We start from the raw sequence: 72089 nt of genomic DNA on the forward strand, positions 1-72089 counted from the left end.
GGAAATGTTAGTGTGCAACAGGGTTGAACCTGAAGTTGAGTCGACCCGAGGCCAGAGTGTATGGCTGGTTAAGGAAGGCCAATTTCCAGTGTTGTTTTGTGTTACCCGGCTGGTTTTCTCTCCTGCATGGGCAGTACACACAGTAATATCGCTAAGCGTTGTGAAATTATTAGACATTGGTCTGTTTTTTTGTGGGTTTTTTTTGTTCTCACATGAAGCCATTTCATGCACTTCAGCACAACACTAACACTTCGATTTGGTCACTGCAAAAAGAGCATCTGTGATTGGTGTTGTAATAGTGCCATCAAGGCTACAGTCGGGCTTGGCCTGTGTTGTTTGAAATTAGCCAAGTGTTACTTCCAGACTCGCATTCTGATAACCCCAGCCAGCCACAAGATTTCAAATAACACTGGATGTAGCTTAGTCTGCGCAGTGACACGGTTGCTGGATTGGGATTATTTCAATTTTATTAATCCTTTTATTTTGTCAGCGCCATGCAGAGTCATCATCAAGTCTCTTTTTCTAGAGACTTGATGATGTGACTATTTGAGGTGTATTCTGTCTTTAACAGCATTGACAAATGCATGTTATGGTAACTACCTGGAAGCACACAATGCAGTTTACTAGTTACATTCCACCTACATTTAAAAGACAATGATTCAGTTTTTACTGCTCTTACACAAAAATAGCTTGAACAGCTTGTTATTTCAATCTCATAGACTGGGAATACATTTATTTATATTTTACATAACTTTTCATTGGACTTGATTTTTGTTATTTTCCCCTAGAGCTTCAGTTCAAGTGAGCCCAGACAACTTCAATGATGTTGAGGTTGGGTTTCAGAGGTTGCTAATACTTTGATTGTTCTATCTGCAGACATCTGCTACAAGTAGGTATCAATCATCTTTGCGAAGTGTTTGGGATTATTATTAAGACTAAATATATCGTGTTTGATGATAAATTCAATGTCTTGTAAAACATTTCACTGTTGAAACATGTACTTTGACACCAGAGGACTCTGCCAGATACTGAGCATGGATTTCTATCTGTCCCTCAAGGAAGTGATAAGAACTGTTAATCAGATGTCGTTTACTTGCTGTCTTAAACTCTATTGCATTTCCCATTTAGAAAATGACATTAAAGCTCCCTGCTTCACAAATAAAAACATTAGTTCCCCTAAAATAGAATGCTGATTCCAAACCAAGTATCTGTCACTAAATTGTAAAGAGAGCAGAATATTATGACATTTTAGTTGACTCGCATAAGTAATTGCGATTAACAATTGAATTGTCTATATTATCAATGTAAATGTTATGCCACTATTATTGTGTAAGTCTAATAATATTGTAAAGATACACTTGGGAAAGGATTTTCAGATTGTTTGCGCTTTTTAGCGCTATCTTAGGAGCAAATCTGACAATTTACCTCTTCCAAATTATTGGGCCCACCTCTTTCAATTTGGCTTAAAACCAAAATGCACCCAGAGTGGTGCAGTTGTGTTCCGCTTTGGAAATACCATTAAATCAATGTTGTCAACGATTGCTGTTCACAAAACGCAACCGCAAAGCAATGACAATAATTGTGACGTTTCACCTCTAGCTCTGCAGCAAAAAAGTCTATATATTTGAAACAGCCTTCTTACTATCAAAACGTATTTCAATTTTTAATATGCAATGGGTAGAAATATATTTCTATCCATACATTTTATTGCGCACAATTAGAAACATGAATGGAAATGACAAAATTTGACTTAGTAAACATATTTTACACACGGTTCAGTGTTTTTGTTTTGTTTTGAGGATCAGATTTGATGCAACGTAGAGCAACTGAAACTCGTTTTTTATTTTTAAAATAATAATGTTTCGAAACAATTCTACACTTGTTTCGTAAGGATTTTCGGCTGTAACGTTCCAAGGAGCTGTCAAACGTTCTTCTGCTCCCATGCACTAGACACCCTAACTGATCCTGAAAACAAACATAATTTGCATGGATTTTGTTGAGCGTTTTCTAACATTGACATAGAAAACCCTTATTCAGACTGGGTTTTTGTTCAAAAAGATCGTTAAAAGATCGTTGTCTATAAAATAATTGTGATCTAGCTCAAATAAAACAATTATGTAATAATTGCGACAGACCTACTAATAACTATTGGATAGCTAGTTATGAATTTTTGGAAATGGCCTCATACATTTTGTTGTCAGCCAGTAGGCTATAGCTACAGTTTGAAAAAAGCTAGTTGAAAATGTGCTGTGGTGCTAACATGCACAGAATAGTGAGAGAACAATGAATCAGGTGAATGGTGCATTTGATTTACATGTCCACCATCTATTGTGGTCAGCTTGGTGCTATGAAAGCGTGCATCAGACCACTGCGACACCTGAATGGCCTAGAAATGTGGTATTTGAGTCCATTAGGACCTCAATACACTCTTACGACAACCATTTAAACGACTTGACCTATTACGTTACCTCTGCATCGCTACCATGTCTTCTAATAGTCATATTTTTGAACATAATCATTATCCCCAGCACCATCATCATCATCTATTTACCACATGATTCAACCGGTGTCATCGGATAAAGGTCATGCGACAGTTGGGTAATCATTCCTCTGAGTATATTTCTTTTCAACAAGGATTTGTTCCCACTTCTCTTTACATCTCAGGAGAGGGGAAATGACCTTGTTTTTCATTTCATAGCAAGGGCAGCCGTACATGTGCACTTTTGAACTATCCTAGTATCCATGGCAACTGATATGTTTTGCACGTTTGTGGCTGTAACGACTTCAAGACCTATGATAATTCACTCAGCAAGAATGATTTAACATAATACGGAGTACTGTATGGTGGGCTATACTATTGCTCGTGATGTTCCTGTAATCGACCAAACAAATAACACTGAAATTTCTCTCTTATATACTGATTTAAAAAATGTCCCCTGCATCTGCAAATGTTAAATTATGTTCTCTGCTAAACAGTGGCATGATTTTGGTAAAAACAGAGGTGCAGTGTTTAATTTAGCTGAACAGCAAAGATCTGACATAATGACTTATTTTTGTTTGAAGTATATGAAGTACATGCCTATTGTCATGGTTTTCATGTCAAGAAAGATGCTATCTGTTCATTATATGATTACCTGTGAAATGGAAACATCTGTTTTAATACAGACTAGCTCAATGAATCACTCATTACTAAAAATGACAAATTACTCTTGGGAAAAAGTGGGGCAGCAAAAACACCCCCATTTTGAAAGTGGGAAACATATGCTTTGTTTGCTTCAATGCTCAGGCGCCTGCGTCCGTGTGTCTCAGTATTCTGCCCAAATGACATATTGCACAGTCCCGTCCAAGGGCTCCGCATGGAGAACATGCAGTATCATCATACAGTATCATCATACATTATCATCATACAGTATCATCATACAGTATCATCATACAGTATCATCATACATTATCATCATACAGTATCATCATACAGTATCATCATACAGTATCATCATACAGTATCATCAACACCCTCAGGCATAATGCATGTAGTCGGCTATGATCCCCTAAAAATATGGCCTCTCAGCATATGTTAATTTTGACCACTCCTAATCATGGACTTCATACAAGCACTATGAAATGAGTGTGTACATACTGTACTGCACAACTCCAAATACTAAGAACTCATATTTTCTGCGTGGGGGAGGGGGATTTAGGATGTGTCTTGGAGTGAAACAGTTTAAGCTTGTTGTGAAACTAAAATTTGATTTGAATGCTTTATACAAAGCTTCAAAAAACAAACTCTTGGGGTTATTTATCCCATGTTATAATGAGATATGTATGTGTGCGTGTGTGTGTGTGTGTGTGTGTGAGAAAAAGTTACTTAGCTAAAGGGTTTCTCTCTGAATTCCATACTTATTTGATTGTGAGTGGCTAGAGGGAGGAAGACATTGGGTATAATTCACTCACACTGGAGCACTGGGGCTAATTTCATGCAAACACACAAGAGATGCCACTTCAATATCAGTACAGCAACAGTCCACCGGGCCACTCATAAAGCCAACCAATTAGTGAAGGCTTCTGTGTCTGTCAGGCCCTGAAAAGTGATCAAGAAGTTTGTTTAAGCTGTTGATGGATGAAGGAGGTCTTGGCTGCATGAAGTGTGGAGGGGGCACAGCTAGCATTAATAAGCTGCATCTCTTTACTAACGTAAAAAGATGTCACACGCAACATCAAACATATAATGCTTAAGCTGGCCTGGCCAATTAATGAAAAGCTATTTAGTGACAAATCTGCCCCCCAAAATTAGCTCTGAATTTCACAAATGAACTGTTCAGTATAGTCCAGTTTTAATTAGCCTCGAGTAGACGTTACATTATAAGGCCAAAGCTGCAAAAAAAAGTAAAAAAAAAAAAAAAAAAAGGCAGACATGATTGGGAGAGTTTTGGGTCTAAGCTGAAATACATTTAGATGTCAGGCTGACTGGGTTGGCTGAGTGGAACCTCGACACTGTGCAGAATTACAATGTTTCCACAAAGGGAATAGTTAATTGGATGGTAATTAATGGCATGGCAAACGATAAATACCTTAGTTGTGAGGGAGGCAGGCTTTTCAAGGACGAGGAAATTTGAAGAGAGAGAGGGAAAGAGAGAATAGACAGGACAACTCACGGACACCTTTTCTTCATTCTGTCAGTTAATCCTACTATACTCCATTCATCCCCCATCCCCTCCCAAACCCCCCCACCTTTCCCTGTTCACGCTCATCTCCCATGTCCCATCTTGACTAGTTTCCATGGAAACCTGAGGATAAAAAGAGTTACTGCTAGATTAAATGTAAGATTTGAAGTACCCCCCAAAAATTTACGAGCCCTTTGAATTGTGTTCCTGGAATTCATGTTGATACCCATTATTCTCCTAGAGATGGCAGCAGGAGTTGTAAAACCTTGGATGAATTGAACACGAGCACAGTATTCTGTTTCATTGTACTCCCTGCCCTATTAGGGAACCTATTCACTCGTTAACATACTTTAGGCAAAGGATTCATTCGTGATATCATTTGTAGGTGAGGCTTTTAACCAATCACTGAGACGTTAATGCGCATTTTTGTGTCTGTATGGAAGTGCATTGTATGTGTGTTTGTGGAAATGTACTGTGTGTGTGTGTGTGTGTGTGTGTGTGTGTGCACATGAGAGCATGTGTGCGTGTAAACTTTAACCAGTCACTGAGCAACTCTCCTTTACACATGGCCGAGCCTTGAAGGGGATGAGACTGTCCGTGTTACCTCGCTAAACACACACACACACACACGCACACACACAGATCTTAATCCCAGGAGAACTGGAGACTACAGATAGCCAACAGAAACTGGCCAAAGTTACGCTATTCTGATCTGACCACACCACTAACTCCGGCTTGAAAGCCAGTCTGTAGCATTTCATGTACTTTCAACTACTGCAATATACCCCATGTTTATATAACATAGTTCCAGCCTAGTCTAGGAACAGGGGGATTTGACAGGAATGATTTACCTCGTCATAATTGGAATTCATGGCCTGTGTTCTCACACAGGGACCTACAGATTAACCCGGCCAGCCACTGCATAGGGGTCTCATATTGCCATTCCTTCCAGTCAGTCTCCCCAGAGAATTAACAATAATTACTGGAATGGATAAAGCCCCTTAGACCAGAGTGTTCCAGTCGCCTAGCCACCACAACACAGTTCTAGTCATTGTATTTCTATGCCCTAGCAAACCTCTGGATTATGGACAGGCCACTATGAATGATTGGGGAATAATTCAAGTTTAGTGCCCTTTGACATCACCACCAACGACTGAACTACAGAATCAGCCAGCTAGGGTTGAGGTCAGCCTTCCGTTGATCTCTTGACACTTGTTAACGTGTCGGGGCCTTAATGTGCCATGTAACAGCACATGGGGGAGCGATTGGGAAAATAAAAAATGGGTGGCTCCAACTGTCCAACAATACTCTTGACTCTCGTTACTTTTTACAAGTCTTTACAACTCAATTTAGCCATCAGGAAATAAAACAATCTTGTGTCAAGCCGTAAACCCCCCCCCCCCCCCCCCCAAAAAAAGTGGCTAAGGTCCAAATGAGTTAGTGTTAATAGAGGTCCCCTGTCGATGATATCTGAATGGGGGTAAAGGAGAGGAAAAGTGCGATGGGAGTAAGGGTCTCATCAACAGGCTTATTTAGATCAGACTCTTTAGCCCGGATTCCAGTCCTGCATGTTGAAAATCAAAGTCCACCGGGAAACTGCAGGGGAGACGAGGGACTCATCTCTGTTTGGCAGGCAGAGAGAATGAGAGAGAGAGAAGGAAAGAGAGGGAGTGTTTGGGCACCAAACACCAACTCCTCTTCCTCCTGTGCCCTAATTATCTTACAAGTCGGTCTCAATGAAAAAAAAAACATATTTAAAATGCAAATTAATGGACACTTAAAAAAGAAAATGTGTTTCCCTGTTTAATTTCCCTCCCTGTCTTAATATTCCAGACGGGATTTACCATTGCTTGCCATGTATTCATAATTTATTTTGGTTTAAAATGGGGTTGGTTAAAATCGAGCTTTCCTGCCCGTGCTAATTGTACGGGTTACATAAATGATATAACAGGTTATATCATTTCTGATAGCAATGACATGCCTCTCCATGCAGAAATCCTTCCTCAGCTGTTATTTCAGATCAATTGGATTGTATTCTAAAGGATGAGAGGAGACGATGTGTAATTAAAATTCCTTCCAGCATGACAATACTGTTTCATGCCACACTCAAAACACGTGATTTGTGCTTTAACAGCATAGCAACTAGAAATGAATATAAAAAAAGCAATAAGGACAAAACGGACCTGACCAATACTATTTACAATGTTAAAGCCAATCAGAGTAAAACAAATTATAAATAAAAAACATTGCTGAATGGACGGGTAAATGCAAAGGGTTTGTGTATATCCATGATCATCTATAGATGTTGGTTAGCACCAGCCTGTTAAGATGTTTATTTTTAGGCTACAAGCATCGACAGAATTGTTCTAAAAGCTAGACATCTTATATGGAACAGTCTAAACGCTCGACATTAAAGGAACTGTGGCGTGATGTGCAGGAGCGTTGACGTGCGCGTCTGTCTGTGTGCACACGCGCACGTCAGCTGACCCTGTGATGTGCTCACATGGTTGCAGGCGGCAGGGAGGGAGACAAGCCGGGGACGATGTCCACTGGGCTTGTCAACTAGTGCCACTCACTCATCAATTAATGCCCCTCTGCTTCTGAGCTGGTCTCCGCTGAACGAAGACAGCATCCAAGGGACCGTTCCTCCTCACTATTTAACCTCCACTGTCTCCTACTACTTGTGTTCCTCATCAAAGCTTTCTGGCTATTTTGTTTCCAGGATCTGCAGAGTTATTGCTCACGACAATGATTGCAGACATTTTTTTTTTCTGTCTCCCTCTTGACTCGGTGCATGCTGGGATTTTATTACCCTGTGATATTCTACCGCTACCTATTAAACATGCATGAACCTTGGAGATTAAATTAATTTTGGGAATGCTGTTCCTATTTCTCCCTCTCTTTGAATGTTCACATACTGTACGCCTTCATATCAGACCTTGAATTCATTATTTCATATGGGATGACAAGAGTGTAAAAGAAAGCTGGGTACTACGTTGGTATTGATTTCTTAAACAAAATGAATAAGGAAAATAAAGGCACAAACAACTTGCAAGAAAACTGGAGGTTTGGTACACCTACTACAAACAACCTTGCCCCAAGCTATTACCAATGAATATTTAGAAAAATGTAATTAGAAACAACAAATTATAATATAAATAATTGATTGTCGATATGTACTGTATATGCATATGGATGCATTTAGGTGTGGATGCATTTACAGTGCCTTCGGAAAGTATTCAGACCCCTTTACTTCCTCCTCATTTTGTGTTACAGGCACAATTTAGTCAATACAATTTGTTTGCCATTAATCTTCACTCAGTAGTCCATAATGACAAAGCAATAATCTGTGCCAATTTATTGAAAATAAAAACCGTAAATGTCTCATGTACATATGTTTTTGCAGAAGGGCCTTTGGCAGCAATCACAACTTTTTGGGTATGTTTGTACCAACTTTGAATCCACTTCTCCGTTGTCTTGGCAGTGCTCTTTGTGTTGTTGACAGGCTGAAAGATTGTCTTTGCCCCAGTCTAAGGTCAGGACCTCTCTGCATTTTACACCATTCATCCTTCCCTCAATCTTGACCAGTCTCCCAGTCCCTGCTGCTGAGAAGCATCCCGACAACATGATGCTTCCACCACCATGCTTCATCATAGGTATGTTATTTGCCAGGTTATTATGAGTATTACTATGTATTCACCTATTGTGGGCTTGGCATTCAGACCTAATAGTTTGATTTTAGTCTCATCAGACCAGAGAGTCTTTTTTTCATACTCTCAGTCCTTCAGGCGACATGTCATCTGTCTTTTACTCAGGACTGGCTTCTGTCTATCCACTACCATCAAAGGCTTATTGATGGAAGGCTGCATAGATGGTTTTCTTCCTAGCAGGTTGTCCCATCTATGCGGAGGTTACCAGTTTGGCTGGACGGCCAGCACTAGGGAAAGTCTTGGTGTTCCCAAACTTCATCCGTTTCATAATGATTGAGCCCTCTGTGCTCATGGGAACTTTCATTTACACACATGATGCATCGGATTCACATATAAAAAACCTTTTTCATTTGTTTTATGGGGTATAAAAAGGCAGTGTACGTACAGTATGTATGCATACATTGGGACCTCCATATTGAGGTTTGTGTTCGGTATGGGATTTCTCTCATAATGTTTCTCATATAAAATCCATCCAACAAAACCGAACCACACGCTGATCATAATCTGACTGAATTAAATATCCATGTCGTGGTTCCTTTATTCGGAGGAGTTTATACAATATGTGACAGCTTCCTAAATAAGCCGAGAAGCGTGAGAAGAAAAACACCTCTATGGAAATGTTCCATTCAGCAGGTACAGACTATTTCAGTCTGGTTCCATGAAACCCCCCCTTAGTATAACACCAGTTTCAGAAGCCACATTTCAGTTGTTTGTATAACAACAAATATCCCATTTCTCTAATGCCACTACTGCCGTGGCTAAAAAAACACTCTGAAGTCTTCAGTAGGACAAAACAGCACAGAAACACCAGTCTCCCTCCTGAATCATCAGTTCCCTATAGGTAAGTGGCATTCATTCACTCCAAGCAACATCTGCATAACTGCATCTCGCATCAACAGCTCAGTCCATTTAGTATGGCAAGTGAGCCCAACAGCCAAATTTGTAACTGAGAAACAAATCACCGTGATCCACACCATTGGCAGACCTGCAGTGGAGAGGAACTTCCATTCTTATTCGCCGACAACCAGGAGCCCTTCCATCTCTGCCTACCACTGCCAGGTTGTTTGTGGCTGGCCAATCTCAGCTAAAGAGGGATGTGGCTGTATGTTGTCAGCCACCTCAGGGTTCTTATCAACTAAAGTGTTTTCTTATTAGTGTTAATGGGAGAGGCCTTCAACACCCTTTGGCTTTAACACCCGTCGCTCATGACTCAAGTCTGTTTTAAAGGTTGCTGGGATGTTGCGGTTGCGTTATGCGTGTGTGCACATGTGTTTTTAAGCCTTTTCGCAAGTCAGGGGCATGTCAGCAACGTGTCAACCCGTCCGGGGGCCCTGGATCCTCAGAAGTATGATAATTCTGCCCTAGTTTTCTTCTACGAGTTGCCTAAATACCAACCGCTAACAGCAACGACATTACGTTAGCTATTCCGAGAATGCTGTTGGTCGGGAGAGTATCCCGTGTTGCAATGCATCGGCTGGATCCAACACCAGAGGCTCAGTGTCATCTTCGCACAATTAGGACTACTTATAGGCCTGGGACAGCGAGTGGAATGAGGGGTTTCTTGTTGTACATAGCTTCAGGCTGGATCATAAGCCCAGACAGAAACAGGGCCAGGGCACCGGGTTCCCAAAATGCCTGGCATCTGGTTGGGTTGACAGCCGCTCTGCATACTAATGCACAGTTAATATTATTCTTATGAACTGAGAGTGACTTCACATGTTAGCGAGCACTCTGTCAAATGAATGTCAATTACATTAATGCCGCCGCCTAGCCTGCGTAGCATGTCGCGCCGGGTCTCGCTCTCTTGATACACACTTGCAAAGCTGTGCGCGCGCGCACGCACGCACACGCTCATTCAAACGCACTTAAGCGGATGCGCGCGAGCACGCAGGCAGGCACGCACGCACGCACGCACGCAGTTTTGATTATTCCACAGAGGAGACGAGAGATGAGAAGGAGAGGAAAATGAATGTCCCGAGTCATTTATCACACAGGTCGAAAAGTATAGATGAATTCTGTGATGAAAATCTGTCCTGAGAAATGTCAGGAAGATATTAACTCCAATACATCAAAGCAGAGCTGCAGTCTCAGAGCTGACTAAACCTTCTCTCCTTTCCTTAAATACAGCAACACGCTGCTACCAATGTAGGATAATCTACTCCATTTCCTCCATTTGTCACACACAGATGAGTAAATAAAAGACACAAACTGCAAGTTGCTTCTTTCCAAAGATTAACATTTGAAATGATGCAGAGTGAGCATCATACAATTCAATTTCTTCTATCTGTCTGATGCCAGTGAACCGTGTGTGAGAGGAGAAGCGAAAGGAAATTGCCTTTCATGTAGATTTCACAAACCACTTTTGAGGAAAATCCCAGAAGAATGTAGTAATAACTAAGTTAGGGATGAATGGACAAATAGCAAGTTAAACAACATAGAGACAAATGGAATATTACAGCTTTTCATGCCCTCATGGAAGTCTTAATAGCTAAAGCTGATGACCAGTGACCAGTTCAAAGTCTCCACTCATTCAGTAAATTGTGAGAATACGCATATGAAGTTCAACTCACTGAACTTAACCTCAGCCCACACTACACTTGCTTTACAACATGTTCAATGTACTGCAACTGTCAGGGAAGGAGAAGTCTGTAGTTCTAAATCAACTGCAATTACAGCAGTAACACTACTTCAATCCTGCCTGGCTTCAGAGAACTGAGGGGAATACATATTTATAATCGTTAACCTCGTTGCTACAGCTATAGGGCAACGCTATGCATTTACCACAAGGGGAAGATCTTTGTACTGTAATGTCTTATGTCCGTATATTTTTGCATGGATTTATTTGTTCATAAATATTCATCTTTCCCATGTGTCACATGCACATGATTTATCTGAAAGGAAAATATTGCTTTTTTAATAACACAAGCAAAGATTTATTGGCTCTCATTACTATTGTTATCACAATACCTTTCAAAGTAATCTATTTTAGCTTCCACAGTGGTGAGGTAGCCTATTTGCTAGTTACAGCAAGAATTTCTGTCAATATCCTTTATTGTCCCTTAAATTCAAGTGTATGAACTCAGAGACTACACGTTTAATCTGAAATAGGTCAATATGCTAGGCCATTTCAGTGATTCAGCATCCCATCTTATAATTGTGCCTTATTTAAAGAAAATGGAGCATTAAACAAAGACAAAGTTAGGCTTTGATACATAACCAGGGAGAAGACCCTTCATTTGCAACCTTTAATCAGCCCGATGAGACCAGGTGTGTGTGTGATTTTAAAAAGAAAAAGGGGAGCAATGAAATGGTAATTACTATTGATTTCCTATGTGCATATGACCCCACTGGCTCTCTCTGCATTCTTAAATCAAGCCAAATTATTGGAGTTGCTAATTTCGTGCTGCGGGAGGGTCAGACTAGCACTGTGAGAATAATACTCCCCTCCACCAACATATCGTACCATAATGAAAAACACAATGTGTTCTAAGAAGCATTACAGTTGAATTAATTAAATGCTGATTAGAAAGACATTAGAAAGTGGGGGTTACAGTATCTGGGTACATTTTCTGACTACAATTTAAATTTTACCTTACAATGGTCTTAGCTTCTGCATTCCCATTCACTTAATTGCTTGTGATTAGTGAAATAAATTAATTTGGCTGTGAAATAGTGGCCATATGTAAACACTTTTACAACACTGAAATATTTTATTACTAATGATAAGATCACTGCATAGGTATGGTGGCTGTGCGAGGACATGTGGACAGACAGACAAACACAAATTAATGCACCCATACATATTCCCAACATCATCCGATAACAAGAGCTCATCCTAAATAGAACAGGTAAAGGCAGACTGTAAGAAAATGGAAGCCTGGGCTCTGTAACAGTAGTTACGGAGTGAATACAGATGGGACTTAGCTGCCATCTAGTGGCCAAAAATGTGATCAACGAACCTAATGAACCCGCTAGAGATCTCAGAACAACAAGCTTGCAATTTCATTGAATATATGCTGGCGAAATCAGAATTTAATTCTAAGCCAACACAATATAGTTCAAACTGATAACTTCAGGAACGGTCATTGTATTCACAGGTGTATCAGTTTGACAGTGTTTCCATCACTCAGCTTTTAACCAAAACTATGACAGGACGTTGACTTAGTTGTTTTGCAATTCCCAGACTGGCCCTTTAATCATCAGGAAGAAAAATAACAGATTCTATTTAGAGGAGGGCTGACATACACCGAACAAACCATATTCGGAGAAACAGTCCTCTATCCATCGTTTTTTAAATTATCGATGGTGCCCGCCTGTCTGGATTTGGATTCAATGACTGCTTGCCAACTGGACACACAAAGTCACAAGCCACCCGCATGCTGAATTCAATCATGTAATCTGGAAGATTTCCTGAAGCGCATACCACTTAAAATATTATACATCACTTTGAGTGACTTCAATAAATGTAACAACTCCAATTCCTTCATATTTTCATGTTTGATGTTTATTGTGTGGGAAGTATTGGAATTACACATTTAAATGAATGATTTATGACATTAGACTCCTCTTTTATAATATAGTCATGTTTCAAGCAAACTGACATGAAGTTAAAACAAAAAAAATAACATAACATCTAGGAAAACAAAACCGCTCCAGTTGTTTATTTCTTTGCATTTGTGCATCTCACAGGTACGCAAATGTCTGGATAACCTCACACTGGCATAACTACAGTACTGGATCATCTACTCGCAGGCTGGCCAGTCTCGGGCACTGACATCAGGGGTCAACGAACAGACAGGGAAAGGTGCAGTTTAACATGACAGCTGAATGATCACAGACGACACAGCCACAGTGACCGACGGGGCTTGGGACTGACACGGGAGCAATGGGCCGTCACGTGGACTTAGGAATGGCTGAGGTCCGAGGAGGCCGACGTCCTTCCAGGACTTACTCTATGAGCCGTCACGTGCGCAGCGCAGGTGGGTCGGCGGAATCAGGGGTTCAGATGGAGAGCGCTCAACAGTAACACACCGTCTGATTGGACACGCCATTCTGTGAGTAGCACAACAGTGGAGTGACAGACAACAGCGACCAAAGAAACAGGAAACTAAACAAAGTGCTATTCGAACTACTCGACTGGCTGACCAGCAGAGGGCTCTAAGTGGTTGTTGATGGTTGGTGTTGTTTATAAAGACGGCCCACCATCTAAAGGAGCAGCGAGACACTGGACCCGGTGACCTCTAACCCCCGTGCACTCTGACCCATGACGGCCGATGCTCACATGGCACCGGAGGGGTCCGACTCCTTGGGTCTGACGTTGCGGACCACGTGCTCCAGCTGCCCAGAGTCCGACACGTCGTAGCTCGTCTTGTACTTGGCAAGGATCTTCATCAGTGGGCGGAGCTTCAGCCACCACTGCTCCTTAGGGATCCTGTGACTGGGGAGGGGGGGGGGGGCAAGGAGAGAGCATCAGAACTACACCGCCACTCTGTTACCGGGCAGACCCCCCACAATTGTGTTTAACAACGTGTTGTGTCTAACAATTCCACCCCTTCAGGGAAAGGTGTGAGATTGGAGACAACACGGGGGGGGTTCAGATCAGAACACACAGGGGGGGGTTTCAGATCAGAACACATAGGGGGGGGTTTCAGATCAGAACACATAGCGGAGGGGTTTCAGATCAGAACACACAGGGGGGGGTTCAGATCAGAACACATAGGGGGGGGGGTTCAGATCAGAACACATAGGGGGGGCTTTCAGGCGGATACACGCGGGTCTGAAGGTGCAGGTGTTGCGGTCATGCGGTTGGCCGGCGTACAGTGACCTACACAAAGTCCGTTTCATCCTTTAGCTGTACAACGGGCTGGAAGACCAGGGCTCGGCGCCGCATCCCCAGCAAACAGCACGAGTCTTCAGTGTTGGCGAACACCCTCCCTGCAGAAGAACAACGGTCAGAAGAACTTCCGCAGATACGGCCCGCGACACTAGAGCGCTGGTTCTCAAACTATGGTACCACTGGTGGCATGCGGTGCTCCCTTTAGTGGATATATAATCACCAAAATATTTCCTGAGGTGGTACGCGGTGTAAAGTTTGAGAACCACTGCACTAGAGACTCACGATCAAACAGAAGACTGGTAAAGGAAGTCATCTAGATATTACATGGAAATATAATATCTTCTCAAGGGTTTGCCCGAAAAACCTGGGAAGGAGTAAGAACAGCAAGAGGCCCAAGTCAACACTACGAGTCGGAAACCACTACAAGGACATGACACATAGGGATACTGTAAGTGGAATATGGTAAATGGTATATTGTTAGGGTATACAGAATATGGTAAATGGTATAGGGGTATGTCCAATAAAGTAGATGGCCACGGAGCCAGCTCAATGAATAAAATAATTTACCTTCATCTTACGTCATCCATGTGAACAGCAAATAGACAAGAAAAAGAATGAAATTCTTTAAATATTAGCCTTAATGAAGTATAATATTTGAGTATTTACAGGTTTAGTAGATAATATTTACATATTTACCTAATTTGGTATGTACAGACAGATTAATTTGGTTTATAATAGCACTTCTATATTTCATGGAATAGTACTAAAATGATAACCTGCAGTGATCATTAGTCCTTTAATAAATAATCAAACAAATTAACTGCGGTGAATTTTCATCATGCTGTGAAATGTATGTGTAACAGAAAAATACAAAACAACATCCAAAACGCTATTAAATGACTCCATAACTCCCTGACTTCCCCGACAACTCTGAGCGATTCCTGGACATCGACTGACAACGCCATAACTACTCTGTGCTAGGTTACCTTGTCTGAAGGTCTCTTTCAGTTTCTTGGACAGCCATTGCATGGCTTTAGCGGAGATCTTTGTTCCAAAGTTGCGGTCGAATGGAGACGGCGCTCCTCCCTACCAAAACAGAAAGAACAGAACGGGTGGGATTTCACTGAAAATGATTGTGTACTCAAGAGACAGGGAATGATCCTCTCTACTAATTAGATGTAATAAATTGATCGTAAGGGTGAGTGAAGGTTGAGTTCTTTCACATTTCACCAAGACAACAAAAAAGAAAGGAACTGAAACCAAGAGAATACTGTATCGTTTATTGTACCTGCTGCATGTGACCTAGCACATTTTTCCTGCAGTCAAAAACTCCTTTCCCTTCCTCTGAGTACAACTGGTAGATGAAATCTGTCGTGTAGTTCTCATTGCTGTTCTCATTCCTGCAACACCAAAAGGTGGATGAGTATGTGAGAATAAAGGTGTTAAGTAAGAGAATGAGTGATTGGGAGGGATTTGCTTTACCTTAGCACCAGTCCTCTTTGAATGGCTCCTTTCATCTTCTCGGTCAGATGCTCAACGTTGGACTGAAATAATGAACAGGAAAAATGGAAGGGCGATAAGTCAGTGTTCCTACTGTTGACCAGCAGATGGCGTAGTTGAGCCTTCGCAAAACAGTTACAGGGTCCATACTGGTTCAGTAAGAAATACATACAGCTCTGGAAAAAACTAAGAGACCACTGCACCTTATTCTTTCCTTTCCAAAAAAGTTGAAAAGGGAAGTTTTGAGTGAGGAACAGAAGCATTCAATTTGTAGTGGTCTCTTAATTTTAACCCTTCTGTTCTTCACTCAAAACCTTCCTTTTCGTAATTTTTGGAAAGGGGCAAAATAAGTTCCTGAAATAAAGGAATGACAGAGTTAAGTTTGGATGCGTGTCTGTGTGTCACCTGAAGGTCCCGGATGTCGAATGGCTCTTCATAAATGTAGGCTGCATCCGCCCCAGCGGCCAGCCCCCCCACACTGGCCAGGTACCCACAGTAGCCTCCCATGGTTTCAATGATGAACACACGCCGCTTGGTCCCACTGGCTGACTGCTTGATGCGGTCACATGTCTAACACAGAGCCACGCAGACACACAGTTAGTGTTTCTCTGACACGCAATTGACCCCCCCCAAACAAAGCCACAATGTCATGTCGGAGGGCTTTTCAAACAACATCATGTGAAAAAGGTACACCCCAGGAGTTTCTGGACACATTCATATTTTAGATGAACTTCAACCACATTCATTGATAAAGGCAACCCAGTTCAACAAATCAAAACTGAAATCAGTGTCCACAAACAGGTGCATAGGATTACAAAATCATTACATAGTAACTTAGGAGGGCCAAGTCTTGCATAAAGATTAGAAACCTAGTCTAGTTTGGTCTTAAACATACATGTGGTAACAGATCATGCCAGGTTTAAAACACCCATCAGAGGACCTCAGAGGACCTCAGAGGACCACTGATGTCCATGAGTCTGGCTGGGGTTACAAAGACATTTACAAGCAATTGTCATTGGCCGCAGTGACAAACATGACAATAAAAAAACTGCACTTTGAACAGAAGAACCTCATACCAACTGTAAAGCATGGAGGGAGGTGGCATTATGGTTTGGAGCTATTTTTGCTGCCTCAGGGCCTGGCCAATTTACCATCAGTGAGTCAACAATTAATTCCATATTGTACCACAGAATTATTGAGGCCATCTGTCATATAACTAAAGCTGAACAAGGCTCTTGCAATAAGACAAGGATAAAAAAAAAAAAACTGAAGAAAAGCTACAACATATTGGCAAAAAAAATGTAAGCCCAGATATCAATCCTATAGAAATGCTGTAGAGGGGCATGCAATAAATCCCACAAACATGAGAGTTGAAGCAGTACTGTTAAAGAGTGGGGGCAAATCCTCGCAGTCAATGTTTATCTGCAGTATGAAATAGAGTTGATTACATGATTGCAAAGTATAATCTTTAAGTGCAATTTGTTCAGTTAAGTTACCTTTATCTGTCAATGGAGTTGAAGTGTAGATTACATATACCGCAAAAACACAACTTCTCAGGTGGTGTACTTTTTCACATGAATATATATCTGCTACCTTTCTGTCTCTTTCTATGGAGAACTCTGGGAACGTTCACGTTGCATGCTAAACACAGGCCTATGAATCTAGCAGTCCATGCTTTTGTGAAAATGCATTACACCGTCGCACACGAAGATAACGCACACGAGCATGTAACACCCAGGCAACTGCTCCAGGTTATGATAAGACACGGCTGGCTTGTTATAGTCTGACACACACAGGCCCTTTACTGTCTAACATGCTATATTCACCAGAAACCCTGGAGCCCTGGAGGAGGAGAAGACACAGTGAAGAACACGTTACATTAAACCCAGTGTTTAAAGCTCAACGATCAAAACCATCTGATAAATAGCACAGGAAGAAAAGACCTTTCAATAGACGTACAAGGTGTTAAACAGCGAGATCTGGGATCTCAGGGGTGTGATCTTGGTGGGGGTTTGTCCCTTACCTCCACGATGGCATTGAGGGCTGTGTCAGCCCCAATACTAAGGTCAGTACCGGGCACATTGTTACTAATGGTGGCAGGCAGCATACACATCGGGATGCAAAACTCCTCATAGACGGACCGAGCCTCATACAGCTGCAGCAGACACTCAAGCGCCTGAAGCAGTAGGCAGTGGTAGAACAGGCGTTAGACCAGCAGGGGGCAGAATGCTGACTGAGAGACTGTCAGACAACTCCGAGTCACACTCATCGAGTGATCCCCGCTATTGTGGCCCTTTCCGTGTGATAGCAGCTATGGCTTCCCATTGGCAGGGAGGGGGGGAGGGTGTAGTGGGGAGTGGAGAAAGGTAGAGGGGAGGCAGAGAGAAAAGGGCAGAGGTGTGGGCTAGAGGGAGGGAGAGAGCGGGCGGATTGAGAGGCTGGAGGTTTGGAAAAAGAAGAGATCAGCCCTTTAGGGAGAGACCGACGTAGAGGCAGATATTCGGCTTGGTTTTTATAGCTCAACGCTGCTGGCGACACCGCACTGTGGTGGGAGGCCGTCACCCAATCGGACCAGTGGTTGGAGGCGGGGCATACAAGCGGCATACAATCCAGTCCGCAAACATGGGATTAGGATTCAGGATGGACGTGAAGAATGGAACAATGCCAACTTGCACACGGTTAGAAGAAAAGGTGCTTTTGGGTTTCTAGCAGAAAAACATCATAGAGGTGCCAACCTATCAGAAGGCTGAAGGTGTGGCTTATTAAAGGCATGCAATTCAGGACATTCATTTCTGGCCAACTGAGGAAATGTCAGTCCTGATCATCATGTTAGGTTGGTACAAATTTGGTACAAGTTTTTGAACTTGCAGTAATGCTAATAATATTTCTAAAGTTAACATTGCTGATTGAATCAAAAAAAGTTACTCTTACAAATTTGGGCAAATATATAGACTCTTCAGCAACACATACACCTCAATTTGCCTCCTTGGAACTATAAAACAGCCAGTGTGAAACATTCCACAAGACCGAAGAACAGAACAATTACGGTTATGGGTGGCCAAAAAAGAATCTTAAAGCCACACCCCAACTGAGCATACAGTCATGTTCTCCAGAAACCCATGGCTGCATTGAAATAATAAAAGGCCCTTTCACCAACCAACATGCAACAATTGTTTGATGAATATGAAGACAACCCAGCAACAGTAACTCTCGTAATGACAAACTAACTTCAGCTCCAAACAATTCAGACTTTTTGAAAAAGAATATTGTACTTTAAATTTTCTTATTAATTATTACTTTCATTCCAAAGACACTTGTCTATTAAAAAGCAGACTTAGAATCAGTGTGATGTTAGAGATCAGCTAGAGACTGAAACCGCATAGCTTCAGCACTGGAATGACTGCGGCGTGTCAGTTTGTGCACTGAAGAGTATTAGAGAGAGTGTTCTGAAATGTTAACATTTGTAAAGCCTGAACCCTGATGGCAATTCATGTAATGAGGCAGGTAGTAAGGGCAGGTTAAAGCCAAAATGGCGGCCAACACAACACAGTCGGTACAGTCACAGCATGCCTCCATGACAACACTTACCTGGGAGCGCTAGGGACAACTCGGCTTTGGTTTACCAGCCATCCAATTCCCCCACTAATACAGTTTATTTAAATTCAAACTGCGGTATAAATGTTTCTCTGTCAGTCGTTAAACTTGTGAAAGGTACAGTACGCGGCCGACATCCACTGCACGGCTGTTAATAGCTTTATTCAATCAACTGTTACATCGGCTAAACCAATGCAGGCTCTGGCCTTCCCTAAACGTGATATCTGATTGGCTGATGCTGGTAAATGGAGGGCCGAGTGGGAGGGTCCGGGTCAGTGGTGCCCCTTTAAGTGATGGACTGAGCCTGCCAGAAGATACAGTAGGTGTGGCCACCTCCGCCACTCTTTATCCAGCCTCACTTACATCAGTAATGGCATTCAGAGCCGTGTCAGCGCCGATGCTGAGGTCTGAACCCGGCACATTGTTGGAGACAGTGGCTGGGACCATGACCATGGGCACACAGAACTCCTCATATTTCCCACGGGCGTCTAACAATTCCATGAGTCCCAGGTAGGCCTGCAGGGCAGAGCCAGAGCCAGGGGTTTTAGTTACGAGGTGGCTGGGAAAGCGGACGGACAGTTGGGAAGGAGGAGAGACATGGAAGGATGCCAAAGGGAAAGCCAAGTCTATCACAACGGACAGCAGCGTGAAACAGACAGGTACCATCCCATACAAACGCAATGTTCACAAACGCAGACACACGCAAACACACACAAAAAAAAGCTGGTGAGCCTCTAGACAGGTGTGCATGAAATGACTAGAAGAAAAACATTTTCCATATGGGCCAAATTAACACGTTTCAGAACCACGGTTTACTTTTCATTTTGATGTTTTGAATGCCTCAAATAGGATGATAAGTAAAGAGACAATCAAAAAGCAAAAATGAACAATGAACCAATTTCTAATTGTTAATATTCACGGGTCCAAAATGTACTGTGCACTACAGTTGGATTTGTCAAAGGAGTAGCAAAGCAATATAAATAATGTACATGGCTATGAATGGAAGCAGGTGGGTATAAGGAAACACTACAAAGGAGAAGGGTTATGGGAGGGTTTGGAAAAATCAACAGAATGATCTCTATAATTAACTATAATAATCATTTACACTATAATAAATGTGACAGTATTATTATTTTCTATTTTAATTGCATTAAAACCAATATACAGTTATACATTTCTAATTTAAAGCTCAAAATGCATGAATATGTAAATATGAGGAATATCTTAATATAATATCTACAGCCACATAAAAAAAAAATAAAAACAGCCACATACCTCAAATCCTCCGATAACTAACAACGCATTTATGTTATTTGCTCGCATCTGCTCAGCAATTTTTTCAACATGCTTTGCAGGGAGTGTTCTGGAAAGAAATAAAGAAACAAATTCAAGTACTCAAGAAACATTTCTGACATCATGCAAATAAACAACAAATAGTAAACAATATTATGAGCAATATGCATGTACAACTAACATAATAACATTATACACACTATACAGAATAGGTTTCCATTTGGGATGGAGACTTTACCGTTTAGTTCCTAACAGAGATCCACCTTGACCTGTCCATCCTCCGACATCTGCCCATTTGATCTCTTTTATCTGAAAGGGACCAAAAAAACGAATGAACGGACATTCTAGTGGCCTGGTTGATACCAGTACATTCAAGTTTTAAAAAAATGCATTTTGTAGTTTAAAAGGTCTTATAAAAGTTAACTGAACAGTTATATGGTTGATATCTACAGTGATGCTTGATCTTGTTATAGAAATGTTTTGAACTGAGTTGAAAAACCTCCATCAAAACAGACCGACAGACAACCATAACAGATCACCTTTAACAGTGTCTTCAGAGAGTATGCAGACGCTTCACTTTCATCAAATTTTTTAAAAATTATTGTTAACTACATTACTTTTTGCTGCCATCAATCTACACACAATACCTCAGAATGACAAAGCAAAAACAATATTTCTGTTTTTTATATTCATTATGTTGTCCCAAATTTCTAAAAACATGTCTCTGCTTTTTCATTATGTGGTATGCGTGTAGACATGAGGCCAGCGGAAGTGAGAAACAACTCTACAGTGTGCAGAGTGCAGACGGAGTGTGGCCTGTCACTTTGGGAGCAGGGGAGCGTGGTAGTAAATGTCTTCCCCCTGGTAATCTCTTCACAGCCCCTTGGTGTTACCTGGATTCAACTGCCTGCCCAGCGCAGGGCTCTGGCTGCACTGACAGCATGGCTGCCCACAGCTCTCCAGAGGCTAAGACACCTGCCGCACACAGCCGCCACAAAGCCCTACGAGCAGAGGGGATTCACGCCTCGCTGGGGTGGTTACCCTAGTACAGGGACCGCTGGGCAGACGCTACAAATCCACAGACTGAACTGAAGGTGTTACGGTCAGACTTTTTGATACAACTAAAGCTGGGACAGAGCCTCTCTGAAAGGGGAGGGTAGAAAAGGCCGGCGGAACCCATTTTCCTGTGAGGTCAGATAACAGCACTGTGTTTCTACATCAACAGATGGGCCACGGTTCGCGGGACCCATAACAGACATGCTTAATCCAGTGAGGCAGCGAGATGGGTCTCAGCCCAGGTCCCGGGTCCCCCTGTTGGTGCAGAGTGGTAATACGCTAACCCGTGGAGGGGAAGTGATGTCAGGGACACAGAGCCATTGGTTTACAGTAATCTGTCCTGATGCTTATCAGCACCTCTCTGACAACAACAGTCAAGGCATCACTGGGGTGTCTGAAGGTGACACAGTGGCTCCACTGTCAACACAGCTCTTCTTGCCTCTCAGTGATGTCACTTGTACATTTTGTACCTTTGATGACACAGCCAAGTACATATTGGGATTTGAGGGGAGCGTGTTTTAGAGACATGCTTTCAACCATTTGATTTTTGTTCTATGCCGAGTCAGTGGATCTGATGTTCAGTGTGCAAGACTCTGATCTAGGAGAAGTTGGGAGAAATCAAGAAGAAAATAGCGACCAAAGTAACTGTAGGTCTCAATGGATACGCGTCTAAAATTAAAATGTCACAGTCTACCTGTCCCTTGTAGAATCCTTCGAAGCCGTCGTTGACAGCGAACATCTTGTGTCCTTCGGAGATCCCCACCCTGACGGCCGAGCGGACAGCAGCGTTCATGCCGGCAGCCGGAGCTCCCACGTTCAGCACGGCGACATTGAAGTCAGTCTACCAGGAAAACCACAGTAACCAAACTCACCAACAACTGTATGGTCAACCTGAACCCGTCCTGGGGGTGTGAACTTGGCTCTCAGCACTGTTTCTGAATAGCCCAACAGGAGGATCAACGTGCGTTTTGCACCCTGTATCCATGTTAAGACATAACCCCCCCCTGCTAACGCAGAAGCCTGAACTGAGTTGCTGATATTTAAAACAAGTCACAACAGGCATGTTTGGACTAGGGAACTGGTTTTACGAAAAAGATGACGAGTGATATTTTAGCAAACACGTTTTAACCCGATGTCTGCTTTCTGACACCAGGACTCACAATGGCTTGTAGTGTTTGACTTACATGTGGAAGTTCTGACTCTAGTTTACGATGAGCCAGGAGCTTATATGTCCTCAGATTGTTTTCAAAACTCCTGCAGACAAAAACAAAAATAGATAAAAAAAATTTAACTGCACAAATCCACTTTGACTCCAGATTGTTTCTCAGCCAGGAAAAACTCCTGCCCCTAATAACAACAACATCATCAAGTGCCCCCATTCGCCAACTGTTTTACTCTGAACAGGGAATATCAGATCCTAACTGGTACAGAAGAAGACACACAGTGAATTCCAGTTTCATTACAATTCATTCCAAACTGGGAGGCAGACCTAAAACAAACTGGAGGCCCGGGACGGAACATTCTGAACAAATTTACTGCCTGACCAAGTCTTTTCACACAGGCTGCTCCTGTGCGTGTGTGTGCCTGCGTGTGTGTGTGTGTGTGTGTGTCTGCCCCAGCAGGATGTGAGTGAGGTCTAGAAGCACTAGCAGGAGAAACAGATCACTCTCCCAAATCCTTTAATTCTGGGCTGGTGATAATTACTAATATAATAATGGATAATTGCTGGGTCCAGTAGCTGTAAGTATACAGTATTAATAACACTATGATGCATCAACAGATTATAGAATTTTCCTGAAAACAAAGACCTGCAACCGCAGTCATATTCGATTTACTTAGGAATGACTTTCCTTCATGTGACTATACGAATTTGTTCTATTAAACATTTGAACATGAAAATAGCTGTAGATGAACTATAACAAACTAAACCACCATGAGCCCTGTTGCCTCAAGCTGAAGCGAACAAGCATCATCAAAAGCAGCTTAGTATAGCCTCATACGTTTGCATTACTAAAATGGATTCAAATAACTGCAAACTGTAAAAAATTAAGAGAATAGAAATGATGACACCTTGCCATGATTTATCTATGTTTTTTTTCTGTTGTGGTTGAGGAGGACATCGTAAGCATCCATCAGCTAGTTAGGTTTACAGTTGGCTGTTTTTGCCTTGAAGCAGGTGTGACACAGAACTGTACCTGCATTATAGCAGACGGACCAATGAATCACTGTCACATAGACATAATAATGAAATCGCAACATGAAAAAACATTATTTATATTCAATCGCTGATTGGTCAACAAGCTTATTTGATGCATCAGATAGTGTTATTTAACACGCATCTTCATTGACACGCAAACACCCAAATGGCATTCCATACTACAGTGATAGGTCCTGTGGCTGTAACAAGCCTCTATAGCAGTATGTCCTGTAGCTGTGAGAAGCCTCTACAGTGATAGGTCCCTGTAGCTGTGACAAGCCTCTATAGCAGTATGTCCTGTAGCTGTGAGAAGCCTCTACAGTGATAGGTCCCTGTAGCTGTGACAAGCCTCTATAGCAGTATGTCCTGTAGCTGTGAGAAGCCTCTACAGTGATAGGTCCCTGTAGCTGTGACAAGCCTCTATAGCAGTATGTCCTGTAGCTGTGAGAAGCCTCTACAGTGATAGGTCCCTGTAGCTGTGACAAGCCTCTATGGCAGTATGTCCTGTAGCTGTGAGAAGCCTCTACAGTGATAGGTCCCTGTAGCTGTGACAAGCCTCTATAGCGGTATCTCCTGTAGCTTTACCTGCCACGCAACTTCACTGCCTCCTCAAACTTCTTCTCATCCATAGCTTTCTGCACCTCTTGAGTCTGGTGGACACAAGCAGATTCATGTTACACCACTCAGCCCACTCATACTGATTTTCACAGTGAGAGCATACATTTTATGTGTTTGAGAACCTACAGTATATGAAAGCTGCTCTGTTTGTAGCTGAATTAGCTGGGCTAAAATGACAGTGACATCATCATAAACCAGGCCATGAATACCAAAAGGCAGCCACAAGCCTTGGAAAATCATGAACCAACAGATGCTGCGATAACACAGCACAGCCATCAGACAAAACACTCACATGCCTCCATGGCTTTCTGAGGCCAGGGGAGGTGAAACGTGATGCAGGTGGTTATTTAGTGCTATACATGTGTTTGTGCCTGTGAATATGTGCGGCGGTAAAACGCCTGGGCCTAGCAGCAGCACAGTGGAATACCTACCATCTGTACGCACTCCATGAGAGGCAGCCTCACCGCCTGGTTTCCACACAGAGATACCACACATGCTGGCGTGTTGGCCGTGGTCTCTAACAGGGCCAGCACAGCCTCCACGCCCATACGACTGGCCTGCATAAGACACACACACACAGGCCTTGGAAATATAATATGGCATGGAATTAACATTGTGCAAATAATCCCAATAATTCTTATAGCAATGCTGTTTGTTACCAACTGAGGTACATTATTTCCTTATTTTGAGAAACAGTGTGGGTTACATGAAGAAACTGCAAGGGCGACAATACTTTTTGGCACGACTGTATAGATTAAAGTCTTTATGTGTCTTTGGGCTCACACAGGAGGTACTCCTACAGAGTGTCTGTTGGACATCTAGTCTCTGTCGGACTCCCGGATGTTTTGTAGGGTCACACTTTAAATTTGAAAATTGTATTTCAGAGGATGAAGGCAAATGGACGACCGTAACCACACTAGATTTAATTGTATTCTTCTTTATGATAGAACAGGGCATCAACACTCGTACCATGCAGTCAAATCTGTTCAAGTGATTAACCCAATAGCAGTTGTTTCCTGTCCAGCTCTACTGACTATATAGCATCCCCAGGGATAATCTACAGGGACCACTGCATAGCTGAATTAGCCAGGTTGAAATGACAGTGACATAATCACATCACAGGCTATAAATACCAAGCGGCTACCACATGCCTCGGACAACGATTAACTCCTGCCAGCTGCTATGGCCACTGACCCAGGATGCATAGCAACTGACCAGAAAGCAGGAACAGATCTGGGAACAGGCCAACAAGCTATTTATGGATATGAAGAGTACCTACCGGTATATGGTAAAAGGATGGTAAGAATACGTCCAGGGAAGTGATTTACAGAATATGATCACACTACCTACCAGAATACGGTCAAAGGCAGAGGGGGTCCCTCCTCTCTGGACATGTCCCAGGATAGTAACACGCGTGTCAAACCCCAGGCATCTGACCACAAGCTGGGACGACAAAAAACAATGTGTTACCAGAGCTAATCCCTTTGGGCAGAAGCATTTCATAAACGCCAAAGAAACTCTTCACATTAATAAAAGAATACCGTGATCATAACCACTCCAGGAAATAGTTCGGAATCTTGGTACTACGTCGGTCTGTTTTGCAAATCTTAGGAACATACTGATTATAAAATAATCTCACAAGCTTCAGCTGAAGGGTTGGGAAAGGAACAAGGCGCATGCAAACCAGGAACTTCATTTTTCAGGTCGTACAGTTTATGAGGGGTCTTTAGTACATGATGCACAGAGCACATTAGAGCCCACTCTCATATATGGGACAAAAATAAATCAATAAAACGTTAGTCAAGCACAAGCCTGTTGAATTCCTGCAGGGGTTATATGAACAGACATTATGCAGTGTCACACTCTGCGGGATGAAGTACATTTTCGAATGCAACTGCCCTGTCTTGCATGAACAGTATATTCAATAACACAGTCTTTAACGACATTGGCCCATAGGCCCGGCTAGGCGTGTCCTGCAGGCTGCTACGGAGTACCTCAGATGGTAAAACGTCACACAGCTAATCAAACAGTAGAGGAGGAAGAAGCATGTTACGTGCCATAAAACCAGGGAGCGGTCAGGGAGCGGTCCGGTAGCAGTGGCGCGAGCTGCCTTACCAAACCGCGTGTGTGGGGGTCAGAGCGTTCATATGACAGGGCACACAGTCAGCGAGAGAGGGAAGCCACACCGAGGGCAGGAGGGCAGGCAGCAGGGGAGGCCTGGCAGGAGGCGCCCGCCAGACAACTGTACTTACATCCTTCACATTATCTGACGTTATGGGTGTGTTGTTACAATCAACCGCCCCTTCAGCTACTATTATGATATTCAGCCTTTTCATCCCTGCTCGGTTCTACATAAGGGAGGGGTGGAGACAAATGACAGACGCTAAAACAGTGGTTTGGCACGGGCTCGCAAAAGACAGAGGGCCAGACGCTGAAAAACTGTCTAGACCAAAGAGCACGTGTCTGTTCCGAGCTACATATTAACCACTGTGTTGGCATAATCTCGGTTGGCACATTGTAATTCAAACTGCGTTTACTTCCACGGTGTTCCAACAGACAGTGCTTTGCTTTTCTAGGCCTTCAGACAGTTTTGAGAGGCCTGGGCCTCTGTACTCTTGGCTTTAGCCCCATCACAGAGCACAGCACAATACTCACATCCTTCACGACACTACCGGTTATAGCTTTCCCATGTCTGTCAATGGCTCCCTCAGCCACTATGATTATGTTCAACCTTGAACCCCTGCAGCGAGTCTGGACCATAAAACGTTAATTGCAAACAGAAAACAGAACGATAACACACAAGTAAATTACAGTAAGACTACCCAGCAGCTGCAGATACAATCTTAATTTGTTTACTTAGGTAGGACTAAATGGAACTGGTTGAGAAGTTCTTAATTAGAACAGCTACGTTTCGTTCTTACAGTGATCATTTTGAGTCAAAAAGTTTGAGTATAAACATCAACAACAACAACAACCAAATCAAACCGGTATTTGAAAGGGCAGTGACAAGTGTTGCAAGGCTGAAGAAGGGCTAAGTAAATACCGCAGACAGTTTCTGACACATCTTCTCCTCCCAGCCGTCCTCAGGGGGCATCTCAGGAATCAGGACCCAGTCGGCACCGCAGGCCAGGGCACTGACTAAGGCCAGGTACCTGGGGAGACACGCACTGGGACTTCCTGATCATTGCAAAAAAGCCACACTGAGAAAGAATTCACATTTCCGCCAGAAGACCTCGACACGTTATGCCTGTCAGCACAATACCTTTGCCAGTGTGAACAGAAAAGGGCCATTAACTGCCGTTAATGTGAAAAGGCCCTGGGTTTAGGCGCCTTTACGCTGTCTTACCCGCAATGCCTGCCCATGACCTCCAGCACAAATGTCCTCTGGTGGCTGAAAGACAGACGATGAGTGAGAAGCGGTCCTTTCATGAGAATCGAGTACCTCCAACTTAACGCGTAAAAAGCTTTGTCGCCAACCTCTGTGCGGTCGTCATGATGGCGTCCACCACCTCTATGATTCTGTGCAGGGCGGAGTCAGTCCCGATGGTCATGTCGGTACCACAGAAGTCATTATCAATGGATCCGACCATCCCAACAATGTGCAGAGCTGAATACTTCTGGACAGCATCTTCATCAACCGACCCTGTGGCAAATTTCAGAACAATAAGTTATAACGTAATCAGCTATGTTATAAAAGACAGCAATTTATCCACAGAACCACAACTTGTGTGTCTTCAAAATAACATGTGAGCAATGCCTAAAGTATAAGGACTAAGGTACATACACTACGATGGGATATGAAACGTGCAGCTCAGCACAGAAACTAAATCTAAGCGCAAAACCTGTTCGAATGGAAACATTACATCAGAGGACAGATTTCTGCGACAAATCCTTTCAGATGAAAACACTTATTTGGGGATTTAGTATTTGCCCTGTTCTAGGTACACGCTTATAATGGATTAACCCATCTGAACACTTGCACGGTTCAGAATAGAACACACACAAACTTGACATTTCTACATGTTTTCAGCGATAACAGTGTCACCCTGAAGCCTAACTCTCTTAACAACTCTCTTCACACTAACTACCTTTCTTGACCCTCTCTTAGTAAGCATTGTCATATCTTCCTGTATTTGCTCATTGGAAACAATCTTCGGTCCTCGATTCTCTCAGCAATCCGTCGGTCACTCTAACTCTTATGTCCCCCAGTCAGCTCTGGACCTCAGAGTGAGTCCCACTCATTCGTTTCATTCCAACCCTCTAATCATGGATGTAGTAAGACCTGGGAGACCAGGTGGGTGACATTAACGATGAGGTAGAACAGAAAACCAACAGGCTGCGGCCCTTGTAGGGTAACACCCCTGCCCTACGCCCTTACCATATGCAAGTGCCCCGCCTTGAAATCTCTCCCAAACCCCCCTGCCACATCACCGTTAGAAACAGCCCCCCACCTTGCTGCACCAGTTCCTCCAACAGTCCGCTCCACTCCTCCCTGAAGAGGTTGGCTCCGGTAAGACTGCCGTCGCCACCGATCACACAGAGGTTGGTGATGCCGCGCTGCACCAGGTTGTGGGCTGCTTTCAGGCGACCCTCGTGCGTCCTGAACTCTTTGCACCGGGCACTGCCGATGACGGTGCCACCCTGACACGGTGGCATGACAAGCGTCGAACAAGCGTGTCAAAAACGGAACAGATGCAAACTGTTCACTTACACCATTGAAGGCTTTGCATTTAGCTAGATCTAATTCACAGGACCAGGGTATTTGCACAGACATGGGAAGTTCTTTAAAGCCACTGGAATAACCATGTTAACCCATGTTTTCCTACTGCCCACAGGCTGCCGGGTGGGTTTTGTGCATTCAGTAGCTGTGACCCAGTGTGACTGGCAGTGGGGTCATCCATTCCTGTCATACAAAGAGCATTCCTCACCATTTGTAACATGCTGGAGACACTTTCCCATGAGGCCTCCTCTATGTTGTCTTCTCCACCATCGACCATACCCTGATATCCCTGTAGTAGCAACACACATGTCACAAAAAGTGCAGCTAGTAAATCAGTCAATATCAGTAGGGCTAATCCCCACATAGAATCAAATGACAAATGTCCAAGATTAGATTGGATTAATTACATTGGATTTATAACAATTAATTACAACCAGCATGGCTCTACCTTTTCATTGTTTGTACTGTTTAGGACCCCAACACAGTTAGCACAATATTAAATCATACTTTTGATTACAGGTAATAAAAAAGTGTTAGGACTAGATATTACAGGTAATAACTGTTAGGGCTAGATATTACAGGTAATATAACTGTTACGGCTAGAGAATATTTCTTAGATAACTGTTAGGGCTAGAGAATACATCTTATATAACTGTTAAGCCTAGAGAATACATCTTATGTTACTGTAAGGGAGAGAGAATAGTCTACATTTATATAACTTTAGGGCTTGAGAATACATCTTATATAACTGTAAAGGCTAGAGAATACTTCTTATATAACTGTTAAGGCTAGAGTATACATCTTATATAACTGTTAAGGCTAAAGAGTATATCTTATGTAACTGTTAGGGCTAGAGAATTCATCTTATATAACTGTTAGGGCTAAAGAATACATCTTATGTAACTGTTAGGGCTAAAGAATACATCTTATGTAACTGTTAGGGCTAGAGAATACATCTTATGTAACTGTTAGGGCTAGAGAATACAACTTATATAACTGTTAGGGCTAGATAATACATCTTATATAACTGTTAGGGCTAGAGATGACAGTTTTTTAGCAAATGCAACCAGTATTAATCTGTTCATGATGACATGTTCATGGTAGGCCAGCGATCCCCAAAATAGGCATCCAGGCCTCATGTGGTGTTGCCTGATATAAAAATGGGGCAGCTAGCCATGCTCTTGAAAACAAATTCTGCCTAATTCGCAGAGATATGAGAGAATCCCCTGGTAGCCCCTCAATTCAGTTGTAATAATTCAGGGTTTTACTAATGGCCCATTTATCCACTGATTTGAACCAAGGGCCTATACCCTTGTTTCTTATTTCCACATTATGATTATGAGCAACTCAAAGTCAATAGGTGTTACTGTGTGATAGTCAATAGGTAGCCATCAAACCCCAGGGAGTTTCACATAGTGTTAGATTATGTTAAGATATACCTATTGTCTGCTGTTCACAGAAAGGGATAGTAACTACTGTAAAGAAGCTAAACATGACAGTCAAGGTTTGCTCAGACACCTTTATTTGTCTAAAAAACAACACTGGGTGGAAACTGGATGGAACGTTTTCAGTTTAGTGTCAAGTTTAAAAACATGTGAGTGTGAGACAGACAGAGAGAGAGAGAGAGAGAGTGTGTGAGAGAGAGATATATCTGTAAAGGCATCTCCGCTACCTGAAACAGGCCATCTCCGCTACCTGAAACAGGCCATCTCCGCTACTCGGTAGGGCATCTCGGCTACCTGAAACAGGGCACCTCGGCTATTCGGTAGAGCATCTCGGCTACTTCAATATTTATAGGGCCTCTTTGCACTCTGGACTTAGAAATATTCCTCATTCGTGTCAATGGGCCATTACAGCTTTATATAAAAAAAATACACATATGACCAAAAATTATTCCTTGTAAGATTACATATCTCTCCTGTCTATTTGCAATGATGCCCTGTAAACTAAAAACCATTAAAACTAGAAACCTGTAATACAATTAAACAAAAACTCTATTGACTCTATTTAACCTAACCCTAATTCACAAAACTAAATTGATGTTAATAGACATTTTAAAAACATACATATATGGTGTGGGTTAAGAGAGTTCACCTAGAGGCCCTATTGGGTTGTAAAGGTATGATGATCTGAGAACATAAAAATGATGTTGTTTACAGTTACACTTCTCATGCTATGTCATAGCATGTTCTAAATCATCTATCAATATACAGCTGGAAAAATAGAGTTAAGATATTGTTTTAGATCATTTTGTGAAACAGAGTTAGGGTTATACATTGTGTATAATAAATTCTACACTAAACATTAAACCTAATTTTGAGAAAACACAGTTTAGACATTTTAGTAAACGTTTTAGTAAATGTTGTAAAACAGTGTTAGGGTTATTGTCTCCAAGATGCCCTATTTTCATAAATTTAGTTATTTTCACAATATTTTTCATAATATAACAAATATCTACAGTTGTTTGTAATGAATATGAATTGTATCTATTCATTTCCTATAATAAGTTAATCAATTCCCACAACAGATGAAGTGTTATAATAAAATTATCTGTATTTTTGGTCCATCTGATAGGGCCTCTGTGCACCTACAACTTATAGTTTGAAATGATCATGAATCCCAAAAGAAATGACATTAGATTGTAAAACTAACAGGAGAGTTCTAAGGAACATGCTGGCAAAGTTAGAAGTGTCTGACGGCACCAGGTCATGAACATTTCTTATCCACCTTTGCAAATTGTCATCGAACATCAGATGGATGTACAATCATGCAATCTACCGAGATAATTTCTCCCCGTTTGAGACAAAAACAAATTACCATGGAGAGAATGAGAGAGAACAATCTTATTACTAGCTGCCTCTTTTTTTTTAGGTATTGCTATAAGATAGGCTACCTGTCTCCAGTGTTTTCGTAATTAAATGTAACATTTTACAGATAACAAAAATTACTGTTTGTAGCATTGAAAATGGAAAAGGATTGCCATGTGTTAATTTTTGAAAAAATATATAAAATTGAAATATGTATTCAAGAAAAGAGAGATGGTAACCTAGAGGCCCTACAATACTTCTAAAGAGAGCGAGCGAGAGAGCGAGCGAGAGAGCTATAAAGTACTGTTCTGTGTACAGGGCCAGACTCACCTCACGGATGAAGTAAACTTTGGCTCCCACATAGATTCCCATTCGAACAACTGCCCGGACAGCAGCGTTCATTCCTACCCACGAGAAAATCAAGTTAGTTACGCACCCAGGTAAAACAATTATGGTACACGGATATAATGAGAGACTTGTGTCCTAATTACTTGTAATAATAAATAGGAAAATTCTGATCATGATCTTAAGAATCTTCCAACTGTCACACGCCTTTTTAGTACAAGACTCATTCTTTTGTCACCATAACAAATATCCATGCTTCCAAAAATACTATTGTGTGGGTGTCTACGTGCATGTGTGTGTGTGTGAGTGTGCTTGTGTGCACACCTCACACAGCCAAGTTTGGTAAAACGTCTTCTCTAACACCTCTTACACTGTAGTAAGGCTATTCTGTGTCTAGAATTCTAATGTCAGGTTATCCTAGATTCTTAGTAGGAATAATGGCTGCCAGGCAGTTTCTTGGAACTTGGCCTACAAGGCCCGAGGGAGACTTTTGTAAACAGATGAAGTTTGGGTTTAACAAGACTGGCAAACTGGCAACCTCAGTAATAGTATTCAGGCAAACAAGCAAGTAGGGTTGTTCCATTCAATCACTAAATAGGGAAAAGCATGCAACCTGGGACACTGCCCAGCCCAAAGTACTACCCAGGGTTGATAAGTGTTCAAACCGTCTCAGAACAACTTATGCCCATGCATGATATAAATATTTTCTTCAGAAAGACATGATGGTCACTCATGACCACTACTTTCCTCTGGCACTCTCTGCTGCCAGGGTTGTTTTATTTGATTTTAACTCTTTGATTGACCGGGAAACTAAACTTACTATACATATTTTAACAAAGTTCCCCAAAAGTACATTTTTGTAACGGAATTACAAAACATTTAGGATATTCAAATATTAATTAAGGGAATTTATACATTTTATACTGATAAAATGTAAAAGCATACAAACAGGGTTGTTAAAGTTATTTTTCCATACAACAATCCAGATATTTATTTTACTAATTCAACCTTTAACAGAAACACCCACAAGAATAAACTATGCTTTATAAAATTTCCATTAAGCCAAATGAGGAATACCTTACTTGATACAAATAGTTAGGCACGGCACTGTAACTGGGTAGTTACTAATAAAATAGATTTCTTTAGAATGACCATTAAGAGGATATGAAAAAGAAAACAAGAAAACAGAGCTGAAAGAACAGAAAGTACTGATCTCTGCAAATGTAACCTAATATGGTCTAGGCCCTACTGAATGCATTAATGGTGGCAGGACAAAACAAATTGTAGCACTAAATCAAGGCAATGAATCAATTTATTATTTTAATAATCCTAATATTTACAAATGCATTGTTCTATAATCATCTGAAACAAGTACCATCTCTGTTTGGTTCTGTATATGGCACCATGTAACACAGTGTGTGTGAGTGACAGTAATGTCTTTCTAAAGCTGACAGTCCTATCACACATGTTGTTTTGAAACCGGCTCGAATGCTCACTGATCCTCCCAATGAGTGCTCGACACTTTTCCCTAAAAAGTGCACTGCTTTTGATCCAAAATCTTATTTGGCCTGGAATAGGGTGTAATCTGGGACAGAGCATAGGGTAGCTCTGGGACCACAGACAAGTGTACTTGAGACCAAGTTCAGAGGCATTCATTCTGACTGGTTAAGGTTGGAGCAGTGGGATAATCTTGATGATTATTTTGACCTGTCTGGGCAATGGTATTTGAAATACTGCAGGCTTACAGTAGGGTGGGTCCATCAGTGCACATGGGTTCAATTTCGGACCACTGCTCTTTCAGCAAAAACTTATCTTTTACCACTCCCTCCATAAAATAAAATGTCACCAAAAATATATTGGCCTTAAAGGAAAATAGCTATAAGCTTCAAACCGTGGAGGTAAATTTAGTAATGCATAATTTAATGTTACGTTATGAACAAAGCGTTCATACTCGTACAGCTGCAATCTTGGAAGCACATCTGTTTGCTCTATTGGCATGTACACTGCAACAAAATGCCATAGCACAGCTGGTATTGCCCTGTTATTTCAAGGCACGAACGAACCACGTTCATGAAGTGACCGCCGGCAGAGCACAATACAATAGGTTTCCACAGATGCAGCTTTCTACGATACCTGCAGTTCATCACGTAGGCCAAGGCAAAGGATAGAGCATCCCTGAAGCTTATTACCCGTCACATATAGTTTATTATTTCAAATTAATCATAACATAGGCAATTATATCAACTTAAGTGATGTATTTTTATGGACGTTCATTCCTTAACAAAATGCGAGAGAATGTGGTACGAACTGAGAAACAACATGTAAGTGACTTCCTGGTTGGGAGGAGTTGTCCTTAAGTGAACGTTCATCCTCACTTATTTATCAACAGGCTAGCGTTAGCCTATGAGCCAAGTCCCTGTGTATCGATATTAGGAAGTAAAATGCTAGGCCTGGCTAAGAGCATCATCACATGAACAGAGCTGGGCTCCGCAATGCAGTGGAGGAATTTGAGAATTAAACAGGCATTCTTCTCTCCACGATTTGGGTCGTCGTCTTTAATTGTGTAACCTGCAAAACTTTTACAAATGTGAAAAATTGTATGATAATTCAATATATGTGGATATATCAAGCAAATGTGCTTCACCTTGACGGACGCCTGCCGTTACTGAAAACAAGGTCTGAAACATGTAGTGGTAAGCTATCTGTGCTGAGAAGCTAGCCACCAAAATGCTAACTGCGCCTGCGATTCTTGCAACGTAACATCGTAGAATTACCCTATCAATTTAAACATTGTATCAAGCCTACAAGGTTAAATCAACAATGTAACTTGGATATTGAATTCAAGCTTGTTATTTTCGTCACACGGTCCACTCAACTGACAACATCAATGTCACAGGGTATGCTACAATCTCTGGCGCTGTCATTTATCACCGTACCTTGCGCATCCCCTCCGCTAGTCAGCACTGCGATTGCTTTCCCCGCTCCAGACAGACTTTCAAAAAACCTCTTGCTTTGGGTGTCAGGCAGTGCCATTTCTGCGGCTCTCAGTTCTTATGAATAAATAAGTAGTTTTCGTTTTTCTATATTGTTCTATATTTTAAACAATATACAATTATGCCGTTGATGTAAGGCTACAATTGCCTTCCACCCGTTTCTCCCTGCCCTTGCCGGCTATTCTCCCACTGTTTGTTCGTATCAGCGATTTGTTCAGTTCACGATAAATTGACGTCAGCGTCAGCAAATGAGCTCTCGCTTAACGTACACTTTCCGGTGTTTGAACCAATCCGGTACATATGGGTGTGTATATGTAAGATTAGGGTTTCGGGGTGTTAGGGTAGCCTAATGGTAGCCCAAGAGTAACGGTCCAGTAAACTAATGATCGCTGGTTCTAAACCCAGAGCCGACCAGTCTTTCATTCTGTATCACAAGAATGTTCTTTCATGCTCAAATTTTTTTTTACCAACAATTGGTCTATGAATGCAATACATTGAGTTTGCCTATATCATTGTGACACATTGAATGGTCTTCAATTCAATTCTGATGTATGCACACAGTGAATATAAGGTCTGTCCATAAAAGATAAGCCATTTAATTAGATATTATTATTTATCAATATTATTGGGAAGAAAACAGTTGTGCAAATCAATACAACATATCTGCAGGTACCAAGAACACCTATCTATTCCAAAGCTAGTAATGGTACAGTATATACATTTCAGAATCTATCTCTATCTGGGTTTGTGTGTGTGTGTGTGTGTGTGTGTGATCAATCCACGTGTACATATAGATAGTTAACTTGAAAATTTAGTCCATGCATGGTTTTCTGGCAGGTCCCCACTAATAAAAATGTGATTTACAGTTAAGGGGTTAAATACACTGAACAAAATTATAAACGCAACACTTTTGTTTTTGCCTCCATTTATCATACGTTGAACTCAAAGATCTAAGACTTTCTCTATGTACACAAAAGGCCTATTTCTCTCAAATATTGTTCACAAATCTGTCTAAATCTGTGTTAGTGAGCACTTCTCCTTTGCCGAGATAATCCATCCACCTCACAGATGTGGCATATCAAGATGCTGAATAGACTGCGTGATTATTGCACAGGTGTGCCTCATGCTGGCCACAATAAAAGGCCACTCTAAAATGTGTAGTTCCATCACACAGCACAATGCCACAGATGTCGCAAGTTTTGAGGGAGCGTGCAATTGGCATGCTGACTGCAGGAATGTCCACCAGAGCTGTTGCCTGTGAATTGAATGTTCATTTTTCTACCATAAGCCATCTCCAAAGGCGTTTCAGAGAATTTGGCAGTACATCCAACCGGCCTCACAACCGCAGACCACATCTTACCACACCAGCCCAGGACCTCCACATCCAGCATCTTCACCTCCAAGATCATCTTAGATCAGCCACCTGGAGAGCTGCTGTAACAATCGGTTTGCATAACCAAAGAATTTCTGCACAAACTGTCAGAAGCCGTCTCAGGGAAGCTCATTTGCATGCTCATCGTCCTCATTGGGGTCTCGACCTGACTGCAGTTCGTTGTCGTAAACGACTTGAGTGGGCAAATACTCACATTCGATGGCGTCTGGCAGTTTGGAGAGGTGTTCTCTTCACGGATAAATCCCGGTTTTCACTGTACAGGGCAGGTAGCAGACAGTGTGTATGGCGTTGTGTTGGTGAGCGGTTTGCTGATGTCAATGTTGTGGATCGAGTGGCCCATGGGCAGGCTATGTTATGGACAACGAACACAGGTGCATTTTATTGATGGCATTTTGAATGCACAGAGATGCCGTGACGAGACCCTGAGGCCCATTGTTGTGCCATTTATCCACGATCATCACCTAGTGTTGCAGCATGATAATGCATGGGCCATGTTGCAAGGATCTGTACACAATTCCTGGAAGGTGAAAACATCCCATTTCTTCCATGGTCAGCATACTCACCGGTCACCCACTGAGCATGTTTGGGATGCTCTGGATTGTCGTATACGACAGTGTGTTCCAGTTCCTGCCAATATCCAGCAACTTCACTCAGCCATTGAAGAGGAGTGGACCAACATTCCACAGGCATCAATCAACAACCTGATCAACTCTATGCGAAGGAGATGTGTTGCACTGCACTGTAAATGATGGTCACACTAGATACTGACTGGTTTTCTGAACCCCCCGGACCCCCCCAATACAGTGAAACTGCACATTTTAGAGGGGCCTTTTATTGTGGCCAGCCAAAAGCACACCTGTGAGGTGAATGGATTATCTCGGCAAAGGAGAAGTGCTCACTAACACAGATTTAGACAGATTTGTGAACAATATTTGAGAGAAATAGTACTTTTAGGTTCAGGCATTACCGATTAGGTTTATGGTTAGGCTTTAGAGCCAGGTTGAGGTCAGGTAATAAAGTAAGGTCTTTAAGGATAACACTAGGGAATAGGGAACATGAATGTCTAGGACATGCGTTAGGTCTCAGGTCCCAAGAAGGATAGAAAACCGTCCTGGCCACTTAATACAAATAATTGGCACTGCTGGCCTGGTGAATATCTCGGTGTGTTGTGTGCATGCATATGTTCATTGTTAGTTCTCTGTATCCATTATAATTGTGTCCCATATGGGCAACAGACAGATGCATGTACACACAGAAGCTACAGTGGGGAGAAAAGTATTTGACACACTGCCGATTTTGCAGGTTTTCCTACTTACAAAGCTGTAAAGGTTTGTAATTTTTATCATAAGTAAACTTTAACTGTGAGAGACGGAATCAAAAAAAAATCTCCAGAAAATCACTTTGTATAATTTTTTAATAATTAATCTGCATTTTATTACATGATATACAAGTGCTGATATACAGGTGCTGGTCTTTCAAAAAGTGAAATTTTTATATTATATTCATTCAATGCACACAGACTGATATATTTCAAATGTTTATTTCTTTTAATTGTGATGATTATAACTGACTACAATGAAAACCCCAAATTCAGTATCTCAGAAAATTTGAATATTACTTGTTGGCCAACTCAAAAGTATGAACATGAAAAGTATGAGCAGGTACAGCACTCAATACTTAGTTGGGGCTCCTTTTGCCTGAATAACTGCAGCAATGCGGTATGGCATGGAGTCGATCAGTCTGTGGCACTGCTCAGGTGTTATGAGAGCCCAGGTTGCTCTGATAGTGGCCTTCAGCTCTTCTGCATTGTTGGGTCTGGCGTATCGCATCTTCCTCTTCACAATACCCCATAGATTTTCTATAGAGTTAAGGTTAGGCGAGTTTGCTGGCCAATTAAGAACAGGGATACCATGGTCCTTAAACTAGGTACTGGTAGCTTTGGCACTGTGTGCAAGTCCTGTTGGAAAATGAAATCTGCATCTCCATAAAGTTGGTCAGCAGCATGAAGTGCTCTAAAACTTCTTGGTAGACGGCTGCGTTGACCTTGGACCTCAGAAAACACAGTGGACCAACACCAGCAGATGACATGGCACCTCAAACCATCACTGACTGTGGAAACTTTACACTGGACTTCAAGCAAAGTGGATTCTGTGCCTATCCTCTCTTCCTCCAAACTCTGGGACCTTGATTTCCAAAGGAAATGCAAAATTTACTTTCATCAGAGAACATAACTTTGGACCACTCAGCAGCAGTCCAGTCCTTTTTGTCTTTAGCCCAGACGAGACACTTCTGACGCTGTGTCTTGTTCAAGAGTGGCTTGACATAAGGAATGCGACAGCTGGAACCCATGTCTTGCATATGTCTGTGCCTGGTGGTTCTTGAAGCACTGACTCCAGCTGCAGTCCACTCTTTGTGAATCTCCCCCACATTTTGAATGGGTTTTGTTTCACAATCCTCTCCTGGGTGCGGTTATCCCTATTGCTTGTACACTTTTTTCTACCACATCTTTTCCTTCGCTTCACTTCTCTATAAATGTGCTTGGACACAGAGCTCTGTGAACAGCCAGTCTCTTTAGCAATGACCTTTTGTGTCTTGCTCTCCTTGTGCAATGGTCGTCTTTTGGACAGCTGTCAAGTCAGCAGTCTTCCCCATGATTGTGTAGCCTACAGAACTAGACTGAGAGACCATTTAAAGGCCTTTGCAGGTGTTTTGGGTTAATTAGCCGATTAGAGTGTGGCACAAGGTGTCTTCAATATTGAACCTTTTCACATTATTCAAATTTTCTTGGATACTGAATTTGGGGTTTTAATTCGTTTTCAGTTATAATCATCAAAATTAAAAGAAATAAACACTTGAAATACATCAGTCTGTGTGGAATGAATGTATACATTATACAAGTTTCACTTTTTGAATGGAATTACTGATATAAATAAACTGTTTGATGATATTCTAATTTTATGACCAGCACCTGTAAGTATTTGATCACCTACCAACCAGTAAGAATTCCGGCTCTCACAGACCTGTTAGTTTTTCTTTAAGGAGCCCTCCTGTTCTCCACTCGTTACCTGTATTAACTGCACCTGTTTGAACTCGTTACCTGTATAAAAGACACCTGTCCACACCCTCAATCAAACAGACTCCAACCTCTCCACAATGGCCAAGACCAGAGAGCTGTGTAAGGACATCAGGGATAAAATTGTAGACCTGCACAAGGCTGGGATGGGCTACAGGACAATAGGCAAGCAGCTTGGTGAGAAGGTAACAACTGTTGGGGCAATTATTAGAAAATGGAAGAAGTTCAAGATGATGGTCAATCTCCCTCGGTCTGGGGCTTCATGCAAGATCTCACCTCGTGGGGCATCAATGATTATGAGAAAGGTGAGGGATCAGCCCAGAACTACACGGCAGGACCTGGTCAATGGCCTGAAGAGAGCTGGGACCAAAGTCTCAAAGAAAACCATTAGTAACACACTACGCCGTCATGGATTAAAATCCTGCAGTGCACGCAAGGTCCCCCTGCTCAAGCCAGCGCATGTCCAGGCCAGGTCTGAAGTGTGCCAATGAACATGTGGACAATCCAGAGGAGGAATGGGAGAAGGTCATATGGTCTGATGAGACAAAAATAGAGCTTTTTGGTCTAAACTCCACTCGCCGTGTTTGGAGGATGAGTACAACCCCAAGAACACCATCCCAACCGTGAAGCATGGAGGTGGAAACCTCATTCTTTGGGGATGCTTTTCTGCAAAGGGGACAGGACGACTGCACCGTATTGAGGGGAGGATGTATGGGGATGTATCGTGAGATCTTGGCCAACAACCTCCTTTCCTCAGTAAGAGCATTGAAGATGGGTAGTGGCTGGATTTTCCAGCATGACAACGACCCGAAACACACAGCCAGGGCAACTAAGGAGTGGCTCCGTAAGAAGCATCTCAAGGTCCTGGAGTGGCTTAGCCAGTCTCCAGAACTGAACCCAATAGAAAATCTTTGGAGGGAGCTGAAAGTCCGTATTGCCCAGCGACAGCCCCGAAACCTAAAGGATCTGGAGAAGGTCTGTATGGAGGAGTGGGCCAAAATCTTTGCTGCAGTGTGTGAAAACCTGGTCAAGAAGTACAGGAAACATATGATCTCTGTAATTGCCAGCAAAGGTTTCTGTACCAAATATAAAGTTCTGCTTTTTTGATGTATCAAATACTTATGTCATGCATTAAAATGCAAATTAATTACTTAAAAATCTTACAATGTGATTTTCTGGATTTTTGTTTTAGATTCCGTCACCCACAGTTGAAGAGTACATATGATAAAAATTACAGATCTACATGCTTTGTAAGTGGAAAAACCTGAAGAATCGGCAGTGTGTCAAATACTTCTCCCCACTATATGTAGTCAGGTTAGCTTCACAGTTTGAAATTACGCACCCTATTTCACACTGACCTGTTTAAATGACTATGTTGATATGTATGTTGTACCTAATTAATATTTTGATGTACAGTACCTTGTTCTTGATAAATCACAACCAAATGTATGCCACTACAAATGTATGTTACCAATGTAGCTAGACATTTCAGTTCTCTGGTCTAGTGGGATATTTGTTCAATATGTATTATCACCATCTGGTGGTTTAATGCACAAACCACCAAGGATGTCAAAGTACTTAAAAATGATCATAACACACAAACAAATTATTCATTTCTAAAATTTGTATAAATTCATATTTTATTTGATAAATATCCCCAAAACACAATGCAGTGATTTAATGAATTTACAACAGTTATTTTTTTTCAATTTGATCAATGATGCAGTAATGATCTTTGTCTCCGTTGTGATTTGCTGAAGTAACGTTCAGAAAGTCTTTGAAAAATGTGTCTGACTCTGTCATCCACAATCTCCCAAGCACACTGTGTATGACCCTGAATGAGATATAACATACATAGTTAGGTTAATACATAGTTAGCTGCTGCCCCCGCGACCCGATACGAATAAGCGGATGAAGACGAGAGATGAGTTAGGTTAATTTGAAATGTTCTCCACAGTGTCATAACATATTGCCTTTAGTTTATCTGATGCTACAGTATTTTGCCAGTTTGTCACAATAATGCAAGACTGACCTTTTTGTTGTTGAGGAAATCCTCCAGTTTGCTGAAGCATTTAGTCACTGGCTCATGGCTTGCACTGGAATCGACGCCTTGCTTAGTTAGTTTCTTATGAGGGCTAAAAACAGCACATGAAAACTTTATCGTGAACAGAATGTTAGCGATGCAGGAAAAAGCTTGTTCCAGCAACTCACACAAGAATTTATCCTTAAATGTGTCTTGACAAAAAGTTCCTTTAGCTGAATAGAGTGTTGGCTCTTCTGGTACATGGTCTCCACGTGTTCCAAGATGTCTTCCAGAATGACGTCTTTATATTCCATCTTTAAAAACAGTACAGACGCACACCTGAATCTCTGAATAGTTTTTATTATGCCTCAAGAGAACAATTTAATTTTACTGATTTGATATCTGTTATTGCAAGTTGAAATCATATTATTTGAATGTTTTGAACTATTAGAAGTCAAGGACAGAACGTTTATTTTACCTGACTGAGCATCAGTTCAGGATCACAGAGTTTGGCCTTATCAAAGTGTTCCACACAATCATGGGAGATGCTCTGATGAGAGATACAAAGCAGCCTATTGTTACATGGATGGGACAAAAGATTTAAATGGGTATAAAACACATATTTGTAAAAAGGTAACTATCAAATTAGAATTTATATGCGAGCCAGAATAAGCCAGAATTATGGCCATATACCACAAAACACCAAGGTGCCTCATTGCTATTATAAACTCTTTACCAAATTAATCACATCACACAGTAATTGTTGTCATAATCAGGATTTTAAAATGAACAGTTAATAATGTAGATTATATTAATGTATTAGAAATTTTTTACCCAGCGGTTTATGGGTTCCATGAGTTTGTTCCAGTCAAGATGTTGAAGGCATTCTTTTTTAGCCTGCGCCAGGCTTATCATAAAAAACATAACAGCAACTCTTATCCACCACATGATCCCTGGAGTAAAAATACATATTACTTTCAAACAATATATAAATAGTATAGCATCATCTTCCGCTTATCCGGGGCCGGGTCGCGGGGGCAGCAGTCTAAGCAGGGATGCCCAGACTTCCCTCTCCCCAGACACTTCCTCCAGCTCTTCCGGGGGGACACCGAGGCGTTCCCAGGCCAGCCGGGAGACATAGTCCCTCCAGCGTGTCCTAGGTCTTCCCCGGGGTCTCTTCCCGGTGGGACGGGACCGGAACACCTTCCTAGGAAGGCGTTCCGGAGGCATCCGAAACAGATGCCCAAGCCACCTCAGCTGACCCCTCTCGATGTGGAGGAGCAGCGGCTCTACTCTGAGCTCCTCCCGGGTGACCGAGCTTCTCACCCTATCTCTAAGGGATCGCCCAGCCACCCTGCGGAGAAAGCTCATTTCGGCCGCCTGTATCCGGGATCTTGTCCTTTCGGTCATGACCCAAAGCTCATGACCATAGGTGAGAGTAGGAACGTAGATTGACCGGTAAATTCTTCACCACGACAGACCGATACATCGACCGCATTACTGCAGAAGCTGCACCGATCCGTCTGTCAATCTCCCGTTCCATCCTTCCCTCACTCGTGAACAGGACCCCTAGATACTTAAACTCCTCCACTTGAGGCAGGCACTCTCCACCAACCTGAAGTGGGCAAGCCACCCTTTTCCGACTGAGGACCATGGCCTCGGATTTGGAGGTACTGATTTTCATCCCCACCGCTTCACACTCGGCTGCAAACCGTCCAAGTGCATGCTGAAGGTCCTGGCTTGAAGGGGCCAACACGACAACATCATCCGCAAAGAGCATAGACGAAATCGTGTGGTCCCCAAACCTGACACCCTCCGGCCCCTGGCTGCGCCTAGAAATTCTGTCCATAAAAATTACGAACAGAACCGGTGACAAAGGGCAGCCCTGCCGGAGTCCAACATGCACAGGGAACAAGTCTGACTTACTGCCGGCAATGCGGACCAAGCTCCTGCTTCGGTCGTACAGGGACCTGACAGCCCTTAGCAAAGGACCCAGGACCCCATATTCCCGAAGCACTCTCCACAGGATGCCGCGAGGGACACAGTCGAATGCCTTCTCCAAATCCACAAAACACATGTGGACTGGTTGGGCAAACTCCCATGAACCCCCCATCACCCTGTAGAGGGTATAGAGCTGGTCCAGTGTTCCACGGCCTGGACGAAAACCACACTGTTCCTCCTGAATCCGAGGTTCTACTATCGGCCGTATTCTCCTCTCCAGAACCCTGACATAGACTTTCCCGGGGAGGCTGATTAGTGTGATCCCCCTATAGTTGGAACACACCCTCCGGTCCCCCTTCTTATAAAGAGGGACCACCACCCCGGTCTGCCATCCCAGAGGCACTGTCCCCGACTGCCACGCGATGTTGCACAGGCGTGTCAACCAAGACAGCCCCACAACATCCAGAGACTTGAGGTACTCAGGGCGGATCTCATCCACCCCCGGTGCCTTGCCACCGAGGAGTTTCTTAACCACCTCGGTGACTTCAGCCCGGGTGATGGACGAGTCCACCTCTGAGCCCTCATCCTCTGCTTCCTCAATGGAAGACGTGACGGCGGGATTGAGGAGATCCTCGAAGTACTCCTTCCACCGCCCGACGACATCCCCAGTTGAGGTCAACAGCTGCCCACCTCTACTGTAAACAGCGTTGGTAGGGCACTGTTTCCCTCTCCTGAGGCGCCGGATGGTTTGCCAGAATCTCTTCGAGGCCAGCCGATAGTCCTTCTCCATGGCCTCACCGAACTCCTCCCAGGCCCGAGTTTTTGCCTCCACAACCACCCGGGCTGCAGTCCGCTTGGCCTGTCGGTACCCGTCAGCTGCCTCTGGAGTCCCACAAGCCAACCAGGCCTGATAGGACTCCTTCTTCAGCTTGACAGCATCCCTTACTTCCGGTGTCCACCACCGGGTTCGGGGATTGCCGCCTCGACAGGCACCGGAGACCTTACGGCCACAGCTCCGAGCGGCCGCTTCGACAATGGCGGTGGAGAACATGGTCCACTCGGACTCAATATCTCCAGCCTCCCTCGGGATCCAGTCAAAGCTCTGCCGGAGGTGGGAGTTAAGATCTCTCTGACAGGAGACTCGGCCAGACGTTCCCAGCAGACCCTTACAGTACGCTTGGGCCTGCCGAGTCTGTCCAGCTTCCTCCCCCGCCATCGGATCCAACTCACAACCAGGTGGTGATCAGTTGACAGCTCCGCCCCTCTCTTCACCCGAGTGTCCAAGACATGTGGCCGCAGGTCAGATGAAACGACAACAAAGTCGATCATCGACCTGCGGCCTAGGGTGTCCTGGTGCCACGTGCACTGATGGACACCCTTATGCTTGAACATGGTGTTCGTTATGGACAAACTGTGACTAGCACAGAAGTCCAATAACTGAACACCGCTCGGGTTCAGATCAGGGGGGCCGTTCCTCCCAATCACGCCCCTCCAGGTGTCACTGTCGTTGCCCACGTGGGCGTTGAAGTCCCCCAGTAGAACGATAGAGTCCCCAGTCGGAGCACTTTCCAGCACCCCTCCCAGAGACTCCAAGAAGGTCGGGTACTCTGCACTGCCGTTCGGCCCGTAGGCACAAACAACAGTGAGAGACCTATCCCCGACCCGTAGGCGCAGGGAAACGACCCTCTCGTTCACCGGGGTAAACTCCAACACATGGCGGCAGAGCTGGGGAGCTATAAGCAAACCCACACCAGCCCGCCGCCTCTCACCATGGGCAACTCCAGAGTGGTGAAGAGTCCATCCTCTCTCAAGGAGTGTGGTTCCAGAGCCCAAGCCGTGCGTAGAGGTGATCCCGACTACCTCTAGTCGGAACCTCTCAACCTCACGCACCATCTCAGGCTCCTTCCCCGCCAGCGAGGTGACATTCCACGTCCCTAGAGCTAGTTTCCGTGTCCGGGGATCGGGTTGTCTAGGCCCCCGCCTTCGACTGCCGCCCGATCCTCTCTGCACCGGCCCCTTATGGTCCCTCCTGTGGGTGGTGAGCCCACGGGAGGGCGGCCCCATGTCGCTCGTTCGGGCTGGGCCCGGCCGGGCCCCATGGGGAAAGGCCCGGCCACCAGGCGCTCGCGAACGAGCCCCAACCCCGGGCCTGGCTCCAGGGTGGGGCCCCGGCTGCGCCATGCTGGGCGACGTCACAGAACACATGATTTTTTTCTTCATTAAGGGGTTTTTGAACCGCTCTTAGTCTTACCCGTCGCCTAGGACCTGTTTGCCTTGGGAGACCCTACCAGGGGCATATAGCCCCAGACAACATAGCTCCTAGGGTCACTCGGGTACTCAAACCCCTCCACCACGTTAAGGTGGCAGTTCAAGGAGAGGAATATATAAATGCATTTGTATCTATTAAAGATCATTAAAACTGTCTACTAAAATTTAGATTTCCATCAATTGCAATTTACAAATATAAAATAAGTTAATGTTACCGTTGAGTAGATGTCCCACCTCAGAAATAAGATGCTCTGTCTTATCGGTCCTTGAGTAAGATTATGATTTTGTGATGTCTTTCTTTGCAAGGCCATGATACATTTATACCAAATTGATGATGCCACACCTGTTGAGTCTTACACAAAATGAAACTATTCAAGCATTGTGCCTAACTGATTTTACAGTCACTGCGGAAAACATGAACAGGGACAAGGAAATGTATTTTACATCACAATTCTAAAAAAAATGCTTCCTTCCAAGTTCTATTCTGGATGCATCAAATGTATTTCATACCATTTTAACTGGAAAAGGACTTAATTGCGGTATTTGAATGCAGCCTAACATCAAATCCAATGAGTGATACATGTATCATCATGTATTTGATAGATAATGTTAGCTACATCCAAACTCAGAGGTTTTGCTCTTGTAAATCTATTTATTCTAGGTGAATTGCATCCATTTTGAATTATTTGAAAGTAGCAACTAGCAAGCATACAGGCGTAGTGACTGACATTAGAAGTTAATTGTGCCAGAGTCTGGAAGATGCAGTGATCGTTGATTGATCAATAGCAATGCAATGTTGCATTGTATTTGCATAAAGTTCAGCTTTTCTTAACTTTGGTTTAATAGTTTAATAATTTTTCGATTCACACAACATAATTAACAAGTACATCTGCCATTAAAATCAAACTTTGGCAATTCTGGAGCTCGGATGTTACCATTTGACCCATCGCAGACAGTATGGCATCTTTAATCAATTCCAATGGAGTCATTTTATCGATGGCTGAAAGTAATGCCTGATGCCAACCATGGCTGTAGTGTTGCGAAGACAAAGTTGAAGATGTCCTTTACATCACACCGGATAATGAAACTGAGAACAGGTAGAATTATGTCATTCTATATTCGATCATCCCTTGAACAGGTTTCACATAATTGTACTTCTGTGCAATCAGAAATGAAAGCAGGTGAGTAGGTATTGCATCATAGCTGTCAATGCATTAACAGACCTCTAAGGCTTAATGTAGCAATAATACCTAATTTCACACAGAAATGCAATATAAGAGATGTATTTTATGTAATTTCATTACCATTAACAATTTTTGTGTTTTTTAGGATATATTTTCATGTCAATTTATGGTTAATTAGAGGTGAGAGGTTTTGCAAGAGCAGTGAGCAAGATTTGAAGCCATGCTGAAGATGTATATGTACAGCAGAGCCAGTGGCCTACAGTACATTGCTTGACCACCCATACGCCACCTCATAGGCCATCTCATTAAGTTTTGTTTTCTCTGAATTTTTGGACAAAACTGGTATGGGCACTATGCATTTGCGAGTAGGTGTATTGTAAAAACTAAACTCCGTTCAGCTTTTACAGACACACACACCCACTCACCCACACACAAACACAGTACACACCGATTTAAGGTTCTCAGAGGTTCCGCCTTGCACTAGTGATGGGCATTCAAGCTTAGTGGGCGGACAAAAAAATATCTCAGAGTTCATTTGACATCCAAATGACTGTTCACTCTGTAACACAGAAAACCATGAAAGAATGTATCACAAAGTTGCCTGCCAGATGGTGAGTTTTAATGCATTTTTATGAGACAAGTAATTCCATGGCCAGCAAAATTAAGAAGAGAAACAAAATGACCTACATTACAGTGGATCAGAAAAAATTCTCTCCTCTCTGTTGTTTGTGGTGAAATAAAAATGTAGAGAATCATTGTCTGGAGCCCAAAATGCAGTGGCAACAGTATTCAAATCAGTCACTGGGTTCCAGATGTTCACCAAAAAGTGCTTTTCGAAACATGTGTTCCGTTTGCGAATAACATGTACTGCGGCAAAAACAGTGAAACCACACCAGCCCACAAATATTTAAGGTTTTTCTGAATGTTTGGGCAATTCTCCCATTCAATCTTTACTGGGGGAAAGATGCAAGGGGCCATTAAAGAATAAGAACTGCATTCATTCATTCAAATGTTAACTTGTGAGCACATGGGGTAAATGAATAGGAACAATAACAGTGTATTCTACACATTATTTTGTGATTTACAGTGTGATCTAGATAATACACAGTATGCATCTATCTTGATTAGAGAATCATGTAGGGCCAGAATGGACGGCAGGTGGCATCACATTGTGCAGGCAATGCATGATGCTTGCCAAGGGCAGTGGTATAGAAGAGTGATGTCCTTCACACCCAACCAGAAAATTAAACAAAGAAAGGGTACAAGGATGAAATTCGATATTGCACGATCCATCTTGAACAAGTTACCAAAACGTGCTAGAATCTACGTCTGTGTATAAGGAATTACACAAAATGTTTGGTGACATAATTACACTTCACTTAAAAATGAAACTGAAAGTTAAGTGGACTGGGATTTCTAGAATATTGCTTAATTGCTGGAAGCGTTAGAAGTAATACATATCTGACTACTGTACAATATTTTGTTAACATACTAACATTGATTCAGATGAACATGGACCAACACAGACCATCTGATTGTTTCATTGCAATTAAGTTTACATTTTAAATACTTTAGCTGATGCTCTTGTCCAGAGCGACATACAATAGGGAATGCATACTTATCATTTGCAAGAATGAACTCTTCTTCAAGGGGTTAAACTACTTCAGAGAGAGGCATGTCTACTTGGCTGTGGAGAAAATAAAGACCAGACTATTGTTTAAATTGGTGTTTAGGCCTAAAGGGGTGGACATCTGAGTTCTTGTCTTACAACTACACACCTGATTCAAATAATCAAAACTTGATGTGTGAATCCCACAGAACCAGGAAACAGAGTCACAACTCGTTTCCCACAACAACACTCACACATTCAACACACACAAGATTGTGTCATTGTGTAGATCTGAGGAAGGGGACAAACATATTCCTGCAGTGTTAAAGGTCCCAAAGAACATAGTGGATACATAGTAGATATGGCAGAAACTTCCAGAAGGACAACCATCTCTGCCGCAGCCCACCTTCCTGGCCTTTATGGTAGAGTGATCAAACAAAAGCCACTCCTCATTAAAAGGCACTTGAACCTGTTTTTGCAGGTTCTTTATAATGATTCTGTTAATTTACGATAAACCATTGGTGGATTTATAACTGTCATATGGTCAATATGCATTAATATTTATATTTCAATTTGTTCCTTGATTGTTATTTTGTAGTTTCAGATGCATGTTAATAATACATTGATTCTTTAATAAGGAATACATCGTATTATAACTACCATTCAATCACCTTTAATCCTTTACTTTAGTTAACCAAATTTATGAACATGCATGTTCATCAAAGTGCATGTGTTAATACGGCTTGTTCCATTAAAGTAGCCTATCCCAGACATCCCGGAACACTGTATGCCTGAAATTAGAAGTACCGGTATGCTGTTCCGGACCATTCTGACATCTTATATTTCATTCAGCTTTTGTATGAAATATTGTACCCAGTATTTAGTGAACATTTTGCTTCTTCACACTTGAATTTTAGGGTGCATTTACAACTCCATTAATTAACTTCAAACCTTCCAGATAAAATGTCTGCCAGGTATACCTGGATGCTGCCAATGGGGTAGACAGATGAATAAAAACTAGGTCCAGCTGATTGCCACCACATCTCTAACGGGTAACTCCATATAGCATCACATTAGAAGTCAACCCCTCAGATCTCTCCTGGGAGAAAACTTCCTGTCCAAGCAATTACATTGACTGTTTGTGGGGATGCCAGTTGTAATAATGATTGGCTCATCTCTAAAATCATCATCATGATGCTTGGCTGTGCCATAAGGGAAATCACATACCTCAGCCTAAAGTTCGGATTGAATTGATTCTATAGTGGGATGCTGAAGTTTACTACATAGTTGGAATACATGTGGACTGCCCGTGGTGATTTTGTTGCCAAATACCGTCGATTGGCTAGAAGATTGTCCCCAGTCCGTTTGAACTTTTTAAATCAGCATTTTAACGCTGCGTAAAAAGCCGACATAACAGTTGCACTAATCATACAGAAAATGATGTGTAAGTTCTTTGTATCAAGCAGGGGTGGACTTCTCCCGGTGGCTTGGGCCAACCTTACGTGGGCCGTCCAGCAGTCGCTCATTATCTGCAATTTTTCCCAGGATGATCGGAATTTTGTGGGCCGACTTTCTCACCCTCGCTGAACTCAAATTGCACACTAGTTACTATGCACAACAAGTATGTACTTTGGGGTGATGATGAAGTAGCCTACGTAGTACTGTTTAGTACTACGTACTGGTTTGCGTTCTGAACGCAAAAGGAATCACAGCAGCATATGCAGGTCAGAACGAGACGCAGGACGAGAACATTTATTAGGCAAAAATCTTTATGGACATCTGGGTCCTGAGACTGCCGCGCCACCTGTTATCATTCTGTTTAGATTTAGCCTTTTCCCCGCACACTTCAGAAGACTGTGACAGCAGCCATACATTGCTTTAAAAACCCATCATCCAGCATTACCGGTCCCATTATATCTTCTAACGCGTGTTTTTAGTCTGGTCGCAATAACGACGATTTACCTACGAAAAGGTTAGGTTTGTTCCTCAAAGACTGATATGGTTCATCACAAACGCGACATACATCCATGATGGGGTTTTATTTAGCGATTTCCTGCCCTCTTCCCTTTAGCTAGCTAGAGTTGGGTTGTTCGCGAACAATTCATTTTTGAACGAATCTTTTTGGTGAATCGTTGTTCATGATTCATCTCAGTAGTTCATCGGAAGGAACGACGAACGGTGACCCATGGCTCTTTGGGGTCTTCGAATCTCCTTCACCGGAAGGAACGATGAACGATGATCCATGGCTCTTTTGGATATCCAAATCTTGTTCACCGGAAGGAACGATGATCCATGGATCTTCAAATCTCCTTCAACGGAAGGAACGATGATCCATGGCTCTTTCGGATCTCCTTCACCGGAAGCAACGATGAACGAAATTATCGATGATCCCCGGATCTTTAGGCACTTTGGATCACCTGAGAGTTATGGAAGGCGAACGACTAATGACTAATTATCACACTTAATGTTCCAAAGGAAGAAACATTAGCTACAATACATTTTAGGAAAGTAGGCTGTTATTCAGCTGTCAAGGGATAATATTATGTATGTATGTTGGTAATACTGTAACTGTAAGCATTAGTCCAAGCAATGAATTTGATTGCTGCACTTGAAGAAGGCAATTTTTTGTGTCCAGGACAGAAAGTTCTTCAGGTGCTGGAAGAAAGGTATGTGACTGGTAGACACAACATGCCTTTCAACCAGGGAATGGGGTTAACATGTTTTCAGATGTAACTGACAAAATGTTTTTCCCACAACTTTGCTACAAAAATCCTATAGGTATTCCCCAGACCTACTGACATTCTAAGCCTGGTTTAAAACAGGCTAATATTAAACTAAAAACCATTCATGGATGCATTCTGTACATCGAAAATCCACCAGAAACATTAGACCATCCAGGAGCTTTGGCATACTATTTTCAGCATGCTATAGTTTGAGACACATTAATCTTCTTGCATACTTATCGGACATATTATATAGGATGCATGTATGCTATTATATGAGATTCAGCCCCTATTTCCATCTCTGGCGCACAAAGTTCTGCACAATGGCTACTCACATGGACAAACTCCTCCCCCCCAAAAAGAAATGAATCAAATTTACATTTTTACATTTGGTTATTCATGTTTGTCATGGTGTGGTAAGCAAGGAGCCCAGGCGCAGGATGAACAGTGAATCAAGGTTTTACTGAGCTGAGAAGCGTGATTCGTAATACGACGAAGGCCGAAACGTCTAGAACTGATCCAAAAGAGCGAGGACACTAAATGCGAAAAATAACAAACACACACGGACAACTTGCAGACAATACTCAACAAAGACTCCGACCAACACAAGGGCAGTTATAGGCTGTAGTAGTGAGGATCCGGTGTGTGTAATGATGGGAAGTCCAGGGTGATGTGATGAGGAATAGGTGTGTGTAATGGTGGAGAGCCGGGGTGTTTCATGAGTGTGTTGGTAATGTAGCAACAGGAAGAATGGACGATGGTGGCGAATAGGTCAGCGACAGGGAGCAATGTAGTCGAGCTTCCCTGGAGGGAGGTGATCATGGGAGGCACCGTGACAGTGTAGGCTACTGTAAATCATCCTTTGATCGTCCTTTTACTCTGCTAATCAAATTTACAAATAAAATGAATTGAGTAATACACTACAATGTTTTTACTTGAAGAGAGGCTACATATCCTTGGATCTACACATTTTATTCATTCTTTGCAATTTATCGTGTTTATCAAGCCACCTTGCTTTAGACGTATGTATGGCTTTTCATGCGTATATCCATGATATAGATCATCACAAACAGGTCGATAATGTCTCTTATTTTACCTTGTACACCGTCAAAATGATGTAAAAAGGAAAACTAAATTCTAATGGATCTATATTTTGTGTAATTTTCATTTTGTACATTAATCATTCTATGTATCTTTTTTTTTGTCTTTTTTTTGTATCATAAGACCTTCAATACAAACAAATGTTTGTATTTAGTCAAATTCATTAACCATTTCAAACAAACAAATCCTGTAATTCATAATTTTTTAGACTATTCTATATAGTTTGATGACGACCCAGTAGATGAACTGATGCTCTGGCTGGATGGTGATTCTGCATAGCAGAATATGTATCCTAACATGACCGATTCGTATGCTAATGACGAGAAACAGCTTTCGGCTCTGGCTGATACTGTCGGTCTGAAAGGCCTGGCAGTTCTAGTGTTAAGAATGCTGCTGACAGTGCTTCTCCGTCACACAGGCAGACTCAGCCCAAAGGTGATTTTCCTGTCATACCACAGGCGAGTAATTCTACAACAGTGGCAGGAAAAACGGCACACATGCTATCGCGCTTAACTCGCTAGCTTCCCATAAATTGTAGTGGTGTTTTTTATATTGTTATTTTAAAATATAGCAATATTTTCTCCTGTTGGTAAATGTTGAATGTGTGCCAGCTGGGTAACCAAATAATTGTGTGAAATAGTTACAGACAATTGGAATTGTCTTAAATATATATAATATATTTTTCTTCTGTTTAAATAAGTTAAAACTAGATTATAGTATAATCAACTTTATATATTATATATATATATATATATTCAACCAAAAAAATTACGATACAGAGACTGTGAGAAGCGAGAGGATGGAGGCAGGGTCCGACAAAGAGAAAAACATCAGAGGAAAGAGTAGAGATGCAGACAGTTGAAATGAATGCACAATGGTCCAAGTTGTTGTTTAGTTGTTTAGCCTACATCAAAAGCCCATGTTATGTCACATTAACTTGCAACGAGGGCACATTCAAGCATTTCACTTGTGCAATAGCGAACAAGCAGCGTTTTATTATAATAAAAATTTTGTAGCGATCCGAAGATATGATTGCCAGTTACTTATTTTTCTGCACTGAAAGGGTGCAATGGATTATGGGGCAATCAGAATTCATCACTAAAGCAGTGATGTGATGTGTTCATGTTTCATTATTCTAGCTGATATATGTGATTATTGAGGTTATGGGTTGTTTGTGTTCAGGGGATTGGGACAGTGTGAGTTTCAACAACATGGTTACCGTGACCAAGCCTTGTATGGCTGGGGTTCACACTCCTTGTTGTTTAATAGAGGGTGTTTTTTTTTCCCGGGGTTGTGTGGTGTAATAGACACTGGAATTGTGTAAAATACCGGTCTCTTTTAACTCACTGTTCTTCCAAGCAAGTTTAATACAATATAGCTGTGAAATCAAACGATGTAATTGTTTAAGTATTGTTAATGATTTTGACAATTATATTAATTAACAATACTTTGAGGATTACATCGTTATGACTTCACAAGTATATTGTTATCATAATAAGTCGTTGTCGTCCCCCCGGGGCATTACAGTTCCGATTACCGGGCTGATAACCAGTAACCAGTAATTCAAGATTCATGGAGAAAATAAATGGTTAGCAGGAAAAGGTGTAGTCATATTGTAGTTATGTAGTGCCAGTTTTCATTTCCAGAATTTAAGAAAGTGGTTTGTTTCAGCAACATTAGTGAAATGGTTTGGCTTCAGAATTAACACAATGATGATAACCAAAACGTTCGGGTTGGGTTTCTGGTTTCTTAAGGAGATGTTACAGTAAGTATGGGGATTTGGGGATTTGTTCCCTTTGAAAAGAGGGTGTACCAAACTGTAGTTACACCAAATGTGAGTCATAATCCATTTCCGTCCAAATTTCTGCTCTGCTGATATTAAACACCTCATGTCTATAATGCATGGCTTCCTTAATAAGGAAGAGAATACTTTTGTCAGAGTTGCCCTGGGAAGACTGCTGCTGGCTGAAAGTTAATTTAGGTTTTATGAGGTCACAGTTTGCAGTCACATAGTGAGGCCTGCACTGTTGTACTTCACTGATTTGTCAAGGGCAAAAAGAATAGAAAAAATATATATTTGGAATGAGTTTATGTACAGATAGTGGGGAGGCTTCTTATAGTCTGACTCTGGACTGATTTTTCACTCTGCATCTTGATCTTTTTCAGTCTCTTAGATTGTCACATGCATGGGAACAAATGAGAATGAATCAGATTTTGTGATTTCCAGGTCGCTGATTAATGTGGGGAGAGTATGTTTGTCTGTGTGTGTGTGTGTGTGTGTGTGTGTGTGTGTGTGCGCGTTTGGGTAAAAAGACTGAGCTGCCATATCCACTAGCACTATGTCTCTGATTAGACTAATCAACACATTGTCAACCAGCACTCTTACTATCATTTTTTTCACCCAGATGAAAAGCAAAAGGCATGACAGAGAAGAACAGAATGGCACAACCCCCCCCATGTCAAACGTTGTCCTATTATATCCCTCCCCTGTCAAACATTGTCCTATTATATCCCTCCCCTGTCAAACATTGTCCTATTATATCCCTCCCCTGTCAAACATTGTCCTATTACACCCCTCCCCTGTCAAACGTTGTCCTATTATATCCCTCCCAAGTCAAACATTGTCCTATTATATCCCTCCCATGTCAAAAGTTGTCCTATTACAATCCTCCCATGTCAAAAGTTGTCCTATTACACCCCTCCCATGTCAAACGTTGTCCTATTACACCCCTCCCATGTCAAATGTTTTCCTATTACACCCCTCCCATGTCAAACGTTATCCTATTATGTCCCTCCCATGTCAAACGTTGTCCTATTACAATCCTCCCATGTCCAATGTTGTCCTTTTACACCCCTCCCATGTCATATGTTGTCCTATTACACCCCTCCCATGTCAAACGTTGTCCTATTACACCCCACCCATGTCCAATGTTGTCCTTTTACACTCCTCCCATGTCAAATGTTGTACTTTTACACTCCTCCTATGTCGAACGTTGTCCTATTGCACACCTCCCATGTCAAACATTGTCCTATTACACACCTCCCATGTCCAAAGTTGTCCTATTACACCCCTCCCATGTCAAATGTTGTCCTATTATATCCCTCCCATGTCCAATGTTGTCCTATTACACCCCTCCCATGTCAAACGTTCTGTTACACCCCTCCCATGTCAAACGCTGTCCTATTACACCCCTCCCATGTCAAACGTTCTGTTACACCCCTCCCATGTCAAACGTTGTCCTATTACACCCCTCCCATGTCAAACGTTGTCCTATTACACCCCACCCATGTCAAACATTGTCCTATTACACCCCACCCATGTCCAATGTTGTCCTTTTACACTCCTCCCATGTCAAATGTTGTACTTTTACACTCCTCCCATGTCGAATGTTGTCCTATTACACACCTCCCATGTCCAATGTTGTCCTTTTACACCCCTCCCATGTCAAACATTGTCCTATTACACCCCACCCATGTCTAAGTTGTCCTACTAAACCCCTTCCATAAAACCCAGTGTGCTATCCATCTACCTCACTTCAATGGCAGAATCATAATCGTTAAGAGAATAATGCGTTGAATCATAATCGTTAAGAGAATAATGCGTTGAATCATAATCGTTAAGAGAATAATGCGTTGAATCATAATCGTTAAGAGAATAATGCGTTGAATCATAATCTTTAAGAGAATAATGCGTTGAATCATAATCGTTAAGAGAATAATGCGTTGAAAGCCATTTTATATGCTCAAAGACACATGTTTAATTTATTTACTGCAGCTATGCTGAAACGGGAATCAGGGAGAAAGTGTTGGGACTGGGTCAGTGGTACCACATAGGCAGTGCCTCGCATGCTTGTAGCTTTTCTAGTCAGCCAAGAAAGGATTTGATTGATTGCTGTTGTTGCCGGACACGTCATATAACAAAGTTAATGTGTTGGATCCTTACAAAAGGAATGGGCTTTATGTTGCAATTCAATGTAAAGTTTGTGCTAATGATTTGTGTGTTGGTTCACTAGAGAAGGCACATAACTTACTGCACCACTGGAGAAGCTATTTGTTCATGGTAATGAGAGTAGCATTGGTGTAACAAGAAGGGCTGATGTAACGGGAAATGTGGCCTTTCTTCTGAAACAATGGGAACAGTGCACAAAGCTGTAGGCTATAAAGCTACATGGAACCTTGCTGATCAACAGTTAAATGTAAAAGTGTTATAATTATGTACTGCTGCGTCTACTGATAGAAGGTGCAACTACACGTATATGTAATTGTCTATGCTATTCACTTCTGTGACCACTAGAGAGTGGTAAAACCACACTGAAACATTACTTACTGGTCCTTCCTGCTCTGCTGTTAAAATTTACTGTTGCACATACTTTTCTTGCTTTCCTTTGAGGTAGATTTACTTACATGCATTTGAGATATTGTAACATTCCATCTTCAAGCAAAACTGTCGGTCGGGTAATCTTCTCAATAAGTACATAATGTCAAACAAAACATCAATATTTCTGTAAATCTTTGAAGAGCACTCTTCCATACTTATTAAATGAAACACTTTTAACCGTTTACTTAATCTAATATTTAATAAAATAAATAAATGCTAGTTAACAAGCTGCACTGTAACATACAAATAGTTGCAATAGCTCTGCAGTATTACATGTTATTCGATATTACTGAGGACAAACTGTCTAAAGCCACGCCATGTGAGTGTTTCGGCAGTGAGGTCTGTCTCTTTGTTACCAGACTGCACTGTCATCTCTGGCATCAGCAGTGACTTGTGTGAGAGGAGAGGGATTTCAGGAATAATCATATTTCACTTGTTGTCAGCACCTGGTGTGCTGGTCTATTTCCTCCACCTGTGACAAACCAGGTTAGGAACCCATTGGGAGACGTTTATGGTGACGGTATCCATAAGGGATGTGTTCTGTGTCAGCGTCAAGGAAATGGAACCGCCAATCAGATAAAAGAAACGGAAAGAGACTTCCCGTTTTATGTTTTAAATATAAAGGTGAAGTGAACAGGTCTGAATCATTCAATGAAGAGGAAATCTTATAATGGTATGAGCCAAAAGCAGCACAACCAAAACAACCGCAGTAAAAATAAATGCATTCTGTACAAAGACATAACCACCCTCGTCCCTGGATACACTTCAGTTTGATTCGATTTACTAAACGCTGATTTCTGTTTGCGTACGGCCTATTGCTTCCCCAAATTATTTTGGAATTGTTCTGAAACATAGAGGAAATTAGGGAGTAAACCTCCGCCCAGTGGTTGAATTAATAAAAAGCTATTGTGTCAGGGGAGGTAACTACAGTACAGTATCCATCTCCAATGCACACATACCAAACCCTTTTATTCTCCTCGATGTTTTCTACCTCAGAGTTTTCTTCAAAGTGAATTTGAATGGGCTCACATAGCAGGAGTTAGGAGTTCTGTACAACACTCTGCTCCCAGTCATCTCAGATCAGTTTGAATAAACAGTAGCAACCCAAAGATTTCATCAAATCCACGCCATAAACAGCCAGAGGAATAGCAAAGGAGATATGGCCTTTGCAAGTGCAACATTTGCCATTGGTTTTTACCTGAACATCTTCACGAATGGATGATAACTATATCAACTTATAGGTCTAACTCATTCAGATCTCTCATGAACTGAACATTTAATAACTCTGAACTTCAGTAATAGCAACAGAGTAGTAATTGTTAGTTATTTGTGTCATATGAATGACGATTTTCCCCCTCATTTCAAAAAGTGGGAGTCATACAATAAAATACTATTTCAAACCTGGTAACAAAAAGTGAATTAATTTTATATTATTATTTGAAATACTCTAATATTTTGGAGAATGAATTAAGATAAACAGGGTTACATAATAAAATGTATATTAGATTAAAGACACATTACACCAATAAAAGTGAATTAATCTACATGTATGTTATAAAATAGTTCCTCATTACTGAACATGTTTTCAAACAATCAGGACTGTGTCGCTGAGCCATTCGCTGTTACCATCTCTCTTTCTTGCTATCACTAATGCATTCTATCTCATATTTCTAAACCTCTCTCTTGCATTCTCTCACAAATTTTTCTTGAGCTCTTGCTGTGTCTCACTTTTTCATTGAACTTGTCCTCTATACATCACTAATTGCGTTTAGGGGATTTGCAGCCTGTTACAAAGGCTTTTCTTTTAAAACATGGGATGAGATAGGTGTACTGTCTGATTAGTTGATTAAATTATTGACTGACTGGCATTCTCGATTCCCGGTATGTATCCCCAAAAGTCATAGACCTCAATCAGCCAGTCAGTTGACTTACCTTAAAGCAAGAGCCTCAATGTTCAGGGTCTACATTTAGATTTTTGTTAGTTTTATTTGTATTTAAGGTTTAACATTCCCTTATCACAAATGTGTAAGCCCTACAAAAATGTCCATTAATAATAATCTGAATAATAATTTGTGTTACCTGTTGCTGCTCAAATTGAATTCCTTCAATTATAGGTGACGTCTGACACCTCCCTCTTTTTTGGGCTTTCTCAGGTCAAGCTATTTTCCTCATGCTGATCGATTATCTGACCAATGAGAATCAGGCCATGGTCAGAATGACTCAAATGCCCTAAATCGTAATTGACAGGAGGATAAGTTACATTACTTACTTTAATGTTTAGATTCATTGTAGTATTGGGTGAAGTCACACAAGATACATCAGCCAGCTTTAAACGGTTGGTTAGGATGCTTTAGGTAAGAAGGCCACATGTTAGCACTAGCCCTGTGCTCTAGTTGGCAGACAAATATGATGAGATCAACACCTTTGCCCTTTCATAGACCGTTGTTAGATACATTTTCTGTTGGCTCCCTATCACAAGTTTGTGTTGGATTTTTGTAGGCATATTCATGGGTATATTTAGTAGTATTTTTAGTTACAACTTACAGTGGACACTCTCTGGCTCTTGGCTCTTGAAGTGAATTTCTTTAATAGTTATCACACTTCTTGCAGAAAGTGCAAAAGTTTGGAGTTTTGAGACTGACTCAACGTTTTGAGTTTGTCTTTTGTGAACATAACACAGACTATATAGATTATTTATATTATGCCTTCCTGGCTACTGCCCTAAGATCAGATGAAACAGAATGCTTTGTCATACAAGGAGAACAGTACATAGGCCTACAGACACTATCACACACACAACAATCCGACAGACCATCCAACCGCCACCAAACCTTTATGACACAGACTGTCTGCCTAATGGGCTGGAAGATTCTACCCATTTAACCCGGCGCAGGAGATAAAAGAAATCGGGTTTCTTTTTTTTTGGGGTGGGGGGGTTTGTGAATTGGAAATAGGAAAATTAGAAGCATGGTGATCAATCTTGTGGATAGGAAATATTCCCCCTAGAATGAATGGCCCCAGCGCTGGTGTAGATGGGCTGTGGGTGGGAGGTGGAGGCTGACTCGACACACATAACCACCTGTCTCATCTGGTTGTGTAAGGACAAGAAGACCAACTCTTTCTGGAAACCTTGCAACATGTGAGGATCTAGAATCCTAGGCAAAGAGAGTCTGCAATCAATTTTATTTATTCAATTTTGTTCTAGATATATACTATTAATGATATTCTGTTCTATACAGCCACGTGGTTCCTCGTCAATAGACCGTTACACTTTAATTCATGCAGATCATGGTAAACGGTAACCCAACCATGTTGCTGAACTCTAATATACAAGCAATGACAGCTAATAAAGAAACAACATACAGTATGCTTCAGCGCATTATAATAATAAAAAGAAATGATTGTCAACAATAAATGAAAGACAACCACTGACACCCTGTTCCACTATGTCATGTGGTGGAAAAAGCCCTACTGGGACAGAAAAAAACCAACAGCCATCAACATAGATATTGTCAGATAGTGTCAGGTCTAAGCAAATAATCAGATTGGCATTTGTCTCCCAGCTGTCTCCCTGTTTTGGCGTGAGCTCCACCATATGAGAAGTAACAACCGGGGGCGCAGGCAGCTCCAGGGCCTGACCGAGCTCAGCATGCCTAGTGGGGAAGGGGAAAGCTGGGATAGAGGAAAAGGAGACGTCGGGGGGCTACTAGATGGAGGCGATAGAGGAAAAGGAATAAACTGACAGAAACAGTGGCACTCCAGATTATTATTGTCATGCAAACTGACACGCCTGACACCCATTGGTTTGATTTGTACTGTATGGATGGGTCTCAAAGGGGACCGTTCCCTGTATAGCAAACTATTCTTACCACAGCCTCAGTTAAAAGTAACACTATAAAAGAACAGGGAGCCATCTGTGACAAATCCTATGTGCCTAGTGAGAGTACGGGTGGTTCACGTTTTACAGCACAGCGGCGTTCTCAAAGTTATTGCATTTGTAGTGGTACTCGTAAAACCAGCTTTGACTCTGTCTTGGTTCTCCTCCCTACCAAGGTGTTGCTGGCTTGGGGTACATGGTGAGGAATTACTGTGGAAAGTGGGGGAGTATCTGACTCTTTTGGGACTTCATGCTCCAGTACTTAACCACCCATGCATATGGGGACACTAATGATGCTGAGGCCAGCCATCAGAGAACACTATTCCACATAGACATTCTCACCCAAATGGATTATTTCAGCCCCGCTGGCTACATACTCTGCAGTTTTCCAGTGATTTATCTTATTATTAATAATGGCGGAGGATTTTTAGGTCATCTGAATTAAATAACGACAAACAGGGTGTTGCTGAGTGAGCCGGACCAGCCCGCCAACCCACCAAGCCTCCACTTGTTTATTTCTCGCACTAAAGTTCTGTCAGAGCTGATATATCGGATTCCTGAAATAGTTTCTAAATGACTGAATTGATGCGCCGGGGCCGGGCCGCGCTCGGCAACGGGAGAGAATTAATGTTAGGAAATGGGACCTGGCCTGCTACCTGGGCTTGTGATGAAAGCCGAGATTGGAGTCTTTTATATAAATTGTCTGTGTAGGGGCTGGTGGAAATGGAAGGGTAAGGAAGACACAGTGGGGAAATAATGGCCGGTCAGCCAACTAGGAAGACGGGTGACTGGTCCTGAGCAGGGCTAGGGTCAGCCGAGGAGGGAGAGGGGAGAGGGGGAAAGAGAAAGTAAAGGGGGGGTGGGGGTCTTGACAGGGAGCTGCGGTGGAGGCCAGGCACTGATCATTCATGATGGCACCTCAGAGTCCATCCTGTAAGGAAGAAAAATGAAAACTATTAAAAGCTCGCTGGACAATGTTGGCTTTGGGGTGTCAGCAATAATAAGCCGGGGACAGTTCCTTCTCCGAGACCTTTGGCAAGGAGGGGAGAGAGGGAGACAGGAAATAGGTGTGCTGTGGTCGAAGATACAGTGTAAAGAGTCTCTGCTGTGATCCTGGAATATGCTGCACAGCAAAACACACACACTACGTCGGGGACCGCAACCGCAATGTACTTTCGCATTTGATAAAAGGTACAGGACGGTTTTAAGCTTCACATTTCCCTTTTTGTTTTCGGCACCAAAAACTTGAGGTCACATGGACGAAGGTCACAAGAGCTTTCATGAATGTAGCTTTTGGCCATGGGTAATATTTTATTCACATGCCATACCACCGCAACAACCAACACCCGCATTATTGACCACGGCTGAATTTGTTGTCCTTGACTTCTACGCCACAACAGTATATCAAATCCTCAACGGACTCAGACCCATTACACTATTAGAATCTATGAGGACTTGGGGAAATCACCTGAGACAGACATAAATGACTTCCGAGCCATGCATTACCTGCAGCGCTGTGTACTTGTTAGAGTTGTCCAGATGGCTAGTGATTTGACTCCCAGTCTATTAAATACATACACAGCATGTTCCCGCCTGGGGCTCTGTATATTTTTATTACATTAACGTTATTATCTCTCTGAATAAATGCTTTGTTACAGTAGCAGATATTGCCATTTAAAAACATAAGCTTATCTGCTGGTGTTCCGACAAACGCTATGCATGGAGCAACTGTAAGTGACGGAACATTTTAGGTCAGAGAATGTATGGTTGATCTTTTTCAGGAGTTAATCCTTGTGGGAGAATGAGTGAGGTTGCATTAATCGTCTTGCGTGGCCAGAAAGAGGTCAGACAACAAACATTAACCTGGACCTAAGTCCTTCTCTTACTGCTTTAACCACATGGCCAGAAAAGAGAAATGCGTGCTGTTTTTTAGGTATATTTGTCATGTTGAGAATAAGCCCCATGGCCATAAAGAGGTTGCCACTAAACCCCATGGCCACAAATACATTGAGACTAAGCCCATGGCCACAAACAACCTACATACTGCACATTATGTACATTTCTCATGCTCTAAACCACAAATCCAATGGTCAGAAAGGAAACACATCTAGATTTATGTATGCTGGACTTAAACCCCACAGGCACAAAAAAGAAAAGTGTGTTACATTTCTCAAAAGGCACCAAGATTGAAGCTAATGCCAAATGTGTGTTTCTTTGTGCTTTGGTTTGTGTGGTCTTGGTGGACTAGTACCTTGCAGTCATAACCAGACTGAAGATAGTATAGAGTGATCTGTCTTCCTCAGCAGCATCAGATGGGCTCTTACACCTCATCAATAGGCAGAAATCACTTCAAACACCCAAGGCCTCCATAAGAATGAAAGTGGATCATTTATGGTTGTAATCAACAACCATACTTCAAAGGATCTAGACGAAAGAAAGTTGTACGAGCAGCAGAAAATAACATAAAGCCTAGCGGAAAATAACATTACTGTTTACTGAACAGAAGTAAGTCTTGGCTTTCATGAATAGTGAGGAAAAAGGAAAGCGCTAAAAGTGAAGAAAAGAGAAACAGACTTTTTAAAAGTTTGGAGAACAGATAGATGAGAAGATAGGCTACTGACGCTGAGTCGTTTGATTCCTCAGATTGTCAAACAGCTTTTGATGATCTGCTAACTTAAATAAATGTTGCTCATAAGAGGAACATCAACATTCAATAACTCCCTTTGAGAGAACTGTTCAGGTTTTCATGAGTAGCATTTCTTTCATCTATCAAGAAAATTTATATCTGGAAGTACAAAGTAAAAAGAAAGAGGTTGATAAATGCCAACATGGATTGAAAAGAAAGTTAAAAACGGACTTGTCAAAAGCAAAACACTGCATTGTATGGAGTGGGTGGATCCTATTTTACACATATACAAAGTGAATTATATGCATGTGGTCACAGCCAAGGGATCAGCCATTTTGTGATGGTGACCCTGGAGGAATTTCAGATAAAAGGGATATGCCAAATTTGTACCCAGCTTGTGGATGTTAGCTGAACTACAGCGCCACTTTAGGTTCGACGAGATAAGAAAATAATATTTTGGGATATTGTAAACATTTTCAAAAAGCTCTTTAGATTGCACAATGATTCTCTACGCGATTCGGTGCTTGTTTTCTGACCAGATTTTTTTTTTCCTATTGTAAACTGTTTTAAAATTGATATAACTCATATTTATATAATATGCAAGAACCTGCTCACAAAGCCTCTGCGAGCAGTTAACACCTCCAACAAGCACATACTGAGTTTCACTAGTGCTTTAAACCTTCTGACAGTATACACTGTATGTACAGTGAGTACAACATAAAAAAGGGACTATGCTTCTTTTCTTCAGTTGGCATCAGTGAGAACAAATACAGAAAGCTGTGACATACTGGAGCATGTTGACCCAACACTGCAAGGTATATTTTCTTGAAACATAAATGCAGATTTGAGCTAATGTCTTAAGTAGCTGAAACTGTCACTACTACATTATCTTTTTTAAAACCTTTAATTTGATGTTCTGCAAATGCACAGCCCTGCAAGACAGCAAAGAGACATTCTAAATCATCTCTGTCACCAGTGCTATTTCAATATCTTTGTGTATTTGTCTCCCCCTGCTGATGGGGTTCTATCAGCAGTTTATTTTGTAATTTTCTGCATACCTGTCATGTGATCTTTGAAAACTGGTTTATTTATTTTCTTTAATGAAAAGGGAATAGGTTCGATTTCTGCATACAGTACAGTTGCCTCATGTTGTGAATAGTTATTTTGGTAAATTTAGATAGATAAAGTGAAAACTTTCTTTAGAATAATTAAACAATGTTGTTAATGCTATTTCTCTATTATAGGGGTATTCAACTCCGGACCTTGTAGCCAGTTCCACTGCATTTTACATTCCAACCCTCTAATCTGGGTCTTATTTAGACCTAGGACACCAGGTGGGTAACATTAATGATTAGGTTGAACAGGAAACCAGCCAACTCCGGAGTTCGTAGGGTCATAGTTGAATAACAATGCTCTATTGGTTTAGTAGGATTATACACTTACTGGATAATTTTAGACAGAAAAAAATGTCATTTTAGAAGGCAAGTGTCTGCAGTATATAATGTCAAGCTAGTAAAAATAACAAAACAAATCTGTAATTTTGCTCCTGAACCACACTGGAGTAAGAAGGTTTATTTGTTCATGTCAAAACCAAAAAGCCTTCCCCGTAGGATAAAAAATTGCAACGGCTCTTGGTGAATAAAATGTTTCAAGTAATCATTGGTTGCTATACTGTTTTCAATACATCAGCGCAAATCAAAAATTCCCTCACTGTAGCAGAGTTGCACAGATCCATACATTGTGTGTGACTAAGTCTGAGTTCCAGCACTCTTCCTTCCCAGTAAGCTTGCGTATGGACTACACTAGATCGCTTGTTAGCAGGCCTCTGTCTTATGTGTCTTCCATAAACAAACACGGTAACATGGGTGGACATTTCTGATGGAATATGCATCGTTTGCATCGTCGAACAGTGGCCAAAAAACTATAAACACAAACAGTTTATATGTTTGAATGCTGGGCCTACAATACATGGAATGCATCTTTTTGGGGAGAATGAACAATTAGCATACATTTTTAGTCAATAGCCTCATGCTGGTATGCCAGGAATTAAGGAAATATTTGGCTGATCACAAGTTCATGAGTTTTTTATTATTATTTAAGGTACAACTGTTATGGATGGCTCACCCTCTATTATGTTACGATCACAAATGTACATTTACATTCTAAAGATGTCTTGATTAAAATAATATTTTGTTGTCCTTTGGAAAGCCCCAAACAAATAGAAGATTTCCCTATTAGAAATATAGCTACACACCTGAAAATACCCTTCTCCAATGTTGGTGCAATAATAAAGATGTTTTAATCTATTAAAGCTGTAATAAACTAGCTTGGAAAAGGACCCACATGTACTTGCACACACACGCTGGGGAAAGGATGGTTTGACAGGTAAAATATTATACAAGTATCAGGGTTGAAGAATGTCAGAAGGTGGTCTCCAAAACTACTACTAGACGTCATCTCCATGCCAACAAGCTATTTGGGCATCTTGCCTGAAGAAATCCATTACTCCCATCAAAATATAAATGTTAGCACCTGTAGTTATTTAAACGTCCTTGGATGTTTGACTGGAACTGGGTTCTATGGTCATTTCTCTTGTGTTGATGAGTGTAGAGGCTTTCTTCTGCCACAAGGTCCAAATTCCAAATTCGTCCGGGAATTCAATTAAAATAGGGAGGCACTGTGCAGCCGAGTCCTGAACTGGCGGCAGATAAGCCTCATCAAACCTGGACAGTTTGGAATGAGGGGGAGACGGAGCACCCCCACCACGTTAGCGGAGGGATTAAATGGTTGACCGGGGGGATTTTAATCAGAGTCACCACCAAAGAAGCTCCCAGACTCTTTCAACGAGACGACATCAGTGTCATCGGGCACTGAGCCAGACTAGAAATTCCCTTGTACAGCCTGGTCCACAGCGAACCAAAATACTCAGGAAAGCATGGCCATGCATCGTTTCATCTGCCTGTTACAGGAAATACACAGAGGTAAGCCTTCATCAGACTGTTTCAGTTCTCACTCATATCGGTCAAAAAGCAAACCAACCTGTTTATTGGAAACAGAAAAACAACTCTCGCACAATGTCACTGATCGGTGACAACGCCTTGTAAGATTGGGCAATTAAGTTGCTGCTGTTAACAGAGGACTCCTTTTTTGGAAAAAAGCAGGAAATCATGCATCATTCAGTGCAAGGGAAGAGCAGAATATCTGTGTGGTCAGAGTCGAGCTAGGTTCCTATATGACCTGAGAAAGCTCCAAGCACAGGAAGATGAAAATAAGTTCACCCATGAAAGTGACTTATGTTATTGTATAAGATGTAAAATTTGGTTTACCATTGTTCCTCAGATATGTGTTTAGCAACAGAGGTGGTAAGAAAGTTATCTGCTTAAGTAAAAACAGTGAACCCTTTCAAAAGGCCATGAAATACTGTTTAACCTTCTGAAAAAGTTATTTTTATAATAACTCACTAATTTGAGAGGTATTATACGCCACATAGTCTGCATCCACTTTCTTACATTCAGTGCATTGGCTGCACTAAAACACAGAGGAGTATTCCAAACATAGTTTCATCAGGAAGTTGTATAATTAAATTTCCACTTCCACTCAGTGATTGACCTTCGCATGGAGTCGCCCATAAACAAGACTTCGGTCTGTAGCTCGCTACCTTCATCATGTTTCATCCCCCCTGTCATCATTTATTTAATTCCAACATCCTCTTCAATACCTCATTATTGATGTAGTCTGCGTGTAAGAGATTTCGTTCTGCAATTGGAGACGTATAATATGGTGTTGGAAATTACTTTATGCTTTGAAATGCTAAACGGGAATGGAATACAAATTAGGCTTGAAATGCCATACACATGTAATTAGCAAGTACAATGAATTCCAATAATCATATAGCCTATTCTAAAAAAAATGAAGAAAAATATTTCACAGGGAGTATTAGTGTACCTCCAGGTTAAACAAATCACCCAGGACATAGACAGACTTTCTTTGTATTAAATCGATGTAACATAAACTTAGAAAATAGAAAACACCATGATTGCGTAATGATAATATGATAGGTAGTGCAACTACACTAATATTTGGTGTTGTAGTTTGTGTAGATTCCAAATTCCAAAGGATATACAGGAAGTATTTTAAAACCAAATTAAAGTAGTTTGAAACCAAATCGGTTCTTCAGTTGGAATATTGGTGTTGGTTGTGAAAACCAATTTTCTGAAGTGCAGTGTAAGTAAAACAGCATTTGAGTGATCAGTGTATATAAAACCCTGAAACTGTTAAACTGTTATTCAGGGTTCAGTGTATGTAAAACAGGTTTTCAGGGTTCAGTTTATATGAAAGAGTTATTCAGGGTTCAGTGTATGTAAAACAGGTTATCTTGCCATTGGCTCTGTTTTTAGAGGATTTTGGGAATATCAAAATGTTCAGACTTAAACAGGTTCAGTGTATATGAAAGAGTTATTCAGGGTTCAGTGTATGTAAAACAGGTTTTCAGGGTTCAGTTTATATGAAAGAGTTATTCAGGGTTCAGTGTATGTAAAACAGGTTATCTTGCCATTGGCTCTGTTTTTAGAGGATTTTGAGAATATCAAAATGTTCAGACTTAAACAGGTTCAGTGTATATGAAAGAGTTATTCAGGGTTAAGTGTATGTAAAACAGGTTTTCAGGGTTCAGTTTATATGAAAGAGTTATTCAGGGTTCAGTGTATGTAAAACAGGTTATCTTGCCATTGGCTCTGTTTTTAGAGGATTTTGGGAATATCAAAATGTTCAGACTTAAACAGGTTCAGTGTATATGAAAGAGTTATTCAGGGTTAAGTGTATCTAAAACAGGTTTTCAGGGTTCAGTTTATATGAAAGAGTTATTCAGGGTTCAGTGTATGTAAAACAGGTTTGCAGGGTTCAGTTTATATGAAAGAGTTTTTGGGGATGCAGTGTATATAAAACAATATATGTGGGACTTGAACACCTAACTGCTGTGGCAATAAGAGAGCAAAGCTGTATGAGCTGTTTTTGCAAATTCAAATGACAGCCAAATGAAACATTCTCAGGTGAACAGAAAAAAAAGGAAACAACAACCAACAAAACATTAAGAAAAAGTATTTTGAATAGCTCCTGAACGTAATTTACAGTAGAATTACCAAAGACATTGAGGGATTTCATTTTCTGTCGGGTTTCAATGTTTTTGCACTTCCTATCTTGCCATTGGCTCTGTTTCTAGAGGATTTTGGGAATATCAAAATGTTCAGACTTCATGATTATTTCAAACGATCTTGCATGCTTAAAATAAAAATTGCCCAGAATTTTTGAATTAAGCAGATTGTAGTGCCAGGATTTGAAATGGAACTTTCATTCGTACAGAGAAATGATTAGATATACAACTACATTTTCTTCTTTTTGAAGTAAATGTGTTTTTTTTATCAGTGGAAATTGTTTAGTCAAATTTTATGGTTGGTTAACTTTGCAACCAATAGTTTATGGTAGGAGTATATATATGTATAAAAGTGAAAACTGGAGTCCATGTGTCATTGATAACATGGAAATACCCTACTGTATTTATTTAATGTTATCTGAATCCTTAATATAAGCAATACAAACAATCAAATCAAAATAAATAAAATATAAATGTAATAAAACGTGTGTCAAAGTACAGGACGGATTTCTGAACAACTCGAGATGGTAGGTGTCATGTCTTGCTGGAATGACACAGAATGACTCAGTTAGTTCATTCCACTGCTTCTATTGATGCCAGACCTTTGCTTTCCGTTATCATCTGAACACACAGCCAGCCAGGCTTCATGGAGAATCAGGAGAGCTTGGTTAAGTAATACTGAAAGCTTTCACTTGCAATCACATCCCGCCTCTACGAGGCTGTACTGGACCTGGCCAACAGGTTCAGGATAGATACAGTGCACGTGATTTGGATGTAAGTTCCTGCAAGCTGAGCTATTTGTGTCTTTGCCTGTACAGTAGTTATGAAATACACTTCAACCGTGTACTTTGTACTGACTGTAACTCATTCTGTGTATTTGTTTTTATGTAAATCAACATGATTTTTAAAAGAGTGATGTTTTTTTTTTGCTAAGCTGATACACACAGAAAGATCGTGAATTGAAGTACGAGTGACTGTAATAAGCTACAATGTATTAAAAGAGCACAGTTGAACGTTGAGCTGTGATATGCAAGAGAATAGTCCTTCAATTCAGTTAAAGCAAGGTTAACACATCATGTTGTTGATCTTGCAGTATTTATTACATCTTGTTGACACCAAATTGTTGATTTATAGGTATTGTAGTTCACCCAGCATCCCAGATCCCAGCGGGAAATTAATTAGTGACATTAAAGCCAGGCACAATGTCTAATGGTTTGATGCATCCCAATGTATTCATTGATTAATAAATGGTCAGAGATCCTATTTCCCAGATATACTGTCCTGCCACCACATTCTTTTGCTGCCGTAGGTGCTTTTCCAGGACAAATGCGTTTCAGCTGAGCTGATCCAATCCTTGCTACATTGTTTTTATGTACTTCTGTTGTGCGCTTCCAGAGTTCCACTGTGATTACCTGTCTCTTTACAAATACATAAACATAAATCAAAGTTGTTAGAGAGGGCCTTTTCCATAAATTCCTCACTAGAAGAAAAAAGGTTTAACAGACGGATGGAATTAATATTACGGGGCAATATCTTTAAAAAGGATTTCTGTTTCGACATTATTGTTATGGTTACAAACCCCTAAGGAAAGAAGTCTGGGACAGTAAAACAACAAAGACAGCGTCAAGGTGTGGTTTTTACATGAGCATAAAATATTTGTTGTGGAAGTGATCAATTAAAGTACTGCTGGAGCCATCATACAGCAAGACACCATAACAGATCGTATCATCGTCTTTTTTTGTTCCAGATGTTAGGTTACTTTGATTTATAACTCAACCATTATTATTATGATCATTACAAGAAATACAATTATTGTGATTATTGCTGATAATGTGAATTTTGTTATTAATATTATAACAATGCATGATGCAACTTTGCATTTGTACTCCAGTACACACAATCATGTAAATGCCAAATTTATGTAAATGCCCATTTAAATGCCTATTTATGTTCACTGCTGCATGGAAAATCTCACTCACAAACTCATTCTAAATCATATTTAAAACAATTTCATTATTATTAGTTACAAAAACACAGTAGTAGCCTTATTAAAAAAATCACAGGCTATAAAACTAGCTCATTTATTTACTATGCCATAGGCATTAATCAATGTTTTCCATTGTAGAGTCTGATTTCCGTGAATCCCATTAGTTTATATTCATAATTCACTTGTTTTTTTCTTTTTAAGGCTTTTTAGTTAGGGGTTTGAACTTTGCAGTCCAATGCATAGAATCTATGTTTCCACTGTCTGTCCCATTTGTCCCTTCACTGCACTTGAGTGGGTAAGATAATTACACTTCAAATGAATCTCCCTGCTCTCATTGTGTCCTGTATTGCCTCTCTCACTGGCTAAACAGCTCAAAAGCGAGGTCAATGTTCCACGCTCACCTCTTATTTACTAGATTCATGTTTATCTAATGCAGAATCAATAGCTTAGCACCAGGGGAAAGTTAGGGCCCTAGCTAACAATCATTGAGAGCTACTTAACAGCACATCTGCCATGCTTTAGTGACCAATAAAAATGGGGTCGGAAAGGAGGGGAGGAAATCTGGCAAAATCTGCATTGAAAATTGCCAGTGACAAGAGCCCTATGAGATGCTGCTCATTGGCAGAAGACTGTCATTCATACTCAGGTGAATGATTTAATTCAATGCATATAGCGGGAATCTTTGCAAGCACGATTAAACCATAGTAAGATCCGATGACAGAAACATCTTTAACACACACCAATGATACAGGGTGGGAAATTTGGTGACGACTGAAGTTCATCGTTTGTGATACAATTGAGTCTGGAGGAGAGAACCTGACCAGTATGGGTTTTTTGTGTTTGATACTGGTACAAATCTTTGGGAAGCCTCCCTCATCGATAACCGTTATTTCTGCCGGTATAATTGTTGTAATTGGTGGATTGAAAAACTGACCAGATTTTGGTCCAAATTGTTTGCAGACAATCTACATTATTATTTCTTAACTAAATATTAAAATTTATATTACTTCCTAATTTATTTTGCATGGTTAAATGCTCTGTTCCCAAATTCCTCTGTTCCCAAAAATATTTGAAACATTAACTTAAAACATTGCAGATATATGATTAACATCATACATATGTCCCCTTTAATTAATTGTCACCACTAGCCTCAGATTTTGTATTAACAGATGCTCTCAGTGCATTACTAGACAAAGCTCATTTTGGCAACCTGGTGTCTCGTAATGAATATTTGTTATACCGTTACGTCTTTACACTGAAACCATGTGTAGTTACATTCTTACTTAACCTTTATTTAACTTAAATAAATAAAGTTTAAATAACAATGTAAGGTATCATTGAGATTAAAAATATATTTCTCAAGAGAGAACTGGCCAAAACAGCAGCATCCAAAGTTGCAGACACAATGTACAAAAGTAAAATCACAA

At 41.5% G+C, this 72089-nt stretch overlaps 1 protein-coding gene across 7 annotated transcripts; it reads right to left on the minus strand.

Annotated features, from left to right (window-relative positions):
- Positions 1-12853: 12853 nt before the first annotated feature.
- Positions 12854-35538, minus strand: pfkpa (phosphofructokinase, platelet a). 7 transcript variants are annotated; one of them, XM_013139569.4, is made up of 23 exons: positions 35274-35538; positions 32323-32396; positions 29394-29474; positions 28917-29106; positions 27943-28108; positions 27812-27856; positions 27509-27617; positions 26718-26813; positions 25816-25908; positions 24897-25022; positions 24433-24497; positions 22835-22904; positions 22345-22491; positions 20833-20903; positions 20577-20664; positions 19665-19817; positions 16113-16277; positions 15690-15751; positions 15496-15607; positions 15194-15293; positions 14775-14780; positions 14200-14305; positions 12854-13808 (listed from the first exon to the last, which is right to left on the minus strand). In XM_013139569.4, exons 1-23 carry the CDS (start codon positions 35368-35370, stop codon positions 13649-13651), a joined length of 2382 nt encoding a protein of 793 aa, XP_012995023.1. In that variant the 5' UTR covers positions 35371-35538; the 3' UTR covers positions 12854-13648. The 7 variants fall into 7 exon arrangements, with proteins under 7 accessions (XP_012995023.1, XP_012995022.1, XP_012995021.1 ...); XM_013139568.4 differs by lacking the exons at positions 19665-19817; positions 26718-26813 and adding exons at positions 17731-17883; positions 27121-27216; XM_013139567.4 differs by lacking the exon at positions 26718-26813 and adding an exon at positions 27121-27216 and having other exon boundaries at positions 35274-35537.
- Between the last annotated feature and the right edge of the window lie 36551 nt (positions 35539-72089).

The sequence above is a fragment of the Esox lucius genome, chromosome 21 (genome assembly GCF_011004845.1).
Source record: "Esox lucius isolate fEsoLuc1 chromosome 21, fEsoLuc1.pri, whole genome shotgun sequence".
Lineage (NCBI taxonomy): Eukaryota > Metazoa > Chordata > Actinopteri > Esociformes > Esocidae > Esox > Esox lucius.

Coding starts and splice junctions, on each gene's coding strand:
- pfkpa (XM_013139569.4), bottom strand. CDS start 35,370: ATGGCACTGCCTGACACCCAAAGCAAGAGGTTTTTTGAAAGTCTGTCT. Junction 19,818..20,576: donor TAGTTATCGGAGGATTTGAG/GTATGTGGCTGT, acceptor TCTGCCCTGCAG/GCCTACCTGGGACTCATGGA. Junction 15,752..16,112: donor TCGACATCCGGGACCTTCAG/GTGACACACAGA, acceptor TCATTATTTCAG/TCCAACGTTGAGCATCTGAC.